Below are 72089 nucleotides of genomic sequence, written 5' to 3'. Positions count from 1 at the left end.
ATCAAGCCTGCATTTATTTGATCAAAAATACAGAAAAAACAGTAATATTGTGAAATATTATTACACTAACTTAAAATAATAGTGTCTATTTGAATATACTTTAAAAAAATAATTTATTTCCTGTGATGCAAAGCTGAATTTTTCAGCATCAATTACTCCAGCCTTCAGTGGTCACCATGTAACATCCAGTCTCATCACATGATCATTTAGAAATCATTCTAATATTCTGATTTATTATGAGTTGTTGGAAAACAGTTCTGCTGTGTCTAATATATTTGATGAATAAAAAGGTTAAAAAGAACTGCATTTTATTAAGTAAAAAAAATTAAATTCTAATAATATATAGTTCTAACAATATATTTTCTTTACTATCACTTTTTATCAATTTAACACATCTTCCTTGCTGAATAAAAGTATTGATTTTATTAAAAAAAAAAGAAAAAAAAATACTGACCCCAAATTACTGACCAGCAGTGTGTATTGTTATTGACAAAATGATTATATTTAAAAACATAGCTTCTTTTTTTTATTTTTATTTTTATACTTTTTATTCATCAAAGTATCCTAAAAAAGTATCACATGTTCTGAAAAAAGATTAAGCAGCAGAACTGTTTCCAACTTTGATAATGAATCATCATATTAGAATGATTTCTAAAGGATCAGGTGATAATGATCCTAAAAATTCAGCTTTGCATCACAGAAATAAATGATAATTTAAAGTATAATAAATTTAAAAACACTTATTTTAAATTGTAATAATATATCACAATATTCCATTTTTTTCTGTATTTTTGATCAATGATAAATGCAGGCTTGATGATCAGCAGAAGAAACTTCTTTCAAAAAACATTAAAAATAGTAATGTTTCCAAACTTTTGACGCTGTACTGTATATCATATATATATATATATATATCATCTAAATTCAGGTGATAAAAGATTTTGAAAGTCTGACAGTAATCAGTGTTGAGCACTACTGTAAGGTTAACCCTGCCCGCTTTAAATGTCTCAAAATGATTAACAACTGAAAACATTTGTTAGACATTTAGAAAAGTAATAAAAAAGTAATCAAATTCAACCAGTTACATTATACTTTAATAAAGTAACTGACATAGTTGCACTACTTTTAACTACATTTTACAGCCGTAACCTATTTCATGTCCAAAGCTTCCCAACACTGGAGTTAACATATGATCTATCAACTCTGTTACTTAGAGATTTGTTATTACTGTCAGTTCTGTTAAACTCTTCCTGTTACTATCAGTTTTGTTACAATCAGCTATCTTAAAATAAAATAAATAAGCTATGTATCTATCATGTCTGTTATATTTGTGTTTGTTACTGTCACTATCAGCTATGTTGCTGTCAGCGTTGTGACTGTCAGTTCTTTTACTATCAGTTACAGTTAGCTCTGTTACAGTCACATCTGTTAAAATCAACTTGGTTACTATATTGTTTGTTATATTTGCATAGATCAGCTCTGTTATCAACAACAACTACTTTCACCTCCAACCACCTTTTACAACCAAGTCACAATGTTACTATCATATTCTACTGTATCTTTTCCAATACTGTCAACAGTTACTATCTCTTACTATCTTTTATATCCAAGTCACCTCTGTTACTATCTGTTATAATACTTTGTTACCTTCTCTTCTACTATAAAATCAAATTAGCTACAATAACATTTAACATCAAACATCATTTTTCTGTTACTCTCATCTCTGTTATACCATGTACCTGTAATGTCTGTTACTATCATATCTGTTGCAATCCATTATGTTACTGTCAGCTCAGTTAGATAAGGCATGTTACTGTCAGCTCTTTTACTATCAGCTTTTACTGTGAGGTCTGTTGTAATCAGCTTTGTTACTGTCATGTCTGTTATATTCAGGTTAGTTAATGTTACCTCTGATATGGTAATAGAGTCTGTTTCTGTTAGCTCTGTTACATTATAGATTGTCCATTATATTTCAGCCAAAATCACTTTAACAGACAATCTATTATACAAACTTGTACAGTAGGAAAGTCCTAGGACAGCTCTGGTACCATGTGATAGATCAGTGACTGATTACAATAACTACTTAGAGTAGTCTTAAGTGTTCATCTTCTCATTTTTTTTCAGAAAGATTTTTCAGACTTTTTTGAAGTCAGTTACATAAAAATGTAAAATGGTCTAATCTGAATCTGAAAAGCAGTTAACCAGTCTTGTTAACAACCACTTGTTTGTTGCGTAACTCATGCTACTGTCCCCAGGTTTGTTTGTTTGTTTACAGTCTGTTACTACCAGCATTATGTCAGCCCTGTTACTATCATTTGAGAGACCAATACTGATGCCTTAGGACAAACACAGTATTTTTGTATTTCAACCATCGGTCATAAAGTTTTGTTATAGTTTACTGATAGAGAGTGGGCTGAAAACTGATACATGTAGAGCTTAGGTGAAACTGTATAAACAATCCATTTATGGAGTCAGCTGAGTTTACACACACAAAGAGTTTGATTCTGAGAATCCTAGTCAGTTCTGTGATTCATATGGTATTGCTGATTTGCAGACAATACGAGGGACCACAGAGAATTTGTGTTATTTTACAAATTATAAGTTATCTGAAGATTATGCACCAGCCACAGAGTGTGGTGTTCTCACAGCATTGTACACATGCTGCTGAAAGACAGGCCTGTGTTTTTAGAAAGCAGTCTGCCTCCCAGGGGATTATGGGCCAGTGGTTAGTGTTACTCTTTTCTCTTAAGATGTCAACAGCACAGAGATAAACCAGAGAGAGTGCCTCCTTACACTCTTCTAATCCACACACACAGAGAGAAAGAGAGACAGAGAACGGATTTTAGAAACATGATGAAGGAGATCAATACTGCCATCTACTGCTGCGTCTGCATCTGGCATTTTGTACCATCTTCCTTTTATGTTCGCTCTCTCACAGTCCTTGCATCACACCATGCTCTGATTAAACAGCTCTCTCTCTCTCGTTCTCTCTGTTTGAATTATGGTCTTGCTTTTCATTATTAGATAGGGGTCAGCACTTCCATCAGCTCAGTTATGCAAATACAATTCTTCATTTAAAATATTCTTATATGAGACACAAAAAAATGACATTTTGGAGACTTTCAAGCTTTGAAAACCAAAACACCAAAAAATTTCATGGCCCATTTGACTATATACTCTTAATAACAATGGTTATTTATTGGAATTGATGGTTCCATGAAGAACATTTAACATCCATGGAACCCTTCCATTCCACAAAAGCTTCTTAATAGATGAAAATAGCTTTTTTTTTTACCTAAAAATTAATACAGTCAATACTTTTACTGTTTTTACACAGTATTGTATGGCTTCCAGAGACTTGGTATATAGTGCACACGGACCACATTCTTGATTCTTTTATAGTGATTTTGCATCCTAAGAAGGCCATCAAACTCTTGCCCAATTTCACTTCACTTTGGAAACACACACAAACACATATACATCTAAACCTTTGATTTTCTCACTCTAAAAGGGTTTCATTTAGAATGTAATATATATATATATATATATATATTATATAATATATATATATATATATATATATATATTATATATATAATACTATATATATATATATATATATATATATATATATATATATATAAGATATATATCGTCACATCCTGCTTTAAGTTATTGCAGTAGCAGTATAATTGTCTTAGATGTGAGGCGAACAGTTTTATACTCTCACAAAAAATAATTACCTTAACTCAAATCAACATACACAACTCACCACCAACCACTTTATAGACACTACTGTAACTATCCCACTACTGTCAGAAGTTAAAGAGTGACTTATTAGTGTTTTTTTTCTGACCCTTATTAATCTTCATGTTATAATCATTTTACCTATAATAAAACAGACAAAGATAGACATTAAAGTAAGGACTTAAAATCCAGAAAAATCCCCCAGAACCCTCAGCAATGTGGAGGCTGCTTTCAATTGTTGCTGTAAACAACCACTTAATAATGCCCTAGCAACAGCATAGCAACATGGTGAGAAACACATTTAGGGCATCATAGCAACCGCATCGCCATGGCCATCACCCACATCACCCTTACATCAGGCAGCAGGTTTTGCAAAAGCAGCATCACACACACGTTCACCTTTTTCCCCAGAAAAGTTGAAATGAATTTTACTGTGTGTGAAAGCTGAATAGCTCCGCTATAGTTTCAGTTGATTCGAGTGTGTTAAATGACACATTCCCACGTTGTCAAATTCTATTCATCAAATTCTATTTTCACCATTTTGTGTTTGTATCATTTCTTATACAGTAATTATAAGCTAATATTTTGGTGTTATGTCAGCCATCCTGCTCTCTAAATTTTGTTAGGGCCACCAGCTACACTCAGAAAAAAAGGTACAAAAGCTGTCACTGGGGCAGTACCTTTTTTAAAAGGCACACCTTTGTACCTAAAGAGTCCGTATTGGTACCTTAAAGGTACATATTAGCACCTAAAGTGTAAATCATAGTCACAATCATACACAAAAGTGTACCTTTTGAAAAGGTACTGACAGCTTCTGTACCTTTTTTTCTGAGAGTGTATTGAAAACACTTCTGATTCACAGCAGCAGTTTTGAAGATTGTTGCATAACTCCAAACTATTTTTATCAGATGCTAATCGTGCTCATGTAGGCTGGTAGGTGTGTCAGAGAGAGAGGAGGGTCAGGTCTGCGGGGCGCTGACCTCTGTCAGGCCATAATTGGGGCATGCAGGGTGCATGGCAGGGGCTGCGGGGCTGACTGACTGCAGTGTGACTCTATTGAGTTTGACAGCTGTGTGTATACCTGCGAACTTCACTGTTATGGCATGTGGAAACCGCCAACACACACGCTCAAGACCATTAAACATGCTTCTGCTGAATACAGTATAACTGTCCAGTCAGTTTTAACCACTATTAATACTGACTCTGCTAACGGGTTAGTGATTTGAACAAAAACCTAAATACCCTAAACTCTAAATATTCAGCACATAATTATAGCATATAACGTTTTTTTATAAATATTTTGAATGATTTACTATTTTTTATTTCTATTTTCATTTAATGTGTAGTTAAAGTTTTAGTCATTGTGTTGTGTGTTTTTATCATTTTTATATATATTTTTTTAATATTTCTATCATTTTTATTCATTTTTATTTCAGCTTTAGTTTTATATTTTACATTGCATATAACATTACCATATTTTAGTACATCAAGTTAAACTAAATACAAATGAGAAAAGTTGCCCTGGCAGTTATATGAAATACAGTCAGTTTTTTTTTCAGGTAATTTATTTCAAGTGAAATTACTTTGAAGTCTATAGCAGAAAAGTTTTGGGACATATACCACTCCATAATTGCATCTTATCGCAAAGCTGTGTGCATCCTGTCACCGTAAAGTGGCCTGCCAATCATCGTGTCACGGTTAATGTCCTCATATCCTCATATCTTTTCAGTTCAGTTCATTAACTCTGCTCGACAACTCCTCTTGCAGTACTGGAGAGAAAAGAAGTAGCACACTGATCTGTCAGTTGTGATTTTTCATGCATAAAACTGTCTTCATGTTTTTAATATTTAAAAGTTAGTATCTTTATAAGTTTACAATCTTAAATTTTTTTTCATCAGGTTAGATATTGATTATTAATCACTCTAATACCTTTTTTACTTAACCGTTGGTCTTGTGCATCCACCATGTTTGTAGATTTTATTCATGTTTGTAGTTCTGAGCCAAATCCTCCACCAAAGTTCAATGGGTTATGGTTAATATTCAACATTAGAGTGTGCAGTAGAGTCTACACTTCAGATTTCTACAGAATAGTAGACCTGAGAAGTGATGATGCCAACCCTCAGACAACATACAAAACTACCAAATTTTGCTAAAAGTTTGATCGCAACATATAATCATTGATGTTAATACTGTTCACCATCTGTTTGATTACATGACATTAAAGGGATACTCCACCCAAAAATGAAAATTTTGTCATTAATCTCTTACCCCCATGTCGTTCCAAACCATAAAAGCTCTGTTCATCTTCGGAACACAATTTGAGATATTTTGGATGAAAACTGGGAGGGCTGTGACTGTCCCGCATCCTTGTGGCGCAAATGATACAGGAGAGGATACGCAGCATACGGTGATATGGAGAGACACAGAGGAGAATGTTGACAAAGGAATTGTTGAATATAGTTGTTATTTTTGTTTTCTTTGCTTACAAAAAGTGTTTCCCGTCGCTTCATATAACCCAGATTGTAAGTCTGATGGCAGATGAAGTATTCTGATGAAGACTTTCACACCTTTCCTGGACCTTGACACTGTTATTTACTTGTCAGTTTATGGGACAGTCTCAAGCCTCCCGGTTTTCATCCAAAATAACTTAAATTGTGTTCTGAAGACGAATGGAGCTTTTACAGGTTTGGAACGACATGGGGGTAAGAGATTAATGACAAAATTTTCATTTTTGGGTGGAGTATCCCTTTAACTAACTGCTTGATTTTTACCGTACATTTCTGCCATATAGACAGCAACTTGAGGCAGTCACCACTGATAACTATTACTAAATATAATGTAGAAACTTTAATTTTCTGTAAAGCTGCTTTGAACAATTTGCATTGTGAAAAGCACTATACAAATAAACTTGAATTGAATATATATATATATATATATATATACACCACCCAACACACACACACACACACACACACACACACACACACACACACACACACACACACACACACACACAAACACACACACACACGCACACACACGCACACAAGGTCTGGCATGAAACTTCCCCAGCTCCACCTGTATTGATCTTCTATGAGGTGATCATGTATGCTATGGTTATTCATATATGTTATTTGTGCAGCAGCAATATTTCTTACATGCTCACAGCAGCATGTTGAGGATGGATTGGCAGTAGCAAGTCTCACAGCAGATCTATTCAGCCAAGACCAAATACATTAACATTGCAAATCACTCCGAGAGTTGTCATCACAGTTATATACATCTGCTGAACATTTTAATATCTGTACATCTCTTCCATCTTTATTTGACCCTCTAACTCTAGCACTCTCTATTCTAATTCTATTCTATAAAAAACTTGTCCCTTTTAGACTTGCACTCTATTCATTTACTGCTTGTTTAATAAACACTAAATAGAGAAATTAAAAAAAAAAAAAACCTAACACTAGCTTTTCTAATCTTTTTGTATTCTATCTATTTGTTTTCTTTTTATTTATTATACAAAAGCAAAAAAGGCCAAAAAACACAAGCTTGCTTTATTCTTTTTCTATTCTATGTGTGTTTTCTTTTATTTTATTAGTATTATTTAACAAAACCCTTGCTACGTGTACTGAAGCTTACTAAGACTTGTTTTAGCACTTGTATATCATTGCTCTTTTGTTGATTTTGTTTGCTTCCATTGTCCTCATTTGTAAGTTGCTTTGGATAATAGCGTCTGCTAAATGACTAAATGTAAATGTATATATATTACTATATTATTTATATATATATTATATATATATATATTATATATATATAATATATGAGCAAGATCACACTCGTAGCTGTGTAATATTACTTTATATCAGCATTGCTGTTCATGGGATTTGGCCATATAATAAATTATTAATGATACTAAAATAATAAAAGCTAAAAACTGTTAACAAGACAGCATTATTCCAAACTTTGTTGCCCCGCCACGTGCTGTAGCCGTCCACCACAGTTACGCTAACAGAGTAATTAGAGCTATTGATAGATCACTGGGGTAGTTAAGAGGAGTAATTAGTGAATCAAATGACGGATAGGATCTTTTTTTAGAGTAGCGGATATCCCTCTCGGATCCTGATGGACAGTCTTACAGCCTTTTTAAGGAAACCGTTCGGATATTTACAGAGTAGGACTCGACCCTGGGTGTCAGGTTTACCCCTCTTTGGCCCTGATTAGGGTCCCGGAGCAGTGATAGATGCTCCTGAGTCAAGAGGCCCCCCAGCCCCCACAGGCGGGACTCGAAGCTCACTCTGCTCACAGGGAAGGGCAAGATGGGCGACTCACAGCTCACAGTCACAATAAGCACAGAACCTGAAGACGAAAAAAGAAAAAAAAAGCCTAAGAGGGCGGTGCTGGAGGTCAGGACCCGCCAGACTCCGTCTCACACCGACCCTGATCTGGACTGACCTTTGTGTTTCTGCTCTGAATGGACGCTTGTTCCGCCCGCTCTATCACTCTGACACAGTGACATCAGGCCTTAAAGAGACCTTTGTTTTAGGGTTTATGTAGCTGATTTAGAAACACTTACTTGGGTGCACAATCCTGATGTGACTAAAATTAGGGGACAAACTGTCTGCCTCAAACGCCCCCTCCTATCTGATTACCCCAAACAACCCTGCAAATTCAGTCCTTAAAGGACCCTGAATATGTTTGTTTTCGTTCAGTTGTCATAAAGAAAACAATCCGATGATTTACATTGCATCTAAATATCTAAAGAAAGTGCAGAGGCCTTTGAATGAATTGAGGAATGTTCATAGTTCAGACACATGTTCTTGAGTATAAAACCACATTTGTAAATCATCTATTCCAAGATTTATAAAATCTGTTGCTTGTCCATGCAAAACAGGTTGATAGTGTGTTGCTATGCGGTCACATACTATAACATTCAGTGGTTGCTAGGGAATTTTTGAACAATATTCCAAATATAATTTTTTTTTTTGTTTTGTTTTTTTTCTTGTATTCTAGGATATGGGTTGTATTCCATAGAGGACGGGAGCATATATCTTTGGGAAACATATAAAGAAGATAAAAAGATAATATAATATAATTAAAATAAAATACTTAAGTATGAAGTAATGTTTTGGGCACCTAATTGCATGTGACTGCATTATGTATTAGATTAGCTTAACTTTAGTGATTTTGACCTACTTAAGTAGGACTTAAGTACATCTTTATATGTTATTTCATAATTACTTCTGTTTTCTTTCAAATAAAGTGTACTGCAGAATGTACTGACAAGCATTTATGCTAACCTGAAATATACTATAATTTAATTTCCATTGAAACTCGTATGCCATGTATTGAAATATATTTGTAATTACACATTTGTAATGATGAAGATGCAATTGAATATGTTTAAAATATATTATACGTAATTATATATTACTATGTGCTTTAGTATGTTAGCCAATACATCAAAATAAGTTTACTTCTTTAAAACAACAAAAGATATATAATGTACTTTACAACTTTTTTTTAATTAGAATTATTTTAAAGTGCATTTAAGTGTGTTAAACATAGAAATCAAAGTGTACTCTCTTTAAGTACAGCTTTTTTAAAATATATACATTTAAGATTTGAAAGTGCACATCAATACTTTTAAGCACACTTCTTTTCCACTAGTGTATATGGTAATGTCATTATTTAAAATACTCTCACAGTTAAAATATGTGCCCGTTTCCACATCGTGATGCTTGTATGTGAGTCTGTGGTTTAGTAAGGGAAGTAGAGTTGTGTGTGTGTTATTCCGCCCGTATGTTTTTCAGTGTGTGCATGTATCTCTGCTTGACTTATACTGCCGTGGTTTGGCTTCATTTTGAGTCTAACCACAGGCTTATTCCACCAACCTCCTACAAGCACCCTCATGAAGCCTCTCTGTGCTGTTCCTGGATCAGCTGTGCCGTCTCAAACACAATGGGTGTTTCAGGGTGTTGTCTTCATGTGAATCAGAGGGCTGGATTGCATTAGCATTCGCAGATGAGCAAGCTTGAGGTTTCAGGAATTAATGAGTTCATAAAAAAGAATTCAGCAGAACTGGAAACATATGGGAACTTCTGGACAAAGATCTTTAAAGGGATTTCCAAAGCAAGTCTGGAGTTTCCCTTCGAGACTAAAGACAGACACTGAGTTGATTTTAACAGGTGTGTGTATCAGGAGTACAGTAGTCCCTGTTTTTGGACTAGAGTGGAAAAATACTCAAGGAATGTTTTAAACAAACATTCAACATTTTAAAAATGTTACATTATACAGTGGACCTCAGCTTGTTTTGCTTTAGAGGTCAGATTTTTTGGTAACACAACAGTACAAAAAACGTTCATCATACAACATATACTACGATAGACTATGTGGCACAACAATAAAAGGACACATTCTCTCAATATTCAGAGTAGTGCTCAACCTCTATGTTTTTTTTTAGTGGCAACATCTTAAACTATTACCACCAATAATAAATACAAGGATTTAGCCTAACAAAGAATCAAATACCTATAGTAACTAACATTATTTCATCCATGTCACAGTAAAGTGTTATTTATATGCTTGAATTTTGAATATATAGCTGATTAACTTCAAGTGGTATCACTCAGTTTGTGTGCCTTGTTATAATTAAATCATACATATAATAGAGTGCTGAAGGGATGGATATTTCTGAAGCCCAAAACCCAGAGACGAGTTAACATTTGAACACTTTTAGGTCCATTGCTCGAAGTCAATGGGTGGTAAAATGCCTGAAAATAGGTCTGGTTAACTCAAATTAAGATATTTTGACATTTTATTTGACAATATTAAAAAGCCTACCCCTTGTGCTTTTTAAAAAAGCTTTTACATGGTTTGAAAAAGATGCTTCCTAACAAGTGGCTAAATGGTAGTACAGATGTGTCGTAAACATCATCACTCTGAAAAGGTAAACTCATCTATATTTTTTTTCAACTGGGGTGTATTCGTTTATAGTCTATATACATTTAGCTTTTTACTTCTGTTGATTGAATTGAGCCTTAACAATTCAAGTTGCATTCAATTGTGAATATTATTATGATGAACAAAGGACATAAGAATTATAAACTAAATCTAAAGAAATCCAAAAAAAAAAAAAAAACTATTTTAAAATGTAATTTATTTAAAGCTGAATCTTCAGCAGCTGTAATCAAGTGCATCAAATGTGTCTCAGTTCAGTGTAATAATATCAGCAGTAAGTAGGCTATGCACCTGAGAATGACCTTCAGCTATACGGTGACATAACACATAAATATTGTGTTACATAATGTCTCGTAACATGGAGTGGAAAAGAGCCAATAGATATTCCGTTCCAGACAATATCTAAACATGAATGCATGAAAAAGCACATTCGGATAGCAGCTCAACTTTAAATTGCTGTCAGTGTTATGCTTTACACCCTTTTGAATCATGCATAACTGAGCTTCTTCTGCAGCATTATGATAGAGCTTCTTTGCATTGTAATAGCCTAGATCTGTTGTGTTCCCGCTCGCCGCTGACCCCTGCTGATGTCATCAAACCGTGCACGCGGGACAACGAACACCGGTGTGATTGACTGCTTCAGAGCTCTGCGGACGGGAGAGGAGCAACACACACACACAGCCGCTATGTCTCACTACGGTAAAATGAGAGGTTTCACAGGTGTGGGACTCCTCTAATTGCGGTCTGGAAGATGTCTGTGAGATTGCATTTGAAGGAGCGTGAAGTAAAGGCTGGACGCACTGTAACCTGGCTCTTGTTTCTTCACTCAGCACGTGTTTATAGATCACAATCTCTGCAGAAGGTCACTAGAGTTAAAGCAGACTGTGGAGATGCAGAGTCTGCTTTAACTCTAGTGACCTCCTGCAGAGATTGTTTCACATTCACTTTGGAGGACAATCCCTCCAAAGAGAATCCCACCACTGGTTTTACCGCTTTTAATTACATGACACTAATAATGATAAAAAATGCTATATTTTAATACTTCTCAAAAAAATAAAAAAATAAAAAATTATATACTAATCTACTATATCTCTACTATTATAATCTACTTTTACTAATTTACTAACCAAGTCGTTGATAGTAAATCTATGGAATTTTCAAGCAATGGCCAAAGTATTAAGAAAGTATTTTTTAAATATTATGCCTATGGGAACAAGGGATCTAACAGGAAAAAAAATAATTTTTTTTTTTTATAAAATTAAATGATGTTTTATTTAATATGGGGGAAAAACAACAACACAATAACAGACTTAGGATATTTGATGATGATGCAATTTGGTTTAAATGCATTTGATTAGTGTATTGTCATTTATTGAAATAAATTACAATTGTTACATTTCAAATGCAGAATTTATTGGACATTCCATTAAACATGAGGATTATTATTGGAAACAGCTGGAAGCAACGTTTTGAATTCTTCGCAAACCTGCTTTCTCCTTGCAAAATACTACAGGATGAATTAAAACTGATTGGAGATTTGGCTTAGAAAATGAATTCAGAAATACAAAGACATTCAAAGAGGTTCTGCAAAACTTACTATTAGTGTTTCAAACAGGTGTGAAGACTGGAAGAGGAAGACCTTGATCTCGAAGAGAGACACTTTAAACAGTTCAGATAGTCTAAAATGAACCCGCTATTTATATACACAACACATACACGACACTCAGATGTAAAAGAAAAACAAATATATCACTGACAGAAACAAAAAAAAAAAAAATTCAAACAATTCCAGCACATTATCCATAGCTAGACTCACCAAACTAAACACCTGATGCTGAACATGACCCACTGACAAGATCTGAAAGAGGTAGAGCTCTACAATTCTCTAGGTCTGTGATCAAGTAAAAAACAAAGATATGACAGTTCACTGGTATTGAGAATAGTGCAGATGTTAGGGTAACTCTGACGAAACCTCTCAAAACATTTCACCCCAAAATCAAAAGAAAACAATTACACGTGAAAGAAAATGAAAGAAAACCAATCCTATATAAAATATATATTATATTATGTTTACTTTATGACATCTAGCACTTAAGCACATTCCCTCACCCTCGATTCTATTTTACAGCATTACACTAAAAACCTGCAATACAAAATTTGGCATTTGAGGCAGCAAATTTATTCCTTTAAACTTTGTGGTTTACTTCAAAATGTGCTCAACTGTCATAAAAATAATACAAAAAAACAGCTTCACTTTTTTTATGCAAAAATTGTTTCCTTTTTTTAATTTTGGGGATCCAAGGTTTAATATTTGGCTGTGCATAATAAGCTGAGAGTTTAGCACGCTCAGAGATACCTGGATAGAAACAGAAACATTCATTATGGTTTTGTTTTTTGCATGCAAATGTTAAGGCTTCTGGTCGTGGGCCTCGCACTATGAATCGCACCTACGGTCAACGTTTTATATTTTTACTCCAAACAAAGGCAGAATCAAAGGTTTGCACACAGAAATCATTTCATTTCCAAAGACAGACATGATAACAGCTTCCTGAGATCTGCTGGTTTAAGCGGCGAGGCGTTGAGCGGCCAGTTCCTCGGCATCGTCGCGGTTCTCGTGGATGTCCGCCAGCGTCCGCACGAAGCGGGTCCATTCGTCGCTCCGCGGGACTGCGATTTGCTTTGGTGGAACAGAGAGAGAAACATTATACAGAGTGTTTTGTAAAGAGGTGTAAGTCTGTTGTGGCCACACACTGGACGATCAAAGTACTCAAAGAGTGAACTGACCCCTGCCTAACAATCGTCCATCTCGTTCTTCTACTCTATCTGCTGAGTGATAGAGGCCCTCTGTGGCCCCTGAAGGGCCGTGCTGTTAGGGCCCCTCTCTGACAGACATGTAATTGTAGTGTGTGTCATCTTTAGAGGCTAAGAGTGGGCTTTTACACGACAGAACAGGAGCGAGGGGGAAAGGTGTTACGGTGTAGCGGGTCTCTGATGTGTCTTAAAGGGATAGTTCACCCAAAAATGAAAATTCTGTCATTACTCACTCTCATGTCGTTCTAAACCCGTTAGACCTCCGTTCATCTTCAGAACACAAATTAAGATATTTTTGATGAAATCCGAGAGCTCTCTGACCCCCCCGTAGACAGCAAGGACACCACCATGATCAAGGCTCAGAAACGAATTGTTGAATAAAGTCATTATTTTTGTTTTCTTTGTGCACAAAAAGTATTCTCGTAGCTTCGTAAAATTACAGCTGAACCCCTGATGTCACATGGACTATTTTACTGATCTCCTTGCTTTGTTTCTGTGCATTGATTGTGTTAATTACATTGCTGTCTATGGGAGGGTCAGAGAGCTCTCGGATTTCATCAGAAATATCTTAATTTGTGTTCTGAAGATGAATGGAGGTCTTACAGGTTTGGAACGACATGAGGGTGAGTCATTAATGACAGAATTTAAATTTTTGGGTGAACTAGCCCTTTAAGAAAAAACTACTGTCTCACCTCGCCGACGTCGTAAATGTGGATCTGTCCCTCGGAGTCCCCCACGACGATCTCTCTGCCCGACTGAGACCAGCGCAGTCTGTTCAGAGCGGGACTGCCGTCCACCGTCATGCTGGCAGTGGGTACCTGCGCGCACACACACACACACACACACACACACACACACACACACACACACACACACACACACACACACACACACACACACAGATTCAACTGATTTTCTCCATCTGATCATAACGACTGAGTGTATGTGAGGTTGCAAGCGGTGAAATCTGATCTCTTTATTCAGTCAGTATCTGATACATCCCCATTATATATTTTATTTGTCACAAAGAGTTTGTGTAACACATAGGAGAAGGGGATTCGTTACTTCCAAGCTGATATTTGAAAGAAACAAGGCTGAACACAAGAAACTGTACATTTTTCATATACTGGCTTTCTTGTATAGCAGAAATAGCTCATAAGAACATAGATCAGCAAACACACTCTGATGCCTTGTTGCGAATTTGGACTCAAACTGTCTGAGTAAAACATGCAAAATAAGTAGTAAAACATATACAGAAAGCTTACTGTATACAGTAAATGTGACCCTGGAGCGCAAAAGCAGTTATAAGTAGCACTGGTGTATTTGTAGCAATAGCCAACAATACACTGTATGGGTCAAAATTATATAAAAAAAATTATCATTAGGATATTAAGTAAAGATCATGTTCCATGAAGATATTTGGTAAATTTCCTACTGTAAATATATCAAAACTTAATTTTGGATTAGTAATATGGATTGCTAAGACCTTCACTTGGACAACTTTAAATGTGATTTTCTCAGTATTTAGATTGGTTTGCATCCTTAGATTGCAGATTTTCAAATAGTTGTATCTCTACCAAATATTGTTCTATCCTAACAAACCATACATCAATGGAAAGATTATTTGATGTATAGAACTCAGCTTAAAAAAATTAACCCTAATGACAGGTTTTGCGGTCCAGGGTCACAAATAGGAAATGAATCATATTTTAAATGCAGTGCAGGTTTATATAAACACTGTTCAAAAGAGTTTGAGGTGGACAAGATTTTTCAAAGAAGTCCTGTTCAGGACAGCAATATATACAGGTCCTTCTCAAAAAATTAGCATATTGTGAAAAAGTTCATTATTTTCCATAATGTAATGATAAAAATTAAACTTTCATATATTTTAAGATTCATTGCACACCAACTGAAATATTTCAGGTCTTTTATTGTTTTAATACTGATGATTTGGGCATACAGCTATGAAAACCCAAAATGCCTATCTCAAAAAATTAGCATATCATGAAAAGGTTCTCTAAACGAGCTATTAACCTAAATCATCTGAATCAACTAATTAACTCTAAACACCTGCAAAAGATTCCTGAGGCTTTTGTAAAAACTCCCAGCCTGGTTCATTACTCATAAAACCGCAAACCTCAATCATAGGTAAGACTGCCGACCCGGGGACTGCTGTCCCCAGAAGGCCATCATTGACACCCTCAAGCGAGAGGGTAAGGACACAGAAAGAAATTCCTGAACGAATAGGCTGTTCCCAGGGTGCTGTATCAAGGCACCTCAGTGGGAAGTCTTTGGGAAGTAAAAAAGTGTGGGCAAAAAACGCTGCACAACGAGAAGAGGTGACCGGACCCTGGAGGAAGATTGTGGAGAAGGACCGATTCCAGACCTTGGGGGACCTGCGGAAGCAGAGTGGACTGAGTCCTGGAGTAGAAACATCCAGAGCCACCGTGCACAGGCGTGTGTGCTTTTGAACCAGAAACAGCGGCAGAAGCGCCTGACCTGGAGCTACAGAGAAGCAGCACTGGACTGTTGCTCAGTGGTCCAAAAGTACTTTTTTTTCGGTATGAAAGCAAATTTTGCATGTCATTCGGAAATCAAGGTGCCAGAGTCTGGAGGAAGCCTGGGGAGAAGGAAAAATGCCAAAATGCCTGAAGAGTCCAGTGTCAAGTACCCCCAGTCCCAGTGATGGTCTGGGGTGCCATGTCAGCTGCTGGTGTTGGTCCACTGTGTTTTTAATCAAGGGCATGGTCAATGCAGCTAGCTATCAGGAGATTTTGGAGCACTTCATGCTTCCATCTGCTGAAAAGCTTTATGGAGATGAAGATTTCGTTTTTCAGCACGACCCCTGGCACCTGCTCACAGTGCCCAAAACCACTGGTAAATGGTTATACTGACCATGGTTATTACTGTGCTCAATTGGCCTGCCAACTCTCCTGACCCTGAACCCCATAGAGCATCTGTGGGATATTGTGTGCAGAGAAAGTTGAGAGACGCAAGACCCAACACTCTGGATGAGCTTAAGCCGCTCTATCGAAGCATCCTGGGCCATCCATAACACCCTCAGCAGTGCCACAGGCTGATTGCCTCCATGGCCACGCCGCCGCATTGTGGAAGCAGTCTGATTTCTGCAAAAGGAATTTCCCAGACCAAGTATTTGAGTGCATAACTGAACATAATTATTTGAAGGTTGACTTTTTTTTGTATTAAAAACACTTTTCTTTTATTGGTCCGGATGAAATATGCTAATTTTTTGAGATAGGAATTTTGGGTTTTCATGAGCTGTATGCCAAAATCATCAGTATTTAAACCAATAAAAGACCTGAAATATTTCAGTTGGTGTGCAATGAATCTAAAATATATGAAAGTTTAATTTTTATCATTACATTATGGAAAATAATGAACTTTTTTACAATATGCTAATTTTTTTAGAAGGACCTGTATAACAGCAATATTGTGAATATAATTATAAAAAACGCATATTAAATATAATAATTTAAAATAACGGTTTTCTTTTTGAATGTATTTTAAAATATAGTTTATTCCTTCTGTCATTCTAAAATCATTCAGAAATAATTATCATCATCAATGTTAAAACAGTTATTTATTTATTTTTGGAAACTGATAAATTTTTTCAAAATTCCTTCATGAATAAAAATTTCAAAAGAACAGCATTTATTTGGAATAGAAATCTTTTAGAACATTCTAAATATTTTTACTGTCACTTTTGATGAATTTAATGCATCTTAGGTATATAAAATATTTTTTGAACTGATTTATATGCTGTACATCTTTTCATTTAACACTAATCATGGCAGAAAGGTTGTTGAACACTAAAGTCCAGTAACTCACAGTGTTTGATTATTTTCATGCAAATGAGTTTTACTTCAAACATTTTAAATCTAATTACCGTAGATACACTGTTTGTTTTATAAAACTGACTGAAAAAAAAAGTCTTTCATGAGATGATTTCAGAGCAAATGCATAAATATCCAGATACACTAATACTGTCAACAGGCTGAAAAATGTTTATGCAATTGTTTTAAATATATTTCTAAAAAAAAACACGATTCTGGCTCTCAGTGTAGAAGCGCTGGATCAAAGCTTGATTATGAGTTCAGACCATTATTGTCAATACTAAATATGTCACTGAATATGTGCATCATTTATTCAGTAATATTTCATGCATCACCTCTGTGTCATTGTTGAGGTTCCACAGGTCGACGCGTCCCAGTCCGTCCACACAGGCGAAGAGAGCGGGGTGCACCGGAGACCACATGACATCATACACATAATCAGAGTTGTCCTCGAACGAGTACAGCGGCTTGTTACTCTACAGCAGAGAGAGACACACAGTCAGCCCACAGACTCATGAATGACAGCGTTATGGAATAAGTGTTCATGGATGCTGAGCTACCTTGGTGCTCCAGAGTTTAACGGTCCAATCAAATGAGGCGGTCAGGAAGAGATGAGAGAAATCTACGGGTCCTGCCGCTGTGTGACAGTGAATGCCTGTGATTGGACCATGATGCCCCTCAAACATCTCACTGATACCTGCCCGACTGCTCACACACACACACACACACACACACACACACACACACACACACAGAGAATGATCAGCATCAGTCAGTTAACACTTCACACTGCTGAGTGTGTGTGCGCTCATTACTGTGAGAGGTCTGTAAACAGCCGTGTGAGAGACGCCGAGTGTGTGTGTAGAGGATCAGATAATCACAGCATCACCAATGAAGAGCAAACATTCACTCTCTCAGCTCATTACAGCTCACACAAACACATCGACTACATCCCATTCATAAAAACAAACCGCTTTCATATTTTTGAAATGAAAACTTGTGTCAGAACTTTCAGGACATTCCAAAGTTTAGAGAGACAACGAATTATAAGATGATATTATAACTGCGTCAGTAAACAGAAGACAGCATACATTTATTATTAATAGAAATCCAATATTAATTTGCTAATTAAATATTTATTAATTATTAACTTACAGTTAATTAATTCAATATCAACACCAGCATTCAAAAGTTTGAGGCACGTAAAATTAAGGATCTTATTCTAACCAAGGCTGCATTTATTTGATCAAAAAACAGTAATTTCGTGAAATATAAAGAACTGTTTTCTCCTCAAATGGAAACTGTTTTCCTTTGAAAAGTAATTTATTCCTTTGATGGAAAAACTGAATTGTCAGTAGTAACATTACAAATGTTTTTACTGTCACTTTTGAACTATTTAATGCATCCTAAATGAATAAAACTTTTATTTCTTACAAAAAAAAAAACAATCTTAGTAACCCCGAACTATTGAATGGTAGTATACATAAACAGAATTACAATATATTAATAAATAAAATAATATAAAAAAAGATAAGTATATATTTTCTATAAATATGTAAAATATTTTTTTTTATAATTCTGAATTAGATTGTTAATATATATATATATATATATATATATATATATATATATATATATATATATATATATATATATATATATATATATATATATATATATATATAATTTTTTAATACATAATAAATAATATTTACACAACCTTTTTTATTCCACAGTTCTAACATAAACTAATAATTTGATTTAAAGCATATTTGCCAAACATAAATGACACAGGTAAGATAGTTGGGTCATAGTTCGTAAGGTAGTTGTTAAGTTTACTGGGTAGGATTAGGAATGCAGAATATGTGTTTAATACACAGCCAATATGTTAATAACAGGCATGCTAATCAGCAGCTAGTTCATAGTGAGAACTGGACCCATACTAAAGTGTTTACTAAATTTTTGTAATAGTACAAATACACTGAATATGTTACACAATATCCAGTTTTACTATTAAAATGTAGCTTCTTTTTTTTTTTTTTTTTCAATAACAACACTGTGAGTGTGTTGTGTGTGTATTACCTGCCATGACGACAGGCTGTGTAGACCGATCCATCCTCACTCCCCACCACAAAGTTATTAACGTCACCCAGAGGGAAGGACATGGAGGTGACCGCAGCTGATTTAGACTGCTTAAACACCAGCTCCATACTGTCCTGTTGACACACACACACACACACATCAATAACACCACAGCCAACAGCCTCTTCCACAGATTAGAAATGGGCCATTTAAATTCAGCCAGCGCTTTACCAATCATTAACATCTGACACTGCGGTTTGGCAAATGTTTCTGGAAACTCAAGGCCGAGCAGCATGGAAGAGCTTGTGCTCCTCAGTGGGCCTTTTCTAGCACTTCTGATGCCAACGAATTCACATCAGCGAGATTTGTGCACAACATTCACTGTTTTCACTGGTTGAGTAAGCAACACGCTTTCTTTGAGCGTGATATTGTGGGCACCTGTGGTTGAGACAGCATGTCCAGACTCCAGGAGCACATCTTTCCATCAGTGGAGATGCTGATGAGGTTATGAGCGTTCTGTGTGCCAACCACATTAACACAGTACACTGGGTGCTGCGCGGAGAAACAGAAATGTAAGGTTAAGCGTAAAAATAATAAGACAAATTTAGGATACCATAATAATAATAATATCTGAAGGTTCTTGGACTGCATCTACCGCGTCGCCTCATTTCCAGTGTGAAGGTCACGTACCGTGTGGGCCGCAGCAGAGAGAGGCGTCCTCTGGACAGGAGTGCGTCTGTTACTTCTGTTGTCCCACAGGACGATCTGTCCTGAGTAAGTGCCACCGACAACCAGGTTGGGATGAAACTTTGCAAACGCTGCAGACATGACAGCAGACTAGAGGAGCGAGAGAGACACAATCCTTCAGTCCTACTGGACAAATCCAAACGAAGTCAGGTTTAGCAGCTTCACCCGTATGATCAAAGTTGAAACTACCACATATAATGTTACAATCCATGTTTTAGCCTACTCGCTGAAATTGGCCACTGCAGCTCATCTGCTGCTTCTTGTTTAGAGCTGTTCCTCTAAATTGGGGATAGATGACCCTAGTGAAAAATCAAATGTACTAAAACGTATTTGAAAAACATTTATTTCATGTTCACAAGTATTCTCAAATACATTTACATATTTATGCACTTAATAAAAATACCCTTAGCATATGAAGATAAACCAATTAAATAATAAAAATTGGAACAACTAATTTTGTGCTAAATGCACTTTAATTGTGAGGAAGTAGTGCTGAAGTCCAACTAAAGATATGCTGAAGCATATTTGATTGTGCTGAAGAGGAACTACTGCAAGTATATATTGACTGATATTGTTCAAAGATCATATAACCATCATCCATAGTGACATTAAAACACATTTTAGGCTTAATATTAAGAAATGTGCATTGTGCACAAGCAGTACTCCTAAATAATAAAGTTTAATTATAATTATAAGTCTTGAGCGACATGTCAGTAAATATGTTAATAGATTTTAACTATGCTAAGTATGAAATAAGCGCAGTTTTTAAATGTATTACTTTTTACTAAGGGATACAAAAATGAAACTTTTGTCATCAATTATGCACCCCTATGTTGTTTTAAACTTTTCATTTTCATTCACCTGCAAAACACAAACAAAGATATTTTAAATGAAACCTGAGAGATTTTTGCTCCTTAAAAGTTCATTTCAAGTTTTGATGCTTGGAGGAACAGAAATCTGTCGGTTTATATTAAAAATCTCTTAATTTGTGTTTGTAGATAAATTACAAATACACAAATAATACACAAAATAAATAATATAAAAAAAAAAAATAATAAAAAAATACACAAATGTCATGCCAATAAAGCAACTTAAACTTTAAAACTTCAACTTTAAATTAAAGGCTTATGGGTTTGGATGAAATGATGTGAAGGTGAGCAAATCATGACAGAGTTTTCATTTTTAGGTGAATTAACCCTTTAATTATTTACACTTTCCTCAAATTAGAGTAAAAAGTAACAACTTTACACCTCTTTGAGTGTTTGTGAATACTGTTGTAGTTTTTTCCACGTGTGTGTGTGTGTGTGTGTGTGAATACTGTGTGTGTGTGTGTGTGTGTGTGTGTGTGTGTGTGTGTGTGTGTGTGTGTGTGTGTGTGTGTGTGTGTGTGTGTGTGTGTTGTGCATCCGTTGCCGAGGGTGGCACATGTGGTTCTACTCAGGCCGTCCCAAGCAGATCACCTCAGGCCAAACACACAGCCAACACTGAACATACAGCCACACTCATCACAAACACAACTGATCAGTGAAAAACATCCAGAAGAAATGCTACAGTGTGCTTCTGTACTGTTTGTAATGCAGCATAATGGCCAGAAGGATTAAAATCTGTGGGGTTGAGTATGATGACCACTTATATTTTAAAATCAAATGAAGTCAAACAGTAAATTCTAATTTTATATGTTCTTATCATTTTCATTTAATTATATATTTAAATAAATTCCTAAAAAAAAAATGATAATAGTGGGTTTATTTCTTGCATCACACCAGCTTTCCTCCATGTGTAATGTGAAATTTAAACAAATCTCTCCTCTTTTATGAACAGAATTGTGCAAATAAAATAGTAACATGGTAATAACACAGTTATTAAACATTTTAACATGGTTTGAAAATGATTAATTTCTGAATGTTTTATAAGCTTCAGTTAAAACTGACCCGAGGAATGAAAAAGTGTATGCAGATCTTAAATGTACTGGGAGGGTTAAGCAGTACTCAGTACTGAATATTAGAAAGTGTTCATTCTTACATGGAACACAGTGATATCAGACAATGTTCATATGCTGTTGTTTTGTTCTCCATGCAATGAACATTTACAGATATGACCATATATGCTTTTACTGTATGAAAAAGAGAAGCCTGAACAGTATTCAAAACCTCTTCTTTTGTGATCCATGCAAAGGAAAAAGTCATGGCTTTGTGATGTGTGTGTGTGTGTGTGTGTGTGTGTGTGTGTGTGTGTGTGTGTGTGTGTGTGTGTGTGTGTGTGTGTGTGTGTGTGTGTGTGTGTGTGTGTGTGTGTGTGGTGTGTGTGTGTGTGTGTGTGTGTGTGTGTGTGTGTGTGTGTGTGTGTGTGTGTGTGTGTGTGTGTGTGTGTGTGTGTGTGTGTGTGTGTGTGTGTGTGTGTGTGTGTGTGTGTGTGTGTCTGTTGGAATGCCAGTGAAATGCGAGGGAGACAGAAAGATACGGAGAGGAAGAGAGGATGGAAGGAAATCCGTCTGCAGGCCACCCTTGAGATCTCAGGCCGGTGTGTAGGTGTTTGTATATGACAATCATGTTATGTGGGATGGCTTTCAGGAGGTGTGTGCACGGGGAGGAGTGAGAAGTCAGTTGTTGCTGATTGAAGGCAGGTGTGTGTGTGTGTGTGTGTGTGTGTGTGTGTGTGTGTATACCTGACAGTGGAAGACATACTCCGGTGTGGTCTTCTTGTATTTCATGTTCCAGACCAAAGCCACTCCATCAGGCTCATGCGGGGCTTCCTCGTTGTTGTTGTAAGAGGCGACCAGCAACTCTGGATACTGTGAACACATGTGCACAGGTCAAGAACTAGACTTTATACTACATAAGAAAAACTTTGCCTTCCAGCATCAAGTCTGGTTACAGCATCCACTTGTATGTATGTATTGATATATTCATTCATTCTTTTGGACTACAAAAAAAAAACAAAAAACAAAAAAAAAGACAAAAAAATCTTCCATTTAAAAAATTTTTTATTTTTTTTTTTTTTTGATATTGATAATTCAAAATGCAAACTAAATACTACATAAAACAGCTGTACCCAAACAGAAGAAATAATTTCCTCATAATTTACCCTTACATCATTTAGGTAATTTGCCCTTACATTGCTCTAAACCTATATGACTCAAAAAAAGTACAAGACAACCCCTGTGCTATATTCAGACTGAGATTAATTCTTATATGTTTGAAATGACATGTTGGTGAATAAATTACATTTTTTGGTGAAAAAGAATAGCTTTTCCAGAAAAAAAAGCTGTTTCGTTTGTGGTATTTAGTGTGAATTTATACATTCGGGTTTGATGCTGTTACCCACTGAGACCCTTATTAAAGCTGATATTCAATACACAGCAATACTGAAACATATGAATAGCATTTAAGTAAATAGTGTAGCTAACCGCTTCTTCAAAAGGGGAATCTGACTGCATTTTAAATACTGTCAATGTTATGTGCGCATTTTTTTATATAATTTATATACTAGACAGTTAATAAACCAACAATGTCATAAAGTATCTAATGAGCCACTTATTGCTTGAGTAAATGCATGACGCCAGGAGATCTCTCATGTAAACTTTGAGTGTGTGTCTTGTGCTCTCGCTCAAATCACACACATCAGGTGCAGTGCGTTTGAGAGGGTTTATACTCTAGATCTATCACATCAAACAAGACATCGTCTGTATGAGCTTCTGTTTGATACAGCACAAGAAATCAACTTCGAAAAACTCTTCTAAGCATACAGCCAATGAAAAATATCTTCACATTCATATTTGATGGCTTAAACAGCACTTGCTTGTTTTTCAACATTTCTGTCGGTTTCAGACAAATTCCTCTTATTATTTATTTCACATTACTATTGCTATCATCAACAAGCAGATGTTCAAGAATATCATAGGTTGCAAAGAATAAAAATAGGGAGAAGTTTTGAAATCTAGTCAAGGAAGAGGGTGTCAAACATGTCTAAATCAGACATGTTCAAATGTTTAACTGGACCCTATTATGAAATGTATCCATTACTTAAACAATATAACCAAAACATTATATACAATCATTTTTCATGTTTTCATGAACAACAGTAGCAGCAGTTTTGATAAACTGTAAAACTAACCTATTAATGAAAAATATAATTAAATGTAACCAATTTCATGTGCTACATCATTATGTAATATACAGTACCATTTAAAAGTTTTTGAAAAAAGTCTCTTATGACCAAGACTTCATTTATTTGATCAAAAATACAGTAAAAATGGTTATAATGAAAAATAACCATTTAAAATAAGTGTTATCTATTTGAATATATCTCTATCCATCCATCTATATATACACACACACACACACACACATATACATGTAAAATAATATATATATATATATTAAATAGACAACGTTTAAAATAATTTTCAGCATCATGTCTCCAGTCTTCAGTGTCACATGATCCTTCAGAAATCATACTAAAATGCTGATTTGCTGCCCAAGAATAATTTTGAACAGCATTTCAGAATTTTGAACATAAACAGTTTTTTTTAAACAGTCTTTTGTAACATTATAAATGTCTTATATGGTATTTTTGACTAATTTATTGTGTCATTGCTCAAAAGTCTCATTTCTAAAAAAAATGCAATGAAAATAAAGGCTTCAAATGTTTCAGAAGAAAAAATAATAATTAAACCATGCTCAAATATTTCATGAAAATCAATAATTTTACTTGAAGTTTTGACATATATGGTCACGTACCTGTGGGGACCAATCCAGACAGGTCACCACTCGCTGTCTGGACCAGCGATCATCAACAAACTTCCTGTTTAGAGACAGTTTGGCCCCAGCCTGCATCTCACTAGAGACACACACACGCACACACACACACACACACACACATCAAACAGTGCACATGACAGGTTCGTGATTCTGTTTAGGTGAGTAGGGCTGACTGTTACCCCTCCTTCTCCTCCATGTCACGGCCGCTGTAGTCGAAGAAAACGTCCACGTGTTCGGACAGAGCGCGCTCCATGATGCGTGTGCTGTGATCGAAGAACTCCATGAACTCCTCCGAGTGCAGGATCTGCAGCTTCTCCTCCTCTGTCAGCTCATGAGGGGCCGCTACACTCACGAACACACAGGAAACAATGACAGGTGTGTCATTGGACGAAATTAATTGCATTTATACATCAGAATGGTTGAACTCTTGATTCTAGTGCTACAGTGTTTATTTTTCCATAACTGCAGTTCCAGTCAATCCAGTATGAGACGGTTAATATTTCAGTGGTCTGTTTTTGTGGTAGGACACTGTACATGAGGTGTGTTCAATACCTTCCTCATCTTGTTTCTCTGCTGGTTTCTCTTTCTCTGCCTCGACCTCAGGCTGCGGGGGCACGGCCTCTTCCTCCTCCTCTTCCTCTGCAACAGGAAGATCACAAACATCAATATAATTCACACCAGAGCTGCTAAACTCTCTTATTATAAGGCCCATGTTACACACTACTGGGGCTATCACTGGGTTAATATAGCATTTTCAAGATTACATCTGTTAACTGTGGGTTAATTGGTATTAAACAACTCAGGGTAACATTATAGCACTGCATTCCTTCAAACTGCACAATTTGGATCCCGAAATCATTGTAAGCAGAATCCACATTTATGCATCAACACCTACTCAGTGTTCAGCAACTTGGCCTGAGTACAATACTAACTATTCTGCATGAAGTCAGCCAATAGAAATAGAAATCATTAACATATTTAAATAAACTCTTAAAGGTACAGTAGCAGTCTTTTTAATTCTAAGGGTTCAGAGAGTGTAATAAACGTCATGGAAAACTAAAATTATTAAGTTTTTGTCTAAAATTAAAATAAAAAAAGAGCCTTCTAAAATATATAAGTAGATATATAATAAAATATATATTTAAAATATATAATAAAATAAATATATAATAATTTATATATATTATTTTAATTAAAAATATATATCTAACTATATGAAGTGGATCAAAAAACATGCAATGTGCATTTTTAAAATGTGACTGATTCTTGTTAGGGCCTCTGTACCTGAAACTGAACAAACACAATATGAGTGTAAGATAAACAAATGACCATCACTGTGTTAAAAGAACCAAACTTTTAGCAGGTGATAGATGTTAATTTCACCCTGAATCCCCATTAATATAAAACAACCAGGGCTGTGGGAGGATTTGCTTCATCTCACTGCTTCTGATTAATATAAATAGAATAAGTGGGGGTAGAAAATCAAATTGAATCAGCCAACAAATTCCTGAAACTCAGTGAATAAGTGACAAGTCCATGAATGCTAACAGCCTGTTTAGTCTGTTCAAATGCCCAAGAACAACCTGGAGTGTGTGTGTGTGTGTGTGTGTGTGTGTGTGTGTGTGTGTGTGTGTGTGTGTTTGGACATTGTATCTACATCCCAGAGTCTGTCCTTTCTCTAATCTACAGGGGGCTACGCCGTCACCGAGGTCTTAACCTACAGCCCGTCTAACAGACTCCGGGGGTAACTGAGACAGGGACTATTGAGCAGCGCATCCCACACACACACACACACACACACACGGGGCAGCAGGTGCCAGCGGCTGAGACAGCTGACGGCTGTGTGTGTGTGTTAGGCAGATGGTTTTGCTGCGTCTGTGTGTGTGGTGGCACAGGGATGGCACAGGGGTTTCTGCCTGACTGCTCTTAGTCAAGACTCTCTCCGGATACACAAGTCTGTGCAATTAGAGAGTCGGCAGGGGGTCCAGGGACCGCTATTCACCCCAAACATGAGCAGCTAAATGAAGCTGCTGCCCTGACCAGCTGTAAGCCACACACGGCTCATCTCTGACAATACTCTGCCAATGAGGCCTGAACAAATGTGAAGCTCAGGGAAACATTTTTTAAAAGGGTGTTAAAAGAATAGTTCCCAAAATGGAATGTTTCTATTTATTTGCATTCATACCGTTCTGAATCCATATGACTTTCTTTCCTCAGTGGAACAGAAAAGGAGAATATCTGAAAAATATTCAAGCCCCTCTTTTCAATATAATAATAAAGAAAAAGGGACCCGATGTGAAAATGGCACTAAAAAAAAAAAAAAAAAAAAAAAAAAACAGTAAAGTTGGATGATTTGGGAAAAAAAAATCATTAATTGCAATATTTATGATATAAATTTTATCTGCAAATGTACAGGTTTGGAGTGTAGTAAATGTAAAATAAAACTGTAACATAAAAAAAAAATACATAATTTAATAATAATAATAATTGAATTTTACAGTGCAACTATAAAATTCTAATACGAATATTTATCTTAATTTCTTAATTTTTAAAAGTTTAAAACATCAAAATTTTATTTAAATCACCAAACTTAAACCCTCACGGTCTTCCTCTGAGTCCACACTTTCGTGATGTAATGCCGCTTTGACTGTCGGGTAGAAGTCTGCTGTGGAGCTCGCCCCAGTGCGGGCTCGGCAGAAGTGTGTATCGAGGGCACATAACGGCCACAAAGGGGGCGCTCGCAAGCAATCTTTTGAATGCTAAAATGACGAATGGGACACCCTAGGGTCTCGTGGACTTAACGGACACGTGCATGCGGCGGCCACTGTAAGTCCGTAAGACCACAAGTGCACATGAAGTGTTCCATTTGGGACAAGGCCTATGTACCAGTTCATTTCAGTCACGAACGAGAAGATCTCTCGATCTCGTTCAGACTCAAACGAAACTCGTTCAGTGAAGGGTATGAAGGGCGTATCTGTTCACTACACTCAACAAATCACACGCTCCGTCACATCTCATACTCGAAGGCTATTGGCTCGAGGTTTAGCCATTCTTTGACAGGATGAGATAGTCCACAGAGCTACCCGGTTCACCGAGCTGCGCATGCACTGCCAATAGCACAGAGCTGCTGTGGAGGGAGGAATTTCAGTGAATAAGAAATATGAGTCAATGGATTACGTGAGCGAGAATGATTCAATCTCAAGATTTGTCCAAAAAGAACCATTTGATCACGAACAAAACATCACTATCTTTCAGACAAATCCAATGGGAGTAATATTAAAAACTGTCCTTGCTCTTCCAAGCTGTATAATGGCATGGGCGGGTGTTTCAGTTCAACAGTCCAAAAGTAGTCAAATAAAGGACATCCATCCATATTAAAACGTGCATCGCACAGCTCCGGGGGGTGAATAAAGGCCTCCTGTAGCAAAGTGATGCGTTTTTGTAAAAAAAAAAAAAAAAAAAAAAAAATACGATTATGATTCGATTAGATACAGAAGTATATTGATCGATATATCGATATTATGATAATATATACCTATTTTAAACAACCATCATATTTTTATTAACTTACAAATGCAACCAAAATATATAACATGAACATGTATCTGAAATTTTCACATCCTGTACCTCAATTGGGACATTCACAACACAAAATACGCATAGACTTTTTTTAATAATAAAGAAAATAAACAATCGGAAATACAATTCTGGCTGCTACTATAGGTTCAGTGCTAAATATCTCTTCTACAGATAACCTATTACAAGCAATAGCAGAAAATAAATACAATACAACAAAGACACAAGTTCAATAAACAGTGCTTTTCAGGTTTTTCAGCTCAGTCTAAAAGAAATAATCAGGTACGCTACATAAGTTTAATAATCAAATGTAAAATAACTGCACAGTCTTCACTGGATAAATTAAATACAGATTAATAATTTTTGATGTTACAAAGGTTATTTAGTCAGTGAGCAGTGAGCACTTGTATTATTCTTTGACAGCATTAGATTTATTATTAGTTTGCTTTCACTTTAAAAACCAAAGCACGGGTTTAATATACCGATACACATGCCTTTTCTTTCTGAACTGTTTACGCTAAGACATATGCCTAATGACTGTGTTTAATAGGATATTTGCCAAAACACACATTTTGATGTAAATTTGTCTGCATTTATTCATCCATGCACAAAAAAGCGAAAGAGCGCTCAATTTAGTATTTGTGCTGTCTGTGTGCATGCTCTTCAGATGTGTGCGCTGAAAACTTCTCACACAGTGCTCGACTGTTCCGCCAACAATCCCGAGCGTCTTTTATGCTCACCTTGTGCCTTCGGACAGTCATTATATCAAGTCCTGATACATGAGTTTGAATGAGAATGCACTCATTGGCGGTAATGCATAGACGGACATTATTGGCGCTTTTCCACTGAGTGGTACGACTCGACACGGCTCAGTTCGGTTCGGCACAGTTTGCGTTTCCACTGCAGTTTAGTATTGCTTTAGACTGGGCAGGATTATTCACATGTCGTTATAGTTGCACTGCCTCTACTGTCGCGACTCCTAAAAAAAACCTTTTCATTCCACGTCGCCCCATCAAGCTCTCACTGAATCCGCTCTCTGCTACTTCCTCAACAGACAACAAAACTTTTTGGTTGTTAAAAAAAGGTGCACTCATTCAAAACAGTGGCATTCGATCCTTCACCTGGCTGTGCTGATTTAAATCTAGCGGTTCTTTTGTGTTTGTGTTGCAAGTTCAGTGACGCAGGTAGTGACGCTTCTCTTCTGCCAATCCGTGATCACCAGAGTTTACACGTCACATTTTGGTAACGGTACGGTTCACTTGGAACCTCAAACGAGTCGGTACTAAAAAAAGTACCAGGTACCGGGTACTGTACCAGTGGAAAACCCCCCAAAAGTGAACCGTACCGAGCCGTACCGTGATCAATGCAGTGGAAAAGCACCATATGTAAAAAAAAAAGTGGACAGTGCAAAAATAAAGGTGCCTATTTATACTACTGATACTGATATTTTACTCGTGGCATCAATGCATTGTATCGTCAGACATTGTATCGGTGTATCGATCCAAATCGATGAATCGTTACACCCCAAAGCGCGTTCAGGAGAGACTTCCATTCCAGCGGATGACGTAGGACGTGGTACATGCGCGTGTGAGTTGAGCGAAAACCAACGTTTTTTTTACAGAAGGAAAGGAAGCAAAGTTTCCTTACTTTACCAAAGGAAAACCAGTCTCCTCTTGGCTTATATAGAAATCCTCTGACATTTTTCTTTACAAATCCTCATTTTGTACTTCTAATTTGTGACCGGCGTTTTGTTTAGCTGTGTCTTCTGCGTTCCACTTTCGTCACTAATCGCTGGTGCTTACATTACACCAACGTCCTACACCATCCGCTGGAACAGCTTCCGCGTACGACAGTTAGCAGAACTGAGAGAAAGTAGTTTATAGAGTTTTAAATATGGATATTTTTCTAACAAAAACACCTGCCCATGCCATTAAAAAGCTTGGAAGAGGAATTTGTCTGAAAGCAGAAAGCCATTTACACCTAGGATACCTTGAGGGTGAGTAAAACATAGACTAAGTTTGTATTTTTGGGTGAACTAACCCTTTAATGTAACTTCTGTAATCTATTTTAAATGGGCATAGTATCAGAAAAATAATGATCTTCAATATTTTCTTCACACAAAACTGACCTCAGAACACTGAATATAATGCTACAACTGAAGACTTTCATACATCACACTATACAGAAAAAAGCATCTAGGATATTCATCAAAGATCTCGTCCAATGACATGAGGATGAGTAAACAATTCAATCATTTTAATTTTTGCTTAAATTATTCCTTTAATTTCCCCACAAACAGTCATATTCGATAATCAAAATGTGGTTCGTCCATGCGAACGGCAGCTTTTTGCATGACCAGAAAAACTTGTTTTAATAGAGAGTGAAATCGCCCTTTCCTGCAATAATCAAAATGATAAAGTCATCTGTAAGATTTTACATCAGAAAAATGTCCACGGCTCTCTCAGGAAGGGCCGGGTTTGAAGAGAGAGAGAGAGAGAGAGAGAGAGAGAGAGAGAGAGAGAGGGAGGGAGGGAGGAGGGGGTGTTGGCGGGGGTTCGCTCTGATGAGTTTATAGAGTCGTTCTGATGACACGGGCCATCACGCCGAGCCGGGCCCATACTCAGCAAGAAGAGAGGAGAGAAGGTTAAAATCTTTCCTTTCAAGGGCCTCAATCAGGCTCGGAGGAAAACAGTAATCAGTGTCTTTCAGTCCGGGGCCCGAACGCAGCGCGGCCCTTTCTCCGCCAGCCAGACCCGAGCAATCAACCTGCCAGGCATTAGCAGCGGAAAGACAATCTGAAAATAAGGGGTGTAATGCACCTGCCAGCAAAAATGCCCATTTGGAGAAAAGCAAGTGATCCTGGTGACCCCACAGAGGGGAGGGGAGAGAGAGAAAGAGAGGGAGAAAAACATTTAACAGAATTCACCCTGATGGCAGATCCCCTTCCCATCACACCTCATCTCAAACCAGCAGCAATTATAGCCTTTGTATCCCTCAAGAAATAAAAGCTTTTTGCAGGGGGAGGGCATAAGCAGAGAGAGAAAGAGAGTGGCCTGTAATCGGCAGGCTTTGTCAAAGGACAATGTATTAATGCAAGCGCCCTATGGGGTCAGAGGTTGTTCGAGAACAAGACTAATGCTCTTTGATGTCCTCTGCAGGTGCACGGAGTCCATCGGACGCCCACAAAAAAAGGAGACGCAGAGAGACCTCTGAACACTGACTTCCACGTTTGTTCTTGTGAAAAGAGGCCCAGGCGAACCTCGGCTTTGTGCATACGAGACCAGTACTCGCGACCCAATGAAGGGGTTGTTCGTGATGGGCTTTACAGCTGGAAAACAAAACAAAGAGATGTGCGCAGCTCTCCTCCAGTCGCATCCTCCTCCGGAGAGGAAGTTCAGCTGAACAGATCAATAAAGATCAATGTTCAACGGCGCTTCTGAGCTTCACAGGCCCATTTAGACGCTGGATTTGATTGTTTGAATATACCTCTCAAACATAAAATGCTGTCTTAAGGTACAGCCACCGCATATATTCAGCATATTTTCAAAGCCAAAATCCAGTTATTTCAATAGGAGTCCCCAAGATTTGGTGTTCTGCGTACAGTGCAGATTCACAACAGATTCAGTTGGTCACACAAAATCTGTAGGATGAGAGTTGCAAGGTAGTTGCTTGTTTTAAATGTGACTTTGGTCCTTCATACATTGCATACATTATGTTTTGCCTGCAAAGTTTTGCCAAAATTTAGCTAATGTGACTGCACATTTAGCAAGCAACTGAACAGATTGAGACAATTTATGCCCCATTTTTTTTTGTAAAGGCATTATAAACAAATACACCTCTAATGCCCAAAAAAGCTGTCTTAAAGGGTTACTCCACCGCAAAATGAAAATTTTGTCATTAATCACTTACCTCCATGTCGTTCCAAACCCATAAAAGCTTCGTTCGTCTTCGGAACACAATTTAAGATATTTTGGATGAAAACCAGAAGGCTTGTGACTGTCTCATAGACTGACAAGTAAATAACAGTGTCAAGGTCCAGGAAAGTATGAAAACATTGTCAGAATAGTCCATCTGTCATCAGTGATTCAACTGTAACATTATGAAGCGACCAGAAATTTTTGTACATGAAGAAAACAAAAATAAAGACTTTTTCAACAATTCCTCTCCTCTGTGTCTCTCCAAGTCAGCGTAGAGCCATTTTGATCAAAATGGCTCTACAATGTACGCTGTACTAGTACGCAGATGGCGTAAGCTTTTCTGTGTGAGCCGCACTGCGCCGATGCGCTGTTTGCTTTCAAACCAAAGTGTAAATAAACATAATAAACGTATCCTTTTGGCGTGGCTGTCACAGAAGAACATAAGCCGCTTGCATACTGATCAGAATTGTCAAAATGGCGCTACGCTGATTTGGAGAGACACAGAGGAGAGGAATTGTTGAATAAAGTCGTTATTTCTGTTTTCTTTGTGTACAAAAAGTATTCTCGTCGCTTCATAACGTTACAGTTGAATCACTGATGGCAGATGGAGTATTCTGATGATGCTTTTCATACTTTCCTGGACCTTGACACTGTTATTTATTTGCCTGTCTATGGGAAAGTCACATGCCTCCCTGTTTTCATCCAAAATATCTTAAATTGTGTTCCGAAGACGAACGAAGATTTTACAGGTTTGGAACGACATGGGGGTAAGTGATTAATGACAAAATTTTCATTTTGGGATGGAGTATCCCTTTAATCCAGTCATTTCAATTGGAATCCCCAGAGTTTGGTATTCTGCGTACAGGCGAAAAACTTCCTGCCAATTTTGCAAAAGGTTCAGTTGTTCACATGAAATTAGCCAGCTAACAAATAGTTGGTTATTTTAAATGTGACTTCAGCATTTCATACATTGCATACATTACATACGTTTTGCCTGGGAAACTTTGCCAACATTTTGCTAATGTGATTGCACACACTTCTCAAAATGCAGTCTTAAAGTGTGGTTAAATTTACCATTGTCTGGTTAATGCTCACAGTTAAAATCCAGTCACCTGGAATCTATGAGGTCGGGAACTTTGTATACTGCATGGGCAAAAGATTTCACAACAGGCTCAATATGAATCTACAAGATTGGGAAGATTTTTGCAAATTCATTGTAGATTTTACAACAGGTTCAAGTTGGTCTCGCGAATATAACAAGCTGACCAACAGAAAGTTCTTTGGTTTCTATGTGAGCATTGTTTCATACACCGCTACACTACTGATAATACAACTTTTTTGCCTGCAAAATTTTGCCTAAATGTTGCTAATATGACCGGACCTTTAACAAGCAACTAGATAACTACAGATTTTGAGACAACTTATATTCTATTATTTTTTTTTTGTAAAGACAAAAAAGTTCATGCAAAACACAAACTTAAGATAAATTGCACACAGCAGAGGCTTTTTTTATTATCCCTGTAATCAATGTGTGTAATTGACTGACAGCTGATGAATGATGAATTAAGTGTGTTTAGGAGATGACGGAAAATAGTATTCATTTAGAGATGCTTGCATCTGTGAAGAGCTGGGCTAAGGGTTCCTCACTTTAAGAGAGATGCTCTCCACACGAGAGGCTTCTTGTGATTAGCATGAGATATTAACCCTCCCACGAGCACAAGGGGCGATTAAAACAATCACTTTTAATTCAATTTCACACTCTCACAACCCCTGGTGCTCCAGCAAGCAGAGCTGTGGATCGGGCAGTAATACAAGTGATTCTCATCTGCACATCGCACGTCTTTTTGAATGTTTTTAATGCACACCATAAAACTGATGGAAGAAGCACAAGACAACAGCATCTAAATCTAAACCCTTCAGACACACAGTCATATCAGGTCAGAATGCCACATGAAAAAATGCAACACAATTCAAGCAATGCGCAGCAGCAATTGCACTGTATGACGTGACTGTATGGTGTGGTTCTCTTCACACACCACCGATGCAGGTATGCATCTTGAAAATTTAAGGGAGTCAGAGAATGCATTGAATGCATGTGAATGTAACCGTATCTGGCCCTCTGATACAGCACTGACACCTGTATGTCCTGCTGACCTACACAGAGCTGAGCCTAAAACAACCCCACAAGCCTCTTCACCACAAACCACTCCATCAGCGAGAAAGAGAGCGAGGGAGATGGGAAAACCTCCCAATGTCACCCAGAGTGATTTGTTATGTGCTGCAGGAGAGAGTGTGAGAGTTGATGAAATGATTATACAGCGGCAGGAATGGAAGGAGAGACGGTGTGTGTGTGTGTGTGTGTGTTGAGGAGAGCTTTCGAACAGTCTGCAGATAAAAGTCTTCATTTTAACATACTGCGGTTAACGTATATTTCTGTGATAAAAATCAGTCCACTGACCACAGTTTAGATCGTAACTTCTTACACTGTTCTACTCTTTAGTCACAATTATTTATGAATAAAAAGGTAACATTATTTTATTGTTATGGATAATAACTAACATCACATTCTATAATACCTATACTGTTTTCTCTCTTTAAAATCTGTTTGATAAAAGAAAGAAAGTTTACTGTGAGAACTGTAAAAACAGGCCGTGATAATATCTGCAATAATCAGCCTAACCAGACCAATAAATTGTCCAATACTGACATAGTCATGATATCCCTAAAAATAGATCCCTAAAAAGCTTTCATTAAAACGATCCCTAATTATCTCCTGCACAGACATCAACAGAATAGACATCACACACACACACACACAGAGTACAGCAGTGATCGTCTGGCGGTCACAGACATGCACGAACTGCCACATAAAAGGCCTCAACTGCAATTACACAAATCCTGACCTGCCTTTGGACACACACTCTCATATCTCCACTAACCTACTGCTCATTTCCTGTGCCCCCTCGCTCCGTCTCTGTAATCGGATGTGAGAGTGTGTGTGTGTGTGTGAGTTTAATCTTGCCTTGACGTCTTATGTTTCTCGAGTCTCTGCAATTTTCCCTCTGCTTTCATCTCCATGTTCACTACACACTTCTGATCTCTCACACACACACATCTGAACATCTCTCAGATCAGAGGCTTGTGCTCTAACTGCTGCTGCAGATGCACTCTCAGCCGCCTCCCTCTCCGATGATTGACATGTGTCAGTCACGCTCGCTTCTACCCTGACCTGCATCTTCAGCGTTTCTACTTGTTTGGGAGATTTTATTATTTTTTTTGCAATGAGCCAAACCACCTTTGTAAAATAAAAACCTTTTGCAAAATAAATTATATTAACTTCAGGGGAAGTTTCAAACTCATATGCTATCACTGACTGCTCTACAGTATAATAAGCCAATGTTAGTTTTTATGCTGTGGTTGATAAAAGATAATATAACTGGCATTGCAAACCAAAACTGTTTTTTTGCTGTTTAAAAAAAAATGTAACATTTAACAGCATTTAACAGAGAATCAGAAAGAAATAATCTATGAAATTAGGCATAAAAACATTAAAATTTACTGGAATAGAAAATGTGTACATACATACACCGCCGCTCAAAAGTTTTGGATCAGTAGGATTTTTATTGTTTTTAAAGAAGTTTCTTCTGCTCACCAAGGCTGCATTTATTTGATCAAAAATACAGAAAAAACACTAATATTATTGCAATTTAAAATAACATTTTTCTATTTTAATATACTTTAAAATATAATTTATTATTGTGATCAAAGCTGAATTTTCAGCATCATTTCTCCAGTCTTCAGTGTCACATGTTCTTCAGAAATCATACTGATATGATGATTCATAATCAATGATTGAAACAGTTGTGCTGCTTAATATTTTTTTGGAACCTGTGACACTTTTGTCAGGATTTTTTGATGAATAAAAAGTTAAAAAGAACAGCATTTATTTAAAATAGAAATCTTTAGAAATAGTGTAGTAGTGTATAGAAAAATATACACTACTGTTCAAAAGTTTGGGGTCAGAATATTTTTTCTTTCTTTTTTTTTAAGAAATTACTACTTGTATTTAACAAGGATGTGCTAAATTGATACAATGTGATAGTAAATACTTATACTACAAAAAAAAAATAATATAAAAAAAAAATGCTCTTCTTAACAACTTATTAATCAAAAAAAAATGACAAAACAAAAACATCACACAAAAAAAAATTAAACAAAGCACCACAACTGTTTCAATCATTGATTATGAATCAGCATATTAGAATGATTTCTGAAGAACATGTGACACTGAAGACTGGAGAAATGATGCTGAAAATTCAGCTTTGATCACAATAATAAATTATATTTTAAAGTATATTAAGAAAGAAAACCGTTATATTAAATTGCACTAATATTTATTACTGTTTTTCTGTATTTTTGATCAAATAAACATAGCCTTGATAAACAGAAGAAACAATAAAAATTATTTTTTACTACTGATCCCCAACTTTTGAGCGGCGGTGTACAGACTGAAAGAAAGCAAGCAACAGTATTGGCCATCATGGATATATCATTAATCTGTAATTCTGATCCTACAGCATTTACATTCTGGAGGTTGTTAGTGTGTGTGATTTTTTTAAAATATAACAACATCACAAATTGCTTTGTTTACTGTCCATAACGTGAAAATAATCTTGTGAATGCTATCAGTCAGTAGTCCTGTATGGGTGTGATGACGTCTTACCCTCTTTCTGCTCTGTCATGGTGGGCGTCTGTGTCTCCTTCGTGTAGGACACAACCTCTTTGGGAGGGAAATCCACGTGGGTCACCTTCACCATGGCCAACTTCAGAGGACCACGTCTGAAAGAGCACACACACACAAATCATAAGAAGGAACAACGCCCACACTGTTCAACCATCGAAACTTTTACACACATCTTTCTTCAGCAGAGGACAAACTGAGGCCACATTCACTTCTGGTAACATCTCTATCAGCTGATCACAAGAGGACAGCACGAAACACAGCACAGGTGCAAACATGTTCCGATAAGGCTTAGAAACGCACTGTGATCCAATCACCCACACCTCAGTCATAGGTGGTCAGAAAAAGGACACGGTTGCCGGGAAATGATGGACACATTTGACTAAATTAGTTTCTTATGCTCTTGAAACGCTTTTATTCTGAAAAGGCTTGTAGTGCCAGAGTAGTTTGTAGATAAATATAAATTGCGATAAATGAATTTTAAACAAAAACCCATCAACCCATCAAAAATTATATTACATTTTTATAACGGATTTATTAATTTACTTTAATGGATGGTTGTGAAGGAAAAATCGCCAGCGGTGCACATGGGATTGGATCTCTTTCAATTCTTCAAAAGCTTTAAAATACTGAAAGTGTATTAGTTTAACATTTTTTGTCATTATATAATTTCTAAACTTGCATTGCAACATTTATTCTAAATTCTATTATTCTAAAATCTGAAAAATAGTAACACTAATGAATAAATATTAAATGAGTGTGTCCAAACCTTTAACCGGTATTGTAAACACACAGGAAACTCTAGATGTCCTCTAGAAATCACTTTAGAAATCTTTCAAACTGATAATATATCCATTCAGCTCTGTGTGACGTTTAAGACATCCAAACCCATATGCCTTGCTATCCTGCAGTTTACTTTCCAGTACAGCTTGAATCACAGTATGAATCCCTTCTCATGATCAACAACAATCACTCAAGTCTTCTTCCTCTAGAGGTCTGAAAGAGCAGAAGTGAAGGAGAACGAGCAGAAAGTGTGCAGTACCCCGGCTCAGAGTGAAGCAGGAGAGTAGAGGGGTCACAGTCCCACTGCAGAGTCGTGTTAGTGTCACAGCCACGGGACACACACACACACACACACACACACACGGAGATACAGCGAGACAGAGAGGCTGCTGTTATATAAAAGGTGGTTAAAAACAGAGCTACAGCTCTTCAGAGCAGTTAGAGACCAGAAGAAAAGCCTCTACACTGACAGACACGAGACAAACACAACGCAGTCAGAAACAGAACCAGATGTGCGTGTGGTGCTCTGTTTCTAAAGGAAATCACCTGCTCTGCTCTGATCTTCTCCAGTACAGGGCCAGACATAATCACCTGATCACAGCTGCTTGAGAAAACCACACCATCAGAGCTTTAACTCAAATAAGAGAGTTTTGAGTAAATACTAGAAGTGACATGGAAAGCCTGCTTTATATATCAACTGATACATGGTTGCTTATTATTTAGTCACTAAATTGCTGAAATGTTCAGGCAAAAAGCTCTCTGTCACCTCAATAAGTAAGCTTTACACAGCGGTTTAAAAAACATGCCACTGGGCTACAGTTAGGACATGTGTAAATGTAGGGTTTTGTCAGTATTGGTTAGTTTTAGGTGACTGAGACCTCCCTAAAGTGAACCGAGCTCATACTAACTTAAACACGGTTCATTTTAAAATAAACATTAAATGGCATTCGCAACCTTTTTCGCTTTTGGGTCTAACAGGGTGCTCAATAAAAAAAAAAAAAGATGGCTGACTTCATTGGGAATTTGAAGATATAACATCTATTTGCAGTTAAAAAAAGTCCAAAGGGTTTTTGTAACACACTATTTATAAAAAAATATTCTCAGTTTTGCAAATGAAGCTGGTGTGTAATACTAGCTGAGCACCAATGTGTGGTGTGTTTCTCAAGACACTGATGTCCAGTTTGCTGTCTTCTGTGAAGATACTAGTGGTGCACGAAACAGCCCTCATCTCTGGAGAGAACAACAGACTGATGCATTTCTTTTCCACCATTTCTGATAGAAAAAGACATTGTGTTGTGATTTCCACACTTTATTAACCCTCATGTTGTGTTCTGATCGTTTTGACCCAGAGAGGATTTTCTTTCCCCCAAAAATACTAGTTAATGTTATTGCACTGGGCTGAAACATACACTGACTTCTCTCATATAGGATATAACAACTTCCCCCAAAAAACTGATAATTGAACTTTTTTTTAATTGTTCAGCAAAAAATGACGAGCCTACCAAAAAAATTCTTATTGTTATGCTATATTATTACCAAATATTGTATGCATTTTCAATAATTTGAGTGCATAAGCTCAGATCAGTGAGGCCTATGACCAATCAGCTCCAAAAAGAAATACAAATCCTGTGCTAAATGAAAGAAAACAAGTTCACAAAAAGACTGAATCCAAAATTTGCTGTTGATAATAAAGCACAATGAGACATTTACAAGCAGTTTTTATCAGCACACCCTTTTAAAACGGTTCTAATAAGAAAGGTCCCATCAACTTTAATACTCTTAAGGCCTGGTTTCCCAAACAGGGCTTAGACTAAACCAGCATTAGGCCATAGATCAATTAGGACATTTAAGTAATTTTTATAAACGTGCCTTAGAGAAAAACATCACTGGTGTGCATTTTGAGACAAAGTAAAGGCACTGATATATTTTAAGATCAGTCAAAGCAAAAATAAATACAATTTAAAAAAATCATGTTCAGACTTTAATAAACTATAATCAATAACCCTATTCTTTAAAAACAAGAAAATACCTTTCTCAATAGCTCAAATGCTCTAAATAATAATAATAGACATACTGTAAAAAAGACAACTGCTGGCGTATATTAAAAGAGCAATGAAATCCTTACAGATCATGACACTAAACCGCGCCACAACCAGAGGCTGTGTGTGGTCACGAGTGCATTAAATGGGAGTATGACTGTGATGAGGGAGAATGTGTGTGTGCAGCTGGTAACATGACCTGTGTGTGTGTGTGTGTGTGTGTGTGCAGGAAGTGATGAAGCGGTGCGGATATGAGTGGACACGGAGCCCCGGGGGGCATCTGTGAGTGTGTGTGTGAGTTTCCACAGTTATCATACTTAAAAAAAACCCAACACCATCCTATAGTCTATCCTATTCTATAGGCTTTCTATATTCATATTGTTTTACTAGCTGGAGCCTAGTGGTTAGCTCATGTGCTCCAGAAAAGTTGAGCCTTGGGGCTCATGCAGGTATCGGAGGTTCAATTCTAGCCTGGGTCCCCACAGCACATTTTCCAGTTCCCCTCTATTCTGACTGTCAATAACACAGTGACAATACTGTTTTACTCTCAAATTTCCTTTAATCCCTAAACTAGAATCTGGTATTAATAATGCACAGCTGTCACAGATATAACATGAGGATGAACAACATTAAAGCGTAATAAGCCCAAATTATTTTCTTATTCTGTTGGGACAATAGAGTGAGGAAAACGAATTACCATTTTAGCACTTCCAGTTCCTTCTTCTCGAAGTTAATGGGTTTTGGTTAAATGCCTGAAATAAGGTCTGTGGTTCATAAGAGATTGTTTTACTCTTCGACACACAATACACCAGTTACATCTTCCTGTGATTTTTAAAAGCTTTTCCTTGTCTTGAAAAAGGGAAAAAGAGGATGTCGGAGACAGTAAACATCGCCACACTGAACAGGAAAACCCGTCTACGCACTAGACTGAAAGAGTTGTTGAAAGCATAATGTGGGTGATGTTAAAAGTCAGTAGACGGTGTAGTTCGCAGAGCTTATTTTCTGCAAAAAAATTCAGAAGAATTCCTGTGGTGCTTTTGTGGTTCGGCCTACTAGACTGGATTCTGGGATAGCCTTCTCTGTAGATGCAGTTCTGCTTTAGAGTACAGCTTAAAAGGCATCATCATCATCATCATCATCATCATCATGACTCTGAAACAGCCTTTGCATTAAGAGTGCATCAGTGATGCTGGAAACACAGACACAGCGGGCAGCTCGCTAGGTGTTGGAACAGAGCTAATGTTTTCATGTTTCCCCTGCTTTCTTCTCAGGGGGTTTCCAGCAATAAATACTCTTTTAGTTACAGGTGAAAAGAAGCTGATAACAGAGATTTATTCAGAAGAATCTTTCACTACCTGCTGAGACCTGCAAACAGACACAAAAATACAACACCACTTTCACTGGAGCTTTGTCCTTCAAACAATGCTAAAGCCACAAACCTTTCCAGTGCCACTCAGATCAGACCTGAGAGAGAGAGCGAGAGAGAGAGAGAGAGAGAGAGAGACAGAGAGAGAGAGAGAGAGAGCGCGATGAGAGCGAGAGACATGAGTGAGCGAGCGAGAGAGAGAGAGCGAAGAGAGAGGAGAGAAGAGAGAGAGCGAGAGAGCGAGAGAGGAGAGAGGAGCGAGCGAGAGAGAGAGCGAGAGAGAGAGAGAGCGAGAGAGAGAGAGAGAGAGAGAGCGAGAGAGAGAGCGAGAGACAGACAGAGAGAGAGAGAGAGCGAGAAAGAGAGAGCGAGAGAGAGAGAGAGAGAGAGAGAGAGAGAGAGAGAGACAGAAGAGAAGAGATAAAACAAAAAATATATAGAAAAAGAGAGAGAGAAAAAAATTACCTTGGTCCGGTGGCACCGTCTCCTGAGTCTTGGCTCCCTGCTTCACTTGGAGAGCCTGCAGATTTGGCCGTGGGAGACATGGGTGTAGGACCTGAAGAAAGAAAGACATAAACATACTTTCATCTACATGCAGCGTCCTCCAAAACATTTGGACAATTCAATCACACTTAATGCATGTGCACTCAAATGTTACTAGAGCTTTTCTCTTCACTAACTTCACTTTTCTGAGACATTTTGTTTTGATGATTATTAGCAGATGTATACACATTACTGGTCAAAAGTTTGATATAATACGATTTTTAATGTCTCTTATACTTACCAAAGCTATTTATTTGATTATAAGAACAGTAATATTGAGAAATATTACTACACTTTCAGACACAATTTCAGAACGTTTTCCTATTTTAAAAATTAATTTATTTTTGTGATGGAAAAGCTTCAGTGTCACATGATCCTTCAGAAATCATTCTAATATGCTGATATACTGCTAATTAATTATTAAAGACACTTCTTAAAAAAAATATTTAAGAATTAAAATTATTCCAAACTTGTAACCATTACTGCAGCACAAAACAAAACAATTAATTAGCAATAATAAACAACAAACAATACTAAAACCACACACAAAACTAATATATATATATATATATATATATATATATCTATATATATATATATATATATATATATATATATATATATATATATATAGATATATATATATGTTTGCATGTGTGTGTGTGTGTGAGATGATTGTTAGTTTGTCTCGGACACATTAAAGTTGAGATCTTAAGCATGTAAATTTTGACGAAGATCATCAACATTTTTAGCCTGTTTTAACAATACTGTTATTTATATGTACAGCATTCAGATATAAAACATGTCATAAATACTACATCTTAGCTAAGTGTTTGATGAACTTAGCTGCCCACCATCAAAACTACTGTGGTGCACTTCTGCCCCCTTGTGTTCAGTCAATATAGTACACTACACTGGGTTTCTCCATGTGTTGGTAGCACTCAAAGCAACTAGTGCTGTTAAATATCAGCTTAAAATCTGGTCCACATAGCATATCATTGACTTAGACTGCAAGGGGTCATCTTGCTGATGCATGAAGGGATCTCATACTCCTGGGATTTTTTATATTAGATGTCTGAGTGGACGTGGATCAAGTTGATACTGTAGGTGACTTACCCACAGGTGTGTCTGGAGTGATGCCCATACTCTGCAGCAGAGCGTCTGCCTCTCTGCGCTTCTTCTCCAGGTCTGAATCATCCTGCAGTGGGACGGCCTCCTTCTTCAGCTCAGCCTGACACAAACAAAACAAACACTTCATCAAACTTTCTATTCTTCCCAAAGTACAAAAACCAGCAATCTGACTCGGTTTACTTCCTACTGCATTTACTCAGTGCTGACTCAAATTGTAGTGCTGACTGCATTCATCAAGCTCACCCACTCAACCCTGCTACTGAAGTTACCGTGAGAAAAATGACTGAACATATATTTCTGTTTTCTTTAATAGGAAAAGCAAGTTTATCAATACCTGGAAACTAACACTGTCTAACTATCAGGACCTTTGCAAATGTCAAATGAATAAAAAAATACCTAACCTCGTATGAAAAGAATAGAAAACAATCAAAACATAACTAATATTGCATAAGCTTGTATCATAAAAGCTAATATGTTATTTGACCTCCTACGTTTGACAGAATTGTAGCAAAAATAAAAAATCAGTAATTCCAGGCTCTTTTGTACTCCATTCATGAAACGTGTCTGAAAATCTGCAGATAGAGCTGAAGTTTCTGCTGGATTGATTGCTTAAACAATATTAATACACGTAAAAATGTAGAGTATGGTGTGTTTTCACCTCTTTTTTCTTGCGCTCCTCCTCCTTTCTCTTCTTCTCCTCTCTTATCTGAGCCAAGCGCTGTTTCTTTCGCTCAAGCTCAGCTTTCAGCTCACTTTTATCCGACATTATGCTTTACAAAACACACAGACAAAACTCAAGTTAGTGTCAGGAACACAGGAAGCCAGTGATCACGAAGGTTCTTTCTGTATTCTGTATGTTTAATTTAAACTTTTTTTCTCCATGTTAAACTGTGAAGCTGCTTTGACAATCTGTATTTTGTAAAGTGCTACAGAAATAAATGTAACGTAACTTGATAAAATGAGAATATGGGGCTCATTCTCAAGGAGAAAAATGCTTTAATTTTTTTTCCGAAGCCGAAACTGAGCAAAATAAAGCGATTTGGTGCAGATGTTATTAATATGGACAAAAGGTAAGATTGCATTCTGATAGCTTGGAATGCAGGCTAAATCAATGATCTTAATAACAATAATATAACACAGTACTTTATGAATATAAATAGCAGGTGTTATTCTATATCTCCCTTGTATTAAGATGATCAAATGCTTAGTTTTATGATCAAAGCTGTGTCGTTTTTATTATGGGGGCTAAACATACAATGCAATACAATTCAATAATAACTGAGAGATTAACAGATAAACCTTCCAAATAATTTTTTCCAAATAATGTATGGATAATTTATTGTACTTAAGTTGCTTCAGTCCAGTAAGTGTTCATCTTAAAATTTACAAACAATATAAAAGTTATTCTCATGTTTACCATCAATAAAGATTTCACAGCAAAAATCATATTAAAACTTCCTCTTTTACTTTCTAAAAACTGCCAATCAGATGGCAGGTTAATTAAGGTTGTGTGCAACAGGTTTTCCAGCAACGTTTTGATCGTGTTGATAATTTAGAGGCCTTGTAAATTTGCATATCAAATATGATACAGTAAGTGAGAAGCACCTGTCATAAATAAAAATCCAGCCTAACAAACATACACAATACAACTGAAAAGCTGTTAAAAAATTTATTCACTGCATCTCATTATGAATCATAAAGTGTAAATCTACAAAACAGATATTTGACTTACTGTACATATACAGTACAGGTCAAAAGTTTGGAAACATTACTATTTTTAATGTTTTTGAAAGAAGTTTCTTCTGCTCATCATGCCTGCATTTATTTGATCAAAAATACAGAAAAAAAAATTTAATATTGTGATTTATTATTACAATTTAAAGTAATTGTTTTTAAATTTATTGTATCAAAGTTGGAAACAGTTCTGCTGCTTAATATTTTTTCAGAACATGTGATACTTTTTTAGGATACTTTGATGAATAAAAAGTAAAAAAAAAAAAAAAAAAAAAGAAGAAGCTATGTTTTTAAAATATAAATATTTTGTAATAAACAATACACACTACTGGTCAGTAATTTGGGGTCAGTAATTTTTTTTTTCTTTCTTTTATTTTTTTAAATAAAATCAATACTTTTATTCAGCAAGGATGTGTTAAATTGATAAAAAGTGATAGTAAAGAAAATATATTATTAGAATATATATTATTAGAATTTAATTTTTATTTTGAATAAATGCAGTTCTTTTTAACCTTTTATTCATCAAATATATTAGACAGCAGAACTGTTTCCAACACTCATATAACAAATCAGAATATTAGAATGATTTCTAAATGATCATGTGATAGACTGGATGTTACATGTGACACTGAAGGCTGGAGTAATGATGCTGAAAATTCAGCTTTGCATTACAGGAATAAATTATTTTTTTAAAGTATATTCAAATAGAAAACTATTATTTTAAGTTGTAATAATATTTCACAATATGTTTTTTCTGTATTTTTGACTCAAATAAATGCAGGCTTGATGAGCAGAAGAGACTTCTTTCAAAAACATTAAAAATAGTAATGTTTCCAAACTTTTGGTCCGTACTGTATATATCAAACCAAGTGCTGCTTACTGTAAAGAAATAAATGTTTTTAGGCTCTTCTATCAACACCAATTACCAAAATGACTATAGCACACAACTTTAAGTGTCTTATTTCTATCAACATCCTCAGCTGATAGTGAAACGCATTCAGAGAGAACCATAAACAGCAGAGGGAGAGAGCGACCCCCTTCACCTGGTCCCGGGACCCCTCACTGCCGCCTGTGTGTCGGCCCGTCCCAGCCTCTTCAGACAGATTAACAGGATCAGTCCACGAGTCCCGCTTGTGTCTCTGCGCACCGCTCTAATCTGTCTTTTGTGCGCCGCAGCACCTGACTCTCTCCAGCGCTTAATGACCAAATTAAAACATGCACTTGAAAAACAAAGGCCTAATCTCTCACTGAGGACTACACGACAGATTTATCATCCGCTCCGATATTTTCTGCCATCTGCGTGAGTCCTGCTACGTCACACTAAACCCGTGATCTCAGGAGGAGTTTACAGCACAAAATCACCAGCGTTAAACTGAACACTTCAAACACAGAGCAGCAATTCATTCTACTGAAGAGCAGCAAACACGGCAGGAGCTTTTCTCATAACTACATTCTTCCTGCTTATGACAGATATTTTCGTGATTTTAAGTGAATATATATATAAAGTTTTTTCTTGAGTTCACCTAGGTGTCATTCATCTTATTCAATGTGAACTTTCTGGATTTTGAATATTAAAATCTGACATCTAACTTCATCTAGCATTTAAAACTTCTCATTTACATTTTTAAAAGTTTGCTTGAAAAGTGCGGTTCTTCTTCTTTTTTTTTTATAATGACACTACATTGGCATTTGTTATACAGATACACTACAGCATTTTCAAAAATTTTAAGTTTAAGCTAAACAACCGAAAATCAAATGTGACTCTCAAGAAAAGCAAAAAATAACTAAAAATACAGACAAAGAGCCGTCTTTCAGCAACTCATGGGATCAGTGTTTGTTTCTGCTTAAATACTGTACATCACACACACACACACACACACACACACATTCAGTCAAATACTCTATTTCAGCTATGTATATAACGCACTTCTCTCTTCTCTGACTCTAACAGTGTTAACACTACTCTGTTACTGTACTTAAGTACATTTTCCAAGTATCTGTACTTTACTGGAGTAGTTTTATTTTGAGTAGCTTTTACTTCACTACATTCCAAAGCATAAGATCGTACTTTTTACTTCACTGCATTTCATAAAACATATCGTTACTTTTTATAAAATATCATGTGCTCTGACACGCAGAAGCGGTTTCTGATTCAAGAACGAACTGATTCTTTTCAATCAACCTTTTAAATTGTTTCGAAAATCGCATGAACGATTCATTCACGAATTAGAATGATCCGACTGCAGCTGTTCTTGAGTCACAACTCACTGATTCAAATGAACCGTTTAGAGCGAGTCTCCAGTGAACTGAATTCATAAGAAAGAACCGGGAGATCTTGTGAGTGCGCACGTCTGATTCTGTTAAATGTAAGTTACTAATGTTGAATTTTGGGATTACTTATTGTAACTGAATACAATATTTAGGTCTCTCATGTCATATATAACTGTGATGTTCTGTAAAACAACAAACTTTAAACACTTTTTTCTTCCTGGCTTGAATGCAGACACATCAACATCACTGTCACTATGTTTTAGGTCAAAAAAGGAAACAGTAAAATAACACAGATTAAATAAAATAACCCATGCACGTTCAAATTCCCCGCTGATTTAACGTTAACAGTTTTATTAAAACACTACGTGCAATGTCTGTTTTTATATTGTTTATTAACAGTATACATTTTTATATTTTTACGATTAACTAACAATATAAAGTGACAGATAGGCTATGAATGTTTCTTCATAACCATACTGAAAATTAAATATTGGTAGTTTATTTTTATTCAACCACCTAGATAGATTATATCTGGGGGAAAAAGAAAGGCTGTGATGTTCAGAACATGGTAACTACAGTAATTATCAGATTGAGAAGTGATGTCCTCTGGGAGTATTTGGCCAGGGGTGTTTTTACACCACAGACAAGCTTTGAGAAGAACAAAATCATTATTATTATAATTATATTTTCTTTAAAATGTTCTTCCTAACTTCAGGCCTTATTCTCATGTCATATATAACTGTGATGTTCTTCAAAACAACAAACTTTAAACACTTTTTTCTTCCTGGTGAAGATCAGAAGGCCAGATCTGTTTTCTCTCAGTGAACATTACTACATCACTCTCATCAACGTACAGTAGTCCACATCAACAACACAAATATATCTTGACTCCATGTGGTGGTTATTTTGAGAAGTAGGATTATTAAAAAATATGTGCTAATGTCAAATTAAATTAAGAAGCCTATATAAAATTGCAAAGTAAATTTATCTATCAGTACTTTTTTACTTTAAAAAAATTGAGTATTTTTGTAATTTCACTGGAGTAGGTCAAGGTCAAAGGTCAAGGTCAAATTTATTTATACAGCACAATTAAAATTAATTAATTAAATAAATAAATTAAAACAACAAGAATGTTGACCAAAGTGCTTCACAAGCAGAGCACGCACACACAAATAAAACAGGGCTGGAAGGAATTCAGTCCAAGCATAACAAGATCATTTAAACACAATTATAAAATGGAAAAAAATAAAAAATTACAACCCCTAGCATTTAAGAGATACATAAGATAAACCCAAATTAAGAATAAGCCTGAGAAAAGAGGTAGGTTTTAACTGATAGTTTAAAAAGGCTTAATGTAGGAGAAGCTCTAATAGTTAAGGGTAGAGTAACACTGAAAAAGGAGTACTTTTACTTTTGCGTGAGTAATATTTTATTATAGGTAACTGTACTTCGTCCACCACTGGACTCTACAGCAGATTACTGTAAAACACTCACTAGATCTCCTCAAAGCGGATTTAACGGGTTTTATCTGAACGAGATTAATTTCTGCCCTTTCACAGCACCACAAACAGAAGAACTGCGCGCGCATGCATATATATATATATATATATATATATATATATATATACATATATATATATATATATATATGCACAGAAGGGTTTAATGTTATTGCTATCTGATGAATTCACATTAGCAGCCCAGTTACAGCTAGAAGCCTGCTGCTGGACTCCACCCGACACATAAAAAGTGACAGATTGACGGATGAACAGTTGACTCGTGTCATAAACACATTGGTGAAATGTTTTCTCTAATCTGAAAGCGTGTTGTGAACAGACCTGAGGGTGTTTGTTGCCTGCAGAAAGCGCTGCTTTTGTTGCACTGCTCAGTTTCCGGGTGACCGGTCCCACGGATGCCCAAAAAAACCAAAAAAAAAAAACCCAATTTCAAAAACGCTATTCTTATTATTATGCTTTTTTCTTAAATATGTCCACTAAGGAATGGTGATGATAAAGTCCGCAAAGTAAACAACAAAACTTACCCAGATATTGTTTTTGTAAACCTTTTGCTTTAGTTGATTATTATGCTTTTTGATATTTTAAGCTTCATTTAAGTTGTATGTAGCCTATTGTTGATAGTCAATAAAAGACATTTCAGTTACTGATTCATCATGTGGCTTAAAGCCAAATTTTGTATTATTACACATTACAGTCAGCTCTCTGTAATCTATATCATTAGATCACACACTTTTACCGTTGTTCCACCTTGAACTGCAAACCCAGGAGCGGCTGAGTGAATCTGGTCTGAGCTGTGTGGACGAGGCTCATTGTGTCAGAGACGCTGTCATCCACATAGACTCCTGTTCTACAGTAACTGTGACCCACAATCATAAACAGAATCCAAGCAGAGTCTCAAACCTCTGTTCTTCTCTAAACTCACCTTATGAGCCTCTCTCAGCTCCTCAAGATATCTCTTTCTTTGCTGGATTCTCAACTGGAGCTCTCTCTGTGTGTGTCTCTTTCAAAATGATCTGTATGCAGATTCAATAAATCTGTAAACTTTAGAAATATTATACACAACTGTGTTAGAAGTTACTACTGTGTGTAATTTTCAGTCTATATAGTGAGAAACTGGCAAAAAGCTGAACAATTATGAAGAATTAGGATGAAGAAACTAAATGAATCACGACTCGAGACAATATACATTTATTTTTAATAATAAATAATAAGGCAGCAGCGTATATTAGACACCTGTAAATGAATTTCTAAAAATAAGAAACTGATTATGAGTACAGATCATTTACATCAGTTCACTGGCTGATGGCATCAACAGTGCCTAAAAGAAACACACCTGGACCATCAATCCTCAGATGTTTCTATGAAGAAATTATAGCTTACTGTAAAATCTGAAAAAAAAGGAAAAAAAAGTGCAGAGAAGCCCAGTTTTCTGTGCACCCTTAGATAATGCCTATAAATGAAGCAACACTTCTAGGATAATGAATTTAAATGCCAGAAGGTGAGTTTAACCCAAGCGCCTTAAGTAATTATCCCCATAACAAGATATCTGTCCTTTTATGATTTCACAGAAACAGCATCGACAGCATTCATTCTGGTGTATCTTAAGGATGTGGGGAGAGGTCAAGGACTCAAGCACAAAGTGTAATGGTCTTTTATTAATACATAAATAAACAGGAAGGGAAATAATAAGGGAAAGAGCATACATGCCAGGGCAGAAGGCAGCCAAAGCAACTCCAGTCACACCATTAAAACACTTTAAAAACAAACAAGTCCAACACAATTTAAATCAGGCACAGCAGTCTCACATACAGTAAAGGTTTTATAGTCAAATCTGGGTTAGATCAATAGCTTATTATTAATTTAGGTATGTATCTGAAAAATGTTAATGCATGACATGGGGGCAAATTCCATGAATTGTACTGTTGCTGAACCAAAAATATGAATATACAGTGCATGGTTATCTACTGTGTGGGTCTCCACGCCAGATAATAATTAGGATCCAGCCCTGGACGCCAGGTAAGGGCAATCAACATACCAGTTTGTTCAGAACAACTAGTCTGCAGAGCTGTACCTAAACCCTGTTAACAGCAAGTCTTGTCTAGTATCCAAAAATACCCAAAACATGTGTTGAACAGTCTTCTGTCAGTCAAGAAGTTGACCCAGGAAAGCCAGAGAGGAGCAGAAGCAGGAGACAAGGTTATGATGGTAACAGAGTTTATTGAACAATCTTAGTTGCGTATGTCTCAGTGACCAAAATCTGTCTCTATTCATACTGAAAAACAGGTACTGTTATACCAAAACTGCTTCACAGCAACTTCCCATAAACCTTGGGTTTCCATAAACATTCACTCTTATCTGTCTCTATTCATACAGAAAAAAAAAAACATGAAACCCCACAAGCATGAGACTGAACAACAATGAAAATGCATAAGCAAGGAAAAAAGCATAATAAATGAATTTAAAAAACATCCTTGAGGATCCAAGGAAAAAAAATAAATAATAACCAAAATAAACAATAAAAATATGTAAATTATATAATGATAAATGATAAAAAATAATCAAGTAATAAATCATATGAATGGCGAAGTTCAGCAGCAATAATTTCTTAAACTCTATTAATAAATGAATTTAAAAACATCCTTGAGGATCTAAGGATTCTTCAACTGTATATATTATGTATATTCATATATTAAGTTCAGCAGTAAGAGGTTCTTTATCTCTATTATTCACTATATTTTTATAAATTACACATAACTTAATCAGAGCCATATTTTGAAACAATGGTTTGAATGAATAAACACCTAAATTAGAATAACAACATATTAATGTACACCACCACTGATATGATCCCTATAAGTATATATATTACATACAGATATATATATATATATATTTTTTTTTTTTTTTTTTTTTTTTTTTTTTTTTTACGAACTTCTAGAAGATATAAACCCTGTCATGATGGAGAGACAGCTCTTCTGATGGTATATTTTATCTTTTTATTTCTTTTTTGTGCTGATGGTATTAGGCACAGATTGCTTTTCCTGCATCGGGGTGATGAACCTTCAGAAACTGGAATGTAAATAGATGTTCTGGTGGAGAGATGTCATGTCCAGGATGACCTCGAGCAATCGAGCTGGAGAAGCCACAGGAGAAACTTCACTAAACTGATATTTAGCTTTAGCTTTATTTCTTTTTTCCTCTCCGCCTTCCTCTTTTGTTGTTGTTTTTGGCCACTGTTTGCCACTGTGATCTCTCTGGTCTCTGTTGAAGATCATACATCAAAGAAGAAAACAATTCAGTAAATACTCAATGTATGCGTAAACATGATTCAGATGTTTTCAGAGAAACCATCCTCTTTTAAACTGGTTCAGGTGAGTGTTTCATAACTGACCAGCAGAGGGCAGATGTTTGATGACCTGAGTGTTACCTGCACTGCTGGACAGTGAAAACTCTTCTGGATCTTCCAGTCGATCCTCCAGCTACAGGATTCCCCGTCAGAGAGCATAACCAGAAGCACCGGGACCCTGCAGAGACTTTGAGATGATCAGGAGTTTGTGTTCAGTTATCCTGCAGGGTATTAACTGATTAACAGGTTGTTGTACTGTGCCAGCGCCTCAGAGGCATGAGCAGTCAAACGAAGAAGTCTGGAGAAAACAAACAACACAGACAGCAGCCAGTCAGAAACTACTTAAACTTGTTTGACTTTGTACGTCCTGCTGCTGATTTGAGGTCATCAGTGATGTCACTCCCTTTAAAGTACTGCTGCAGACTATGAGGCGTCCTTGAGGACTGAGGACCAGTGAGAGGTAGTCGTAATCCTCTCTGAAGCTCCTCTGGAAGCCACAGAAGACAGCATCAGCATCACATAAATGAGTCTGAAACGAGTGCAGGTGTGGACGTGTGAAGTTACCTGTCACAGGTGCGCCGGCGGTTGAGCTGGAACTACATGTTTGCTGCAGGACAAGTGTCTTCTGCAGAAGCTCACCCTCCTCCTTCAGATGAGACAAACAAACCATCAAGAACTCATGAGCATACTGGACAAGAAAGACTGAAGGATGATGAGGTTGAATGCAAGTCGAAAAATAACACATTTGAGCATATATTGAGTTCATTTACTCCCTCACCTGCTGATGGTCTCCGAAGAAATCAGGATGGTGAGTTTCAGTGCAGGCCTTCACTGTAGACAAGAGCTTTATCTTCAGCTTCTTGTCATTGCCTGTCAGCCTAGTCATGGAGAGAAATGTATTCGTTTAATTTATGTAGAATTGCTTTAGTTTTGCAGGTTGATTTAAATAAAAAGTCCATAACTTCATCTAATATGTTCAGTGGTGTTGGTACCTGAGCATTGTGCTTCCCTCATTCCAAGATTTCGCTGAGAAACACATCGTCCCGGAAAGAGGAGCCGGTGAGACACTGCAACAGAGTTCATGAAGCATGTGTTTCCTAAATTAGGGAAACTGTGACAGAAGTCTTCAATCAAGAGGCAGCTGTGAAAGACACATTATATGAGAGTATGTACGTGTGTTTAGACGTTTAACTAGTTGTGTGGAATTTACCCCAAGTACACATAAGTACATACAAAATAAATAATTATTAATAAAAATAAAAAGAATGATAATGACGTGACTTACCTTTTTATTATTATTTTTATTATTATTACTATTACAATTTTTCTTAAAAATTAAACAGAAAAACTGCACAGCAGTTAAACACTGTGGAATAAATTACATTACATTGTAACATTGTACATAAAATTAACATTGTGTGTTTACAGTTTGTGTTGCCTTTCTGTGCCTCGACTGAACGAATGTGCCACTGTGATTTAATATGCTGAGATAGGCCTATGTCATTTTTCACATCATGTCCGATATTAAAATCAGTGTGACACACTTTGCAAAAAGGTGTGGGTGTTGTTCAGCTGTCCAGTTGTTAAATTTACACTAATATTTTTTTCTTCGCCGGAGCACCACCTGACTCTTCTCCTTCCTTGGCTGCGTTCCACTCCACTTTTAGACACACACTCGTGAACTTCCCTAAGCACTTCCCCTCGCTGACATTTTGAAGTGCATTCCACTTCGTGAAGTGGAGGGAAGTTTATATGGACAGACCCTCGGCCCCTCGATTTTGACAGAGTGAGCAAGTCAGCTTCATATGCACACTTCAGGCCACTCCACAGACCACAATTCAACATGATTATGACGTCATTGCATTCAATTCATCCCCGCCCCAAACAACTCTATAAAATATAAATGATGCACCAAACAAATTCATAAGGGGAAAAATGTAAACAATAAACCAACTCAATAGCGGATTCTAAGGGTGCTTCTCAATATCCCTCCTCCTCTCCCCTCACCCCAACCCAACACACACACCTTGGTTGCTACAAGAAATAAAACAAAAAAACAGAAAGCCAACAAATTGAATTTTCTACCTATTAGATTTTGTTTTATTAACGTCTACATCTACCCCAACCCTAAACCTACCCCTTAATAATGCAAAAATAGTAATTATTGTTGTACAGTGTGAGAAAAATTACGCTATATTGAGGTGAGCATGCCCAGTAGTTTTTGCTGCATCCCTTCTAGCCTTAAAGGGATTGTTCACCCAAAAATGCTAACTTGATGTTTATGTGCTTACCCCCAGGGCATCCAAGATGTCCATACCACACAGTGGAAAAGCGCCATAATATAAACCAGTGTTTCCCAATCCTAGTCCTGGAGAACCCCCAACACTGCATGCTTTTGGTGTCTCTCTTATCTGACACACACATCTGAAGTCTTGGAGTCTTCACTAATGATGAAGTTCAACGCTGATGAGTTGAATCAGGTGTGTTTGAATAGGGAGACATCTAAAATGTGCAGTGTTGGGGGTTCCCCAGGACCAGGACTGGGAACCACTGATATAAACAATTCAAGTTATGGCTTTAATAATGCAGTTTGATGTAATTGAACTTAACTAATGTATACAGTAAAATTCAAACAGCGCAAAATTATTTAAAAAAAGACAAATCTTTAAAAGCAGCATGGAAGGACAGTACAGTACATCTATATAAGAATGGTATCTCTCTCTCTCTCTCTCTCTCTCTCTCTCTCTCTCTCTCTCTCCTCTCTCTCTCTCTATATATATATATATATATATATATATATATATATATATATATTAGGGGTGTAAAGATACATTTATTCGTACTGAAGCATCACGGTACAGACATCTCGGTTCGGTGCATGAGGCCTCACAACAAGTACAGGCAATTCACCCCCAATCCGAGATAGGGCTATTATAATATTTCCATATTTGTTATGTACCTGAATGCTAAACTATTATTTATCATGTAAATTATAGTCTTTGTACTTCAGTCGCGTTCCAACGGTGACACAGAGGCGCACGCTGATGTTTGGTTCACTGTATTTTATTTTGGGTCATTCTATGGAAATGTCCATTTTCTATCCCTAGTCTTTACAGAAATATTACACTTGAAAAACACTTTAGGGTTTTATATATATATATATATATATATATGTATAAATGAAACATGTTATTTGAACAATTACACCTTCTTGAGCCATCAATGTGGCAATATTTGTTTTTTTAATTAATTATAAAGAATTCCAAGCACCACAAAACTGTTCGTCCCCACAGCCATATACAGAGGGAAAGAGCTTTATTTGGAGGTAAAAAAACAGATTTTTCTACCTTTTAAAATACAATAATGTATTCATAACTACCAAATATTTGATGTAAATGACATTTTAAAAAAATGCTGGATAAAATATATAATGGAGGTAGTGGTCCCCTTGAGTTGTTTCACTGCTGTTACCGTTTAACAAAAATCATTTATTTTGAAATAAAAATCCCCGATTACATCACTTGACTTCCTTCTTCCTATTTCCTTAAGATCTATGAAGAAAGACCCATGTTAAGTCCACTGTCTCTTTTCAGTTATCAGAAATGTTCTCATTTATGTCATGATTTCATATGAAGCTTTTAGTTGATCTCACTGGTGTGAACTACTTTATTATTAGGGAACTGTAAAAAAAAAATAGAATACAAATGGATTAAACTACTTAATTTAGTGAGTATACCATGACTGACAACATGTGGTTTGATAACTTGCAGCAGACATTTTGTAAAATACATTTTTCATGAAAATTGTCACTGGTGTCACCTTCCTTATGGGTAACACCAGTGAAGTGAAATGTTTTTTATGTTCTTTTATTTACTGCTTTTACTACAGTTTTAAATCATCTATCTAATTATATTTGAAGAGTAAGGATCTTTGGTCTTATGTTTGTCACTGGTGATACATTTTGTCACTGGTGTTACTGTGTTTTTTGCTGTCACATTAAATAAAATGTGTAATGTGTGACATGATCATTTTACATCATTAAATGGCCATCCCTACGGTATAAATTCCGGGTATCTCTTGTTCTGTGAAACCATAATAATGGGGAAGACTGCTGACTTGGCAGTTGTCCAGAAGACGATCATTGACACCCTCCACAAAGAGAGTAAGTCACAGAAGGTCATTACCGAAAGAGCTGGCCATTCACAGAGTGCTGTTTCAAAGCATATAAAATGCGAAGTTGACTGGAAGGAATAAATTGGGTAGGAAAAGGTGCTCATGCAACAGGGATGACCACAAGCTTGAGAATACTGTCAAGCAAAGCCCATCAAACACTTGGGAGTGGACTGAAGCTGGAGTCAGTGCATTAAGAGTCACACGGTCAGACGTCTTCAGGAAAAGAGCTACCAAGCCACTTCTGAAACAGAAACAACATCAGAAGCATCTTACCTGGGCGAAGGAGAAAAAGAACTGGACTGTTGCTCAGCGGTCCAGATAAAAGTAAACTTTGCATTTCATTTGGAAATCTAGGTCTGGAGTCTGGAGGAAGACTGGAGAGGCACAGAATCCAAAGTCCAGTGTGAAGTTTCTGAAGTCTGATGTACGATAATGACATCTAGTGACTCTTACGCTACAACGTACGTTACTATAAAAGAATAAAATGTCAACTGCATTGTCGACAAGCAGTTTTATAATTTAGCGCCATGTCGCATTTTTTTGGTTGGTCAGTAAACATGGATCGTATCATGCTGTATCGTAGGCTATATTTGGTCGCAAGACCGTGAAAATGGCCATCTTTGATCCTTTCTCACTGTACGACACAGGACCACCAATTAGGAGCCACGAACGCAGAAATAGCCATGATTGATTCACTATGCTAATTTTTTTGTCTGGGGCAGCCGAAAATCGTGCAGTGTGTTTAGGGCTTAAAATCGCTCTGGCCACTGTGTAGGACTTGTATCTATCATTCCCAAGACAAATTGATGCTGTATTGGCCACAAAAGGAGGCGCTACACCATACTAATAAATTATTGTGGTCTAAAATCAGGTGTTTCAGTTTCATAGTCCAACCATTGTATGTACCCTGTACATCCACAGCACCCATTCTGGCACATCTTTTTCAGGTGGGGGAGAAGCCAAGGACTCAGGCACAAAAGTTTAATGGGCTTTTATTAATACAAAAATAAACAAAACCACCCCGCATTGTAAAGAGCATACTCTTAAAAATAAAGGTGCTTCACGATGACATAGAAGAACCTTTTTGTCTAAATGGTTCCATAAAGAACCTTTAACATCTGAAGAACGTTTCTGTTTCACAAAAGCTTCTTTGTGCTGAAAGAAGGTTCTTCAGATTATAAAGAGGTAAGAAAGAGATGCTTCTTTAAAGAACCTTGGACTGAATGGTTCTTTATGGAACCAAAAATGGTTCTTCTGTGGCATCGCTTGAAGAACCTTTTGAAGAACCTTTATTTTTAAGAGTGTACAGTCCAGGGCAGATGGCACCCAAAGCAACTCCAAAAACAAGAGGCATATTACATAAAGTTTCAGAGTAGACCTAAAAGTTGACAAAACCAAACAAATAAAACACAATTCAAATCAGCACAGCAGTCTCACAAAGCTCACTATGTTTTCCACTGTTTTATCAAATGTTTAATCAAAGCTGGATTTTAACCATAGTTTATGATTTACTCAAGTGTAAAGGCTACACCTGAAATATATGGCAATTACCATGTAATGTACTTTATTTACCATGCACAGGTCAGTTTGAAAACCAGTCTTAAGTGTCAATTTTGAAAAAATTTAGATCTATACATCATCTGAAAGCTGAATAAATAAGCTGTCCATTGATGTATGGTTTGTTAGGATACAACTATTGAAAAATCTGGAATCTGAGGATGCAAAAAAATCTAAATATTGAGAAAATCACCTTTAAAGTTGTCAAAATGAAGTTCTTAGTAATACATATTACTAATCAAAAATTAAGTTTTGATATATTTATGGTAGGAAATTTACAAAATATCTCTATGGAACATGATCTTTACTTAATATCCTAATGATTTTTGGTATAAAAGAAATATCTATAATTTTGACCCATACAATTTTTTTTTTGGCTATTGCTACAAATATACGCCAGCGACTTAAGACTGCTTTTGTGCTCCAGGGTCACAAATGTTCTCATTTTAATCTCACATTCCTTTTTTTTTTTTTTTTTTTTTTTTTTTTTTTTTTTGTTCACTGTTAGTTTTGTAGTCCTTTTCCAGTTTCTTTGGTTTCCCTCATTATTAGTCCCTCATTATTCACACCTGTGTCATGTTAACCTAGTTTCTACCGGAGCTTCTAATGGCAGCTGCAGTGATGCCATGACTTAGCGATGGTCTCATTTATTTAGAAGGCAGCACTTATTCTGCTATATTGTGCATTTTCAATTTTTAGCAATTTGCCCCATTAGTGATTTTTTTTTTAATCACATAGCAACAGATCTAGTGACTTTTCGGACAAACCTTATCCAGTTACACTATGCACTAAAGGCCTGTTCAACATAAGGGTGAAAGCAATGTAGTTTTAAAAATCATTCTAAATGTAAAAGAAAAGCAGTCCACACCACAACTATAATGATAACTACACAGAGGAATGTGCATACAGAGATGACAATATTGCATAAGTTGCTTATTGTTAAAAAAAAAAAAAAATCATAGTAATCTTGTTTAGGTTAGATGGGATGTGAAGTCTGACAATCACAGTCATATAACCTAGTTTCCCAGTGTTAATTAGTTTATTCGTTTCCACCTGTGTTCATTAATTATCTCATCAGTTCCCTCATTTGGTTTCTGTATAAGTACTCCTTGTTTTGTTTAGCTCTTTGTACTGTCTTGTCTATAAAGTGGATGTGTTCATATCTCATCTACTGTTGATTATAAAACTATTTTGTTGTACCCTTCATCTTTGTGAGCTACTTATATTCAACAGTCATGAGTCATGACAATAACACTGTAAATGATTCATCTGCTGTTTTTTAAGAGCCGAAACTTGACATTACAGTACTATTTACAGTCAGCTATATGTAATCTATATCATTAGATCACACAATTTCACTGTTGTTCCACCTTGAACTGCAAACCCAGGATAAAGCGGCTGAGTGAATCTGGTCTGGACTGTGTCGATGAGGCTCATTGTGTCTGAGATGCTGTAGAAGGACAGAGTCCCTGCACTGTGATCCACATACACTCCTATTCTACAGTAACTGAAGGGTACAGAGAGTCTAGCATGTCTGTTATTGTGACTATATGAAAATTTGGAGGTAGAGCAGATCAAACTCCAGGACTGATTATTAAGGCCAAAAACACACTCATTTCTCTCTCCTTTCCTGCTGATGCTCTTATATGACACTGATATACCCACACCATGACCCCCGCTCCACTCGAACTCCCAGTAGCAGCGTCCACACACACTCTCCCTACACAACACCTGATAATATCTCTCAAATCTGTCTGGATGGTCAGGATACTGCTGGACTCCGGAAGTAAAAGTAGCCACTCTGTTCCCCTCTGACAGACAGAGACGATTATTCGCTGTGCTTGGATCCAGAGTGAACCAGCTGTAATCTGATGAGTATAAAACACACAATCATTGAACTGAATATAAATGAGCTTGAGCTTACAGTATGTCACATAATATATAAATAAATACATCTGTTATTAGTAGCCTATATCTATTTCATTTAGTATGGTGAATGCAACATTTTATTATTTCTGGCTGTTTATTATTAAAAAAATATTCATTTTTTTAAATGTATGTAACCAGTACAGTTAGGAACATTCCAGTTTTGTTTAATATTTAAAAATCCTTATCTGATACCAGACTTGTATACAGTTTTTTTTTTTTTTTGTCTATCAGTAGCAATTAATCAGAATTTCAAAATGAAATAATTTTTTTAGCTTAGCATGTACTTTATACACAATAACTTTCTAAATATGTCGACTATTTAGATTGATAGGTTTAAGATGAATGACACTATATGGTCTGCTTGTGTGAAAACTGAAAAATTTATGTAAAGTTTATTGCACTGTGTGTTTGTTTGTTTATTTGTTTGTGTGTGTGTGTGTGTGTGTGTGTGTGTGTGTGTATCATGTCTTACACTGCAGGAAGTCCTCTCTGATCTTGAGTTCATTGGTGGGAATAATTTCAATGTATGTTGCTAAGGAAATAGACACACATACTTAATATATTCTTTGATATTATTCTACATGATGCAAGTCTTATTTCTAAGACTTAATGTATGTCTGATTTTTTATACCTCTGCCAGATATCTTTTCTATCTCCTCTCTACAGAAATCCTGCAGTTTTTCTTTCAGTTGAGAGACAGACTTTTTCACTTCATCAAAAGAGAGGAGAGAGCTGACAGTGATGCTGGTCTCTGTAGATTCAGGAGATACAGCGAGAGACTGGAAACTCTGCAGGAAGAAATAAACACAAATAATAAAGATAAGGGGGAAAAATATATATATTTTTATTATTATTAGTGATATTTGCTTTAGCAAACATTGCCAATCAAGTCTTAGTAAAAATGGAAATGAAGAAAGTCAAGACCTTGCTATCTGTATTTCAGACCTGTTACCTGCAGGAACTGGATGTGATCATTTGTGTGAGAAAGCTGCACCAGCTCAGCATCTCTCCTCCTCAGTTCATCAATCTCCTGCTCCAGTTGATAGATAAGTCCTTCAGCTCGATTCACTGCAGCCTTTTCCTTATCTCTTATTCGTTTTGTCACCTCAGAGCAGCTTCTCTCAGTGAAGCGGATGAGCTCAGTAAAGATCCTCTCACTGTCCTCTACTGCTGTCTGTGCAGAGTGCTGTTAAACACACATCACAAACAGCCTGTGATCCACAGTGGACTTCAGTGGGACTGAAAAGGCTTAAACACGGAAAGAGAGTTCAAACTGACATTCCTTCTTCTTCTAAACTCACCTCATGAGACTCCACAGCCTCTCTCAGCTTCTCGAGATCTTTTTCCCTCTGCTGGATTCTCAAGTGGAACTTCCTCTTCCTCTCTGCCAAAACCACCTTCATGAAAATCAAATAACACTATAAACTTCTGAAATGCTGCATAAAGCTGTATAGAAATATAGAACGGAAACGATTGTATGAATTCATTAATAGTTAATGATATTTATTTGAATTTATATAAATGAGGTTTCAGACTTTGTAGTATGATGCTAGACGACTATAAAGAAAAACAAGAATGAAGAAACTAAATTAACTGTGACTCAAGAGATCATAAGCTCATACAGGTTTTACTGTATTTAAATATACATTTTCAGTGCAGTTTTTCCATATATTTTATACTGGAAATGTTCTGAAAACATTTAAGGAAGCTTGAGTGCTTAAACAAACAAATAAATAAATAAACTTAACCCTACAGCCGTTGAAAATAACAGACCAATTTCCCTCCATCCTCTCAAAAGAGTTGTTTGATCTTGAAAACAATCAATCTGACTACAAAAGCAGATATTACACAGAGACTATCCTTCTGTCAATAGAAACTAGAGGTGCTAATCACTGGGGAGCCCCAGGGTTCAGTGCTTGATCCACTGCTTTTCTCTATATACACAACCTCACCAGGCACAATCGGAAAGGCATATGGTTTCTGTTATCACTGCTATGCAGCTCGTATTGCCTGTGATATCTCAGCCTGAATGAAGGAATTTCACCTTCAGCTTAACCTTGAGATGACAAAGATCATAATCCCAGCCAACCCTTTGGGGACCACAACATCTCTGAAAACTGTACGGCTGGCTCAGGCTCCAAAATAGACATGATGGCAGCCTGTGGCTCCGTGCTTTGACCATTCTAAATCCCACCTTCTCTCGCACCACGAATACCTTAATAATTAAAAAAAACACAAAAAAAAGGTCAAACTACTTTTAGATCATTACCTTCAACATGTATGAAAACAGGAAAACAAAGCCAAAACCTGGATATTTTAGGCAATATAGATATCCTGGCCAGAACGTGTCCATGGAAAATGGCACGTATGGTCACCCTAGACTGGAACACTAGCAATGCTGGGAGTTTCTGGAGCACTGGCAATGCTGAGAGTTTCTGGAGAACCGGCAGAGCTGGGAGCTCCTGGAGCACCGGCAGAGCTGGGAGCTTCTGGAGCATCGGCAGAGCTGGGAGTTTCTGGAACACCGGCAGAGCTGGGAGTTTCTGAAGCACCGGCAGAGCTGGGAGTTTCTGGAGCATCGGCAGAGCTGGGAGTTTCTGGAACACCGGCAGAGCTGGGAGTTTCTGGAGCACCGGCAATGCTGGGAGCTTCTGGAGCACTGGCAATGCTGGGAACTTCGGAAACACTGGGAGCTTCTGGAGCACTGGCAATGCTGTGAACTTCTGGAACACTGGCAATGCTGGGAGCTTCTGGAGCACTGGCAATGTTGGGAACTTCTGGAGCACTGGCAATGTTGAGAGCTTCTGGAGCACCGGCAGAGCTGGGAGCTTCTGGAGAGCTGAGAGCATCTGGTGAGCTAGCAGAGCTAGAACCAGAAGCAGCGCTGGCATATAAATGAAGTTAGAGCAGGGAACAGCTTCCATGGCTGCTATCAAGGAGCAGTAAGTGGCCATGGCCAAGACAAGGGGTCTTGGAACGATAACTATGGCCAATGCTGGACTGCCCCCTTTGAAAGAGATATCACTGGAGATTTGAAGGAGTTTCACTTTTGCTGTAGCTTGTGTACTACTTTAGCTTAAAAACCTTGCAAATGTTTTTAGTCAATTATTATTATTTAGTAGGGGTGTAACGATACAGAGATGTCAGGGTTTGGGGGTCATGATATGATTTCTGTACAACAGGAAAAAACAACAAACCTACTATGCTAGGTTTCTTTTCATTTATTTAGAACAGACAGTAGTACAAATTACAATTTTTTAAATTGTGAAATTTTTGTGAAAATACTAAATGTAATATACTTAAAATCTGCAGTACATACAAGTAATAAATACTTAAAATATATTTAAGTTAACAGATAAACAAGGGGAAAAACAGTGTGACACGTAATGTAGCTTATAATGTTTATGCCGAGTTTCAGCATGTATGTTCATTTTTGTGACACGCTTAATTTGTTCACAGAAAGGAAACTCAAATGGCAGAAAGTGACATCCTATTTGTTTTCTTTATTTTACAAAAGCACAATGTTTTGTTTTCATTGTGAGTGTCCACAAATAAAAGTAGACCTTTTCAGTGATGCATTATTAATAAGACAACTGGAGAGTTTTAAGTTGATTCTGCTGGTATAAGGAAACGGTTGAAGTGATCGCGCCCGGAGCACACACACACACAAACAAGACATATCAGTTCCAGCACTGCTAACTTGACAGCGCAGTTGGTACTTTATCAAAAGGGTCTTTTGGTATGACAAGATGTCTTAAAATGTATTTCTTTTTCTAACATTTAAACTTAGAACACATTATTAGCAATTTCAAGTTTTCCTTTCTCTTTGGAGTGTTAAAAGCTGTTCGTGCATAGATAAGATCCCTACAGCTGCAAAGACTAAAGTTTCAAACCCAAAAAGATATTCTTTTTATAAAAGTTAAGACTCGTCCACACCGTGGATTTTACAAAATGTCTGCTGCAAGTTATCAAACCACATGCTGTCAGTCATGGTATACTCACTGAATTAAGTAGTTTAATCCATTTGTATTCTAGTTTTTTTTTTTACAATTCCCTAACAATAAAGTAGTTCACACCAGTGAGTTCAACTAAAAGCTTCATATGAAATCATGACATAAATGAGAACATTTCTGATAACTGAAAAGAGACAGTGGACTTAACATGGGTCTTTCTTAATAGATCTTAAGGAAATAGGAAGAAGGAAGTCAAGTGATGTAATCAGGGGGTTTTTTATTTCAAAACAAACGATTTTTCTTAAATGGTAACACCAATGACACAACTCAAGGGGACCACTAACTCCATTTTATATATTTTATTTGGCATTTTGTTTTGTTTTTTATGTCATTTACATCAAATATTTGATAGTTATGAATACATTATTGTATTTTTGTCACGGTTCATGAATTCACTGGTTTCTTCGTGTCCCGTGTATTGTTGCTCTGTGCGTGAATGAGTGTGTGAGTGGGCGTGTCTGCTCGTTCGGCTGATCAGCTGCCAGCTGATCTCATTCACTGCACCAGCTGTTGCCAATTCACTCAGACTATAAGGACTCACCACACTCTCATCTCTTTGTCAGATCGTTGTTGGATGTCCACAGGTTGTGTCGTCGTGATCCGTTTTCCAGTTCTGTTCCTGAGTCTTGTTCCTGTTCGGTGTCCTGTGATGTTCGTCTCGTCTCGTCTGGAAATCCACCATCAAGCACGCTGACCACCTATTCGCTGTTACACGTTGTGTTTTTTGTTTTTTTTACCACCTCTCATGACATGAACAGAAACATCTTGCCAACAATGTGAAAGCAGCAAGCGGATCCCTCTTCCTCTTTTCGGCTTTGAGGAAGTCCATCAGGTCAGTCATTGCCGGATGGTGCACCAGGAGAGGAACAATACTGAGTTGGGGGGGGGTCGGTCTAATTCAATCTCTTGTGTGCATGTGTCCGAGCTCCACCCCAGCAAATGAACATCGACGAGCTCCCACTGCGCTGCCCACAGAACCGGCCGTTCCCTCCCGTACCACCACACCGAGCGTCTCCCAGTCGGAGCCCCGCCCCGCCCCCTGTTCCTGAATCATACAACGGGGTGAGCCGAACTAGTGTCAGAGCATTCCTGACCAAACGTTGTTCATCATTTCCTCTCCTGCAAGAGCCCAGGCTTTTGCCACGAGAACAGAGTAAGGAGGTGGCATTCCGCGCTCACAAGGCTACTGACTGGGCGGGCAAGCGGCTGTGTGGGAGAACGGGCGTTGTTTGGAGGAGAACCAAGATCTGACATGTGGTGCCTCGTTTCATCAGAACACTCGCCGCCCGCGATGAGAAGAGTGTTTTGAACCGCGCGGGGCTCGCGGGAAAGAGAAGCGGCAACGGACCCTCGCCGGTGACCTAAGAACGCGGAAGAATCTGTATCAGATACCTATAATCGAGTTCCGGACCTTGGCGTGGCGAGTGTCATCAAGTGGAACGAGGAGAAGCAGGTGGGATAAGTTCTGTCTTGCATGGGCTGGCTACCGCAATCATACCTGAGAGAAATCTACGCGCTGGATTTTACTACCGACACTCAATGGTTTGGTTAACCTGGCACTTCGCCGTGGATGTCCCCGACGTCTGCGAGTCGGACACGATTGAAGGGTACCCACTCAATCCTCCCGGGAGCAGCAGTGACCAGCGCGATCCCGCGGCGCGGATGCGGTCCAGCCCCGTCTAACGATCCCGAGCCCTGCATGTCGGGCGAGCTCGGCTTTCCCGTGAGGAAAGGAGAGGCTAGGTCCAGGGCCTTTGCCTGTAACTGCGGGACATTTCGCCGTAATACGGGACTGCCCGGTAAAAGGGCGAGCCCGGCAGTAAGTCTTTTATCTCCGCTGAGAAGAAGACCTCATCAAGAACATCTCCCGGTCTAAGGGTGGTTCAGCAACACTCACCACTGTCGGGCACTCGTGGGACTCCAGGGCATGAGGGTCAACTTTTATGGGACTATCACGTTTGCTGCTGCAAAGTTATCAAACCACCATGCTTACCTCATCTTATCATGGTATATTCTCACCTGAATTAAGTAGTTTCATGGCAGCAAGGATCACCACTGGAAGGAGTAGTGATGTCCATTTGTATTTGTTCGTCTGTTTCTGTGTTTAGGACGAAAGCTCAGTGATTGTCAAACACTACGTATCCAGACTGAAGGAAAGTGTTCACGTCACGGCCTGCTTCTCTCCTTCCGCATGTCAGCCTGGCCATTTCCCCGCTACATTCACTTTTGTCCAGAAATAGATGGCCTAACAAGCGGGGTTCATAGCACTAAGAGTAGACTACCGGGGGGTCACACCAGTGAGTCTTCAACCCAAGGATTGACTGCAGAAAAGGAGTGTGGAATGTCACAATCCTTTCCTTTTGTATCTTATGACATAAATGAGAACATTTGTGTCACTGATAAAGAAGTGTTCTTGAAAAGTCCTAGACTGTGCCAGTGGACTTACATGGGTCTTCTTAATAGATTTCTTAAGGAAATAGGAAGAAGGAAGTCGAGTGAGTTACAGGGGGGTTTTTATTTCAAAATAAAAGATTTTTCGCTCTTTTAAATGGTAACACCAATGACCACAACCCTCAAGGGGACCACCTACCTCCATTTATATATTTTCGATTTGGCATTTTGCGTTTAGTTTTTTTATGTTCATTTACATGCAAATATTTGATTTTCCATTTCAGTTTATGAAGTAGGGTATAAAGCACTTTCCCTATAAACAACAAAAACCCTTTACATACCTCAAAATAAAAAAATTTCCCTCTGTACAGTGCCATATTGCCACATTGATGGCTCAAGAAGGTGTAATTGTTCAAACAACATATTGTTTCATTTTAATATATATATATAAAACCCTAAAGGTTTGATTTTAATGAGGCTCGGTGGGCATATTTTGACTTTCTCTCTCGTACCGCCCGGGCTCCAAAACATCATGCTGTATATTTCCGATGGTCCCATATCCCTAGTGCATAGATAATTATCTCCACACTCTCATATATATTTACGGTCCATATATATTCACATTTTTGTTTAGGCTTGCTCATTATGTGCCACTGTAAGACTATATTTTGTCAACCGCCCTCCCACCCTCTCAGGGAACACGGTCTATATAATTGGGCCCGTTGACCACTCTATATATCTATATATATATATATTGTTAGATTACTGGGGGCGATATGAGTATATATATATATTGCGATTTCTGGTTCCATATATGGAGTCATATGGTGGATATTCCGTTACCAGTATATACGGGGCCTATCTCCGTTTATAAAGCCACCAATCCCTAAGTCACGTGTTGCTTTGTCCAAGTGTTCATATTTATGAAGCCCGCGCGACTTAAGACTAGGGACAGAAAAATGGACATTTCCATAGAACATGACCCCGTCTCTAAATAAAATACCAAATGAACCAAAGGCCCCATCAGCGCGCCGTCATGCCTCTGTGTTTCACCGTTGGAACGCCCCCCGACTGAAGTGGGAACAAAATTCGGTATAATTTACATAATAAATAAAAGTTTTCGCATTCAGATACATTGAGCAAATATGGAAATACTTATGGAATATTTGGTCCCGTTTTTGTTGCCGAATGAGAGAGGTAGGATACCACGATCTCACAAAGCTGTTGCCATTTCACAAACCGCACTCCTTGAGTGCGCAAGCCTGTTCTTAAACTTAAAGTATACTCTTTTGTTCAGTGAGAGACGCATCAACCATCACCTTTCTTCACCACCCTGCTGATCAGCACATGACATCAGCTTCATTTGTTCACAGAAAGGAAACTCAAATGGCAGAAAGCGACATCCTGTTTGTTTACTTTATTTTACAAAAGCACAGTGTTTTTCAAGTTTTCATTTAAGTGATATCAGTTCCAGCACTGCTAACTTGATGCATTGTTAATAAGACAATAGGAAAAAAGTATACAACACAAAAAAAACATATCACACACAAACAAACATAACAGATTATTTATCCATCAAACATTAAAACTTAAAACACAATGCAGTTGATACTTTGTCAAAAGGGTCATTCTACAGAAATGTCCGCTTTTGGTATGACAAGATGTCTTAAAAAGTATTTATTTTTCTAACATTTAAACTTAGACCACATTATTAGATTACCTTTTGACTTTATGAATACAAATAAATGACAGCTTAAAGGCGTCATATGATGCAATTTCAAGTTTTCCTTTCTCTTTGGAGTGTTAAAAGCTGTTCATGCATAGATAAGTTGCAAAGACTAAAGTCTCAAAAAATATATTATTTTTATAATAGTTTAGACTCGTCCACACTCTCCTAAAACTCCTCGTTTAAACACGCCCCCACATGTCTACATCACTGTGTGGGAAGATTTGCATAACACCGCCCAAATGTTCACGCAAAGAAAGAAGGCGTAACTTTGATTCTTGCTGTAGTATTGTTGCTAATGCCGCCAGCACCGCTGCCATGTTGTGGAGACACTGTGTGTTTTGTTGTGAAAGTGAAACTACTTTGTTTGGCCTTCCAAAAGAGGACACACCTAGAAATCAGTGGTTAAGTTGTATTTACAACACTGTTCCAGAACAGTTCAACCCAAATATTCAAAAGTGTGCAGTGCATTTTAAGACTGGAAGACTGTTTCCTGGACCTGAGAGAGTTGTTTCTACAAAGTGGGGCAATTCCAAGTTTGCAAGGAGAGTCTGGCGCTTTTTACAGCCTGTAAGTATGTTTTCATATTTAAATAATTTGCCCATAAATTACTCACCCTCGAGGCATCCTAGGTGTATGTCGGCGTTGCGTGATTAGTGACGAATGTGGAGAGAAAACAAAACAAAATGCCAGACATGAATTAGAGGAACAAACCAAGGATTTGTAAAGAAGAATGTCGGAGGATTTTGAAATAAACCAAGAGGAGACTGGTTGAGGCAGACTTGTGGACTGTTCAACTGCAACACCCACTGACTGCAATGATAGAGCTTGGAATAGCCAGGACAATTTTTAATATAACTCCAACTGGATTCTTTTGAAAGAAGAAAGTCATATACACCTAGGATGCTTCGAGGGTGAGTAAAACACAGTCTAATTCTAATTTTTGGGTGAACTAACCCTTTAATATACATCACAGTGTTGCCAAGTCAATTTTTCTCCTGTGGAATTGGGCTACTTTATCACTGTTGTTTTTCATGTCTGCAGGTTGAAGCGACCCGGAATGCGATTTTCAGGGGGACCCCCTTGAAACGTGGTTAGTTTGGGCTAGTTTTAGGCTAGTTTTGAGTATTAATTGGGAGGGTTTTGTTATGAAAACCTGGCAACCCTACCCCTCAAACCGGTAACGTTATTATTGCTAACATACGGGACTCATCGAAAAATACATTGGCATGATCTGTATTAAAGAGGAAATAATCACTGATGTCTAAGTGAATAAAATAGCCTTGACAGCCTTAATTACTGGAGTTTCACAACTATTGACTTTGTTCTCTCTCATAGGACTAGTGTGTGTGTAGGTGATGTAAAAGAGGAAAGCAGGAATTTGGAACAAAGCACTGTGAGGCAAGTGAGGGGGGGACTCAGAATGTTTCTAAACTTAAAACACATTTTTGCCCTGTTTGTGTTGTTTTACTACTTACACAATTATTTAAATTCTAAAACATTGCTATTTACAATATACAGCGTGGTTTTTAAACATATCTTTAGGAGGGACTTTGCTGTTGTTATTGATTCTTTGTGGATGTCTACCGGAAGTTAAGTTTAGGCCACAAAAGCACACATGCGCAGTAACGTTATGTTGTTGCCGTTGAAACTGACTATAGTTATGGTCCTTGGTCTGCACAGGCTTTCACAGTTATTCATCTTTAGAAAGTAATTAGTAACTTGAGAGTGACTTTCCAATTAGTGCATTAAATACAGACACTGTAGAAAGACAGTATATTCTGTAAATACATAAATTCATTATCAGTTCATACCTGTTTCTTTGTCCTCTCTGCTACAGCTGCTGTAGTATTGTGATTTTTGTGATTATCCATTGTGCACAGTGCACAAATGCACTGCTGGTCAGTATGACAGTAGATTTCCAGTAGTTTATTATGTGTTGGACAGATCATCTCCTGAAGTCGTCCAGTGGCATCTATCAGATTGTGTCTCTTACGTTTAAAGAAATTCTCATGTTGTTGGAGGTGATTTTGACAGTAAGAGTTCAGACACACCAGACAGGACTTGACAGCTTTATATTTTCTCACAGTACAGACATCACACTCCACATCTTCAGGTCCAGCAGGAACAGACACCTGGCGTTTAGTCTTCTTCAGTTGCTCCACCACTTCAGCCAGCATGGTGTTTTTATATAAAGCAGGTCTTGGAGTAATGGTCTGTCTGCATTGAGGACAGCTGTAGACTCCCTTCCCATCCTCAAGATCCCAGTGGCTTGTAATACACCTCATACAGTAACTGTGTCCACAGGAAATGGCCACTGGCTCCTTCAGTAGATCCAGACACACTGGACATCTGAACTGATCCTGAGAAAAAATGGTTTCTGCCATTTCATTGCATGTACATTCAGACAGTGAAACAAACTTTAGCTCAACAGCACTTAAGTTCCACTTTCTCTGAACAACTGAAACAGTTTCCTGGTTGAAGATACTTGTGCAAAATAGGTGTGTCTAAAATGGGAAGTACAAAGAATTTAACTATTCTGCTTAACGAGACTTGATGAAACAAAACAATGAAATCTACGGAATGAATACATAACAAAAATATGAGGCAAATTTGTGTTGTTTTAGGCAGACTTTTTAATTAAAAGTTAACAGAATATATTAAGTGAACAGATTCAAAAGATCACTGATTAATTAAAATCCCCACTACCAATCAAAAAGCTAAGGCAGTCAGAGGTGTAACTAACTAGTAACTAATGGACCCTTTTCACAAGACTGCGATGATGCATTTAACGGTCATCAGCATCGTAAATCCTCCTAAAAAAGTGTTATATATACGTTTTAATGTATGTAGAATTATATCACTGTACTTTGTATTATATCACCTTTGCATCAAATTACAACAACAACAACTAGTTAATGCTAATTGTTTTCTCTTCTGACTGCTGTTATCAGCTTCTCTCAATTTTTTTCCTTTTTTTTATATTTTTTATTTTTGAAAGTCATGAAAACACTATTGTTGAGTTCTTCTTTTGCTATTTGAGCAAATGGGAATGCAAAAAATATATTTGTGGTACTCTCCCATTCACTGCTCTCAAAGTTAACCCAACTATGACGAATTCCAGTGCAGAGAAACCCACAAAAAAGGAAAAGGCCCATCCGCGACAATACCACAAATAGTCACGTGACCCAAGGACCCACTTAATGCGGAAGGAAAACAGAGTGGACTCTCACAAAACAAGAGAAGATCATATAATTTTAACGAGCTTATAGATGAGTCATACAAAACTTAATTAAACACCTCATAGCATATACTGTAGGATAATCTGAATTATGTCAAGAAACAGGCACCCGTATAAGTTTTGAACACAAATGCACTTGGGTCTCAATCCAAGTGGACCCATGAAGACCTCAGTCCTACCTGTGCTAACACACACACACACACACTGTTGTTTTAGCTTCACAGATGCTGTGATTAAGATCAGGAACCGTCACAATGATGCGGTGCCCACCATGGCTCAAGGAGTGGTGGAATACAAGGAGAGCTACGGGACCGACCCGGTCTCCAGCCAGAACATCCAGTACTTGACTGGTTCTACATGAGCAGGATCTCCATCAGAATGCTCCTGAACCAGCAGAGTGAGACACACACACACGATGCTTTATAATGGGCTCCATTATGGACAGCAGAAATGCACAGTCTGATGAATGGGGCTTCTGGAACGCTGCTGCTGTGTCACTGATGTCCTGAAGGGTGACTGTGATCTGTCCATCTCATTACCATGTAGCAGTAATTAAGGTATTGACAATTAGAAGAAACGTTCCCTCAAAATTATCATTAGTTTTTTTTAAAAGACTTTTTTTACATTTAGTCATTTAGCAGACGCTTTTATCCAAAGCAACTTACAAATGAGGACAATGGAAGCAAACAAAATCAACAAAAGAGCAATGATACACAAGTCTCTGTTGGCTTAACACAGTACACATAACAAGGTTTATATAATCAATAAAAAGAAAACAGATAGAATAGAGAAATAATAGAGCAAGCTAGTGTTAGAGGAGTTTTTTTTTGTCTTTTGTTAATTGTATAATAAATAAAAAAAACAAATATATATAATTCAAAAAGATTAGAAAAGCTAGTGTTTTTTTTTTTTTAAGAAAACAAGCAATAAATGAATAGAGTGCAAGTCTAAAAGGGACACATTTTTCTTTAAAATCAAAACAAAATAAATACAGCAAATCAAACCATAACAAAAAAAAAAAATACAATTAAATTAACATTTAATCAATAAATTAAAACAAAAAAAAAACTTCAGTACAGCAAAAAAAAACAAACAAAAAAAAAAAACAACCCTTAAAAGTAAAACATCTAGACACAT

General features: G+C 37.1%; 2 protein-coding genes across 4 annotated transcripts; both read right to left on the bottom strand.

The window, feature by feature from the left end:
* Window positions 1-12771: 12771 nt before the first annotated feature.
* LOC109056578 (dynein, cytoplasmic 1, intermediate chain 2a) lies at window positions 12772-48973 on the bottom strand. Of its 3 annotated transcripts, XM_042730625.1 has the most exons (17): window positions 48898-48973; window positions 43713-43824; window positions 43040-43154; window positions 41843-41936; window positions 38235-38285; window positions 37175-37290; window positions 25511-25597; window positions 25138-25300; window positions 24938-25037; window positions 22864-22989; window positions 20142-20288; window positions 19890-20003; window positions 19452-19585; window positions 17930-18074; window positions 17705-17845; window positions 14208-14333; window positions 12772-13381 (listed from the first exon to the last, which is right to left on the bottom strand). In XM_042730625.1, the coding sequence occupies exons 2-17, from the start codon at window positions 43818-43820 to the stop codon at window positions 13268-13270; spliced, it is 1881 nt and encodes a 626-aa protein (XP_042586559.1). In that variant the 5' UTR covers window positions 43821-43824; window positions 48898-48973; the 3' UTR covers window positions 12772-13267. The 3 variants fall into 3 exon arrangements, with proteins under 3 accessions (XP_042586559.1, XP_042586557.1, XP_042586558.1); XM_042730623.1 differs by lacking the exon at window positions 38235-38285 and having other exon boundaries at window positions 41846-41936; XM_042730624.1 differs by lacking the exons at window positions 38235-38285; window positions 48898-48973 and adding an exon at window positions 45832-46119 and having other exon boundaries at window positions 41846-41936.
* A 9142-nt stretch (window positions 48974-58115) lies between these two features.
* Window positions 58116-70157, bottom strand: LOC109113100 (tripartite motif-containing protein 16-like). The gene is made up of 6 exons (XM_042730621.1): window positions 69526-70157; window positions 60883-60978; window positions 60534-60767; window positions 60213-60369; window positions 60054-60113; window positions 58116-59520 (listed from the first exon to the last, which is right to left on the bottom strand). Exons 1-6 carry the CDS (start codon window positions 70096-70098, stop codon window positions 58985-58987), a joined length of 1656 nt encoding a protein of 551 aa, XP_042586555.1. The 5' UTR covers window positions 70099-70157; the 3' UTR covers window positions 58116-58984.
* Window positions 70158-72089: the final 1932 nt, after the last annotated feature.

Source organism: Cyprinus carpio, chromosome B9 (assembly GCF_018340385.1).
Source record: "Cyprinus carpio isolate SPL01 chromosome B9, ASM1834038v1, whole genome shotgun sequence".
Classification (NCBI taxonomy): domain Eukaryota; kingdom Metazoa; phylum Chordata; class Actinopteri; order Cypriniformes; family Cyprinidae; genus Cyprinus; species Cyprinus carpio.
Note: the sequence above shows the minus strand (reverse complement) of the source record. Positions and strands in the feature narration are given on the sequence as shown.

Bases quoted from the DNA above. Each gene is read 5' to 3' on its own strand.
- LOC109113100 (XM_042730621.1), bottom strand. From the start codon at position 70,098: ATGGCAGAAACCATTTTTTCTCAGGATCAGTTCAGATGTCCAGTGTGT. The intron at 60,768-60,882 runs GTGAGTTTAGAA...TGTGTTTAACAG, and splicing joins AGGCTGTGGAGTCTCATGAG to CACTCTGCACAGACAGCAGT. The intron at 60,370-60,533 runs GTAACAGGTCTG...TTCTTCCTGCAG, and splicing joins ATCACATCCAGTTCCTGCAG to AGTTTCCAGTCTCTCGCTGT.
- LOC109056578 (XM_042730625.1), bottom strand. From the start codon at position 43,820: ATGTCGGATAAAAGTGAGCTGAAAGCTGAGCTTGAGCGAAAGAAACAG. The intron at 43,155-43,712 runs GTGAAAACACAC...TGTTTGTGTCAG, and splicing joins AGGAGCGCAAGAAAAAAGAG to GCTGAGCTGAAGAAGGAGGC. The intron at 25,038-25,137 runs GTAACAGTCAGC...GTGTGTCTCTAG, and splicing joins GACATGGAGGAGAAGGAGGG to TGAGATGCAGGCTGGGGCCA.